Source organism: Vulpes lagopus, chromosome 16, assembly GCF_018345385.1.
Source record: "Vulpes lagopus strain Blue_001 chromosome 16, ASM1834538v1, whole genome shotgun sequence".
NCBI classification, from domain to species: domain Eukaryota; kingdom Metazoa; phylum Chordata; class Mammalia; order Carnivora; family Canidae; genus Vulpes; species Vulpes lagopus.
Genome location: NC_054839.1, coordinates 47,433,714 through 47,505,802, shown reverse-complemented (window position 1 = coordinate 47,505,802; position 72,089 = coordinate 47,433,714).

Here is a 72,089-nt window from a genome sequence, read left to right as displayed (position 1 = left end):
CTTCTAGTCAGAAATAAGTATAATCCACAAATTTGGTTTTCATGTATTTTAATCAAGAGTTTTTCTGTCTTCTCTTTCAGTGTGAATGATAAATCTGACATACCATCACATAGTAACAGAAATATTTGTCCTGTGTGGGGACACATGACAATTTCTGTAGTTTCCTTTTTTTCTAGCTCTCCTCCCCAAACACTTCTGATTTCCAACATTCTTAAGTACCTCACATTAGAACTACCCTCTCTCAAATGTCAGTAATTATTGACCAACTACTTTGTGATTTTTAAGGAAAATTATCTGAATTCTACTAGGTACACAATCAATTCAATAATCCTTACCTGGAATTTCAGGACTCAGGGCATTTAAATTAGTTTTTTCTTCAAGAATGTAAACAGATTGCCCATAAGGAAAAGAAAAGTTTAAATGCACTTTTTACAGGAAGTTTAAATAACTCACCAGCTGTTGATAAAGTTTTGGGGTTAGGAGGAGGAAAATCTTTTTGATAAATTAAGTGTATATAACTCAAACATAGCATCATTTTCTTCTAATTACATTTTGTTACATGAAGTCAAAAATTTTTTGAGCTTTTATTATACCCCGAATGATTGGTGGATTATCTCTGCTAATTATGCAGTTCTATAGTGATTTAAAAAAAGGACCCCTCCTTGCTTTGATATTTTAATTTTTCATCTAAGTATCTATGTTGCTCATTTAGTTGTATTTAGTCTTTGAACTGCATAGTCAAAAATTAAATTATAGTGCCCTTTAATCTTTCCTTTTGGTACATATTTCCCCCCAGTACATCAAAATATTTTGATAATGAAGTTCCCTAACAAACAATTATGAGAAATGCATTCACCAAAAATATAATCATGAGATATACTTATCTAACTAATTGATAATTTGACAGTGATTAACATTCAATTTCAAAGCATATTAACAAGTGATGTCTTTCATTATTTCTACTTATATCTGATATGTTATAATTATGTCATTTTTGCCCTTACTGTTACTTACATCACATTCCCACACTGAGAACCTTTGGTTCATCACATATATCTAATTGTGTTAGTTGCCCAAATTGTAGCTCCTTTCAAAAATCCCCTAGCTAATATCTAGTTCTACTATAGGGGCAACATATATTCCTTGGTAGAGTGCCTTGATTATGTTGAGTGCTCAGTAAGTGCATATTTTTGAAAGATACTAATACAATCTCATATAGGATAGTCCAATGATAAAAATCTGTGAATGCTCTCAAGATGATGTAGTAAAAATGATCCTTGTAATAAATGAATAAATAGGGATCAAACATAAATATTATATTTATGAAGAATTTATAAATTTATAAAGAATAAATAGATGGAGACTGCATTTTTTTTTTAAATTGCAAATGAAGGTTTTCAAAAAAAACATTCAGGTTTTTTTTTTTTTTTTAACATTCAGGTTTGATTAGGTTGCTTCAAGCAAGTATGCTGTGGATTATTATTTATATATCTTGATTATTTGCCAGTGAAAGAAAGGAAAGAAAAGAAAGCTAACTTACTTACCTTGAAGAATATTTTATAAGCCACCAACAATCTTGGAGGCAACCTTTTTGATTGTATCAATTATTTGAACTGCTTTTAAATGATTGTTAACAGAAAATTTGCATAATTTTTCACTCAAATTTGCATACAACATAAATTTCTAACCATAAAAAACTTTGTTATCTTACATTAGGGATAACTACAAGATAGATATACAGCATGATATATTTTTCAAAAATGATCAATTTGATTTTATCAAAATTAAAACCTCTGCCACGCAAAAGACACAGTTGAAAGAATGAAAGACAAGCCAGAAACTTGAGAAAATATCTCCATTATTATTTATCTGACCAAGAACTTGAACCTAGAAGACATAAATAGCTTTTAAAATTCAGTAATAATAAAACAAACAAACCAATTTAAAAAGTGAGCAAAGATTTAAACAGACACATCACCAAAGAGGACATATGAGAGATATCTGGATAGTTAGTGGGTACATGAGATGACACCTTCAGTCATTAAGAAAAGTGCAAATTAGAATTATGATGAGATGTCACTCCATACCAATGGAGTAACTAAAAAAAAAAAAAAAAAAAAAAAGATTGATTATATCAAGTTCTTTCAAAAAAAAAAAAAACTGTAGCTCTCATCCCCATTGCTAGCAAGAATGCAATATAGTAAAGTCATTTTGGAAAATATTTTGGCATTTGCTTATCAATTTAAACATATGCTTACCAAATGAGCTAGCAATCCCAACCCAAGAGCAACAACAACAAAAAAATGTGTTTATGCAAAAACTGTTCACAAATGTTGATGGTACCTTTATTCATGATCTTCCCAAACTGAGGATAATCTAAATGTTCTTCAGTGATGAAGAGATGAACAAACTTTGTCCCGTACAATGAAATACTACTCATCACTAAAGATAAATAAAGTGGTGATACACCTAACAATCAGGAAGCATTATGGTAAGTAACAGAAGCCAGCCTGGGAAGGAAGAATCACAGGCTGTATGATTCCACTTGTATAACATTCTGAGCAAGATAAAATTATAGGGACAAAAAACAAATTAATGGTTGCCAGCATATTAGAATGGATTACAAAATGTCAAAATGGATTTTTTTGTGTGTTGATAGAACTCTCTTAACATCATGATCGTGGTGGTAGCAACAAAATTGTCCATGTCAAACTTTTAGAACACAACATGGAAGTGGATGAGAGTTACTGTATGTAAAGAAAGAAAAGGGGGGATCCCTGGATGCTCAGAGGTTTAGCACCGCCTTCAGTCCAAGGCATGATCCCGGAGACCCGGGATCGAGTCCCACATCGGGCTCCCTACATGGAGCAACCTTCTCCCTCTGCCTGTGCCTGTCTCTCTCTCTCTCTCTCTCTCTCTCTCTCTCTCTCTCTCTCTCTCTGTCCCTCATGTATAAATAAATAAAATCTTAAAAAAATGAAAGAAAAGAAAAAGAATAATCATACTATGTAGGTTGGCAGTGACTACATTTAGGCATAAGGCCTGCAGTCAGCGAAGGTGGGCTCCAATTTGTGAAAACATTGGAAACTAAAGAGTAGGTTTTTGTTTCTAAATTAAAACACATTATCAAATTGAAATAATGTTAGGATTGTAATTAGTTTCACTGTTTGGCTCACTATGTGTATGAATTTTAGTGACCTTAGTCTTCAATCTATATATAATATCTAACCATCATTCTTTCTATGGAGAAATGCATGCTAAAATTTATCTTGGGATTCTTGAACTAATCATTGACTGTTAATAGCAGCTCCCTACTGTGTGAAAGGGTCATAGACTCAGTTAGAAAAATAATTACAAACGTCAAAAGTGCATTAACATTATTCATCTGTATCTACATAAGAAAAGTTAATTTTCTGAGTCAGTCAAATTTCAAATATTCACAATCATGGAACAAAAGGGACTAAAGCAGGTGAGGGTAACTGATGAAGCCAGGACATAGAGGTAAAAGAGGGGGAAGGTAAATATGGTGGAATCTTGAAATTGAGACTCCCAAGAAGAGTCCATACGTGTAACATACATGTGTGTGGATGTGTGTGTGTGTGTGTGTGTGTGTGTGTGTGAGAGAGAGAGAGAGAGAAAGAGAGAGAGCCAGACACAGAAAATTGAATGCAACCATGCAAAGTTTCCTGAAAAGCACCAGTGAGCAAAATCCCCACGCAGCTGGTGACCAATTTAATAGAAGTTTTAACAAGAAAAGGGAGCCTTTTAGGTGTAGTCTGTACTCATGAGGAAATACTATTTCATAGTATATTTTTCTGGAAACTACAAGAGAGATCATAAAATTTAGGAATTTTTGCAAAGAGTGGAAACAAATATTTTTCTTTAGTTTGGAAACAGATTTTCTGATCTTCCCTCGTGAAATTAAAATAGGAAAAGTGAGCCTCAAGGAGAAATAACGTCTGTGATGTCTGCCAGGTAATACGGCACCTGGTTTCCAATTCCATAGATTTACCAAGCTATATTTCTTCACAGGGAAACTTTCTCAGATGGCTGGGAGTTTGCTGCATAGGAAGCTGGGCTTATTTCCTTACCTGGAAACACTACTGCTTGAGGACAAAATGTGTGTGCATAAGAAAAATGTGGCATCAAATATCAAATCAGTTAAACCAAAGATATTGTTTAGCCCTCTGTGAGATTATAGATGTCTAGATGTGATTCAGAAGTGGGAGCACTACCTCACTGATTTGAGCAGTGCTGTGTTCTGTGACTGGAATATGGGTGACCTGAACACACTCATATGGTTCAAGTCCTATAAAATATATACTGACACATTCTTTTTACTTAGGGTTGAGGGATATGACACATTGTATGCTATCTTGAGGACAATAATTCCAACGTGAAGTCAATTTATTTTGATATTTTATTTTCTTCCTTTTTGGTTTTCCTACCTATCATAATTATTCAAATTAGATATAACTTAGGAAACTGGAAACCTAGCTCTTTTTATAGACTTAGCTTAATTTATTTGACCTATTTTACTGCCTGCTTTCAGGTTTAGTTTCCTAGGTAGACATGTGAAAGACAGTGAGGATTGTTCAAACTTAAATTTACCGCCTGATTTTCTGAAATAATCGCAGCTACTGTTTTAGTGTCATGGTGAAAATGGGGCAGGGTTTCCCATTTCTAGACAGTTATTTACAGAATTATGGAATAGTAAAAGCCTTCAGAGGTCATCTGCTTTCCTAGTTTGCTAGAAAGTTTTTCCTTCCTCAAACATTTTGGTACAAAAGAGCAATGAAAGCAAGCCTTGCATCAATTCTGGATTCATAAAAGTCAATTGTCCTTCCTTCATCATGATGCATGGGGAGTATAGTACAACATCGAGGTGCTTAAAAAAGTATTAATATACCTAGCCAAAAAAAAAAAAAAAAACTCTATGAGAATTTAATGGTTTCGCATCTACAAGTAATATCATGTGAAAAATAATTGGGCAGTCAGTTAATTGAATAAATTTTCAGGAAAAGTGATATTGCTAGGTCAAGAAAGTTGAGTTAAAATAAATAAGAATAAGACTTACATTATTTCCCTAATATTTAACAAATATATAGTCTAGAACTTACTTTCTTTTAGCCTCTTTTTTCTTTTATTAAATAGCCCTTGAGACTAAGTCATGATGAGGAATAGAAATTAAATAGAAATCTAGAGCTGAAAGGGATATTGGAAGAGGCTTTTCATTTCTCTTTGACTAACAGAGAGAGAGACTCAGAACTGAAATTGTTAGACACTTCAACCAAATTCTCTCAGATAACTAATGGGCCATACCATGACTCAGACATCACAAAGTAGCATGATATGGTTCAAAAAATGAACTGAAGTCAAAGCAAGTAAGTAAGACGGTTCAGAGTTTATGGCAAATACACTCCTAAACTTGTTAACAAATAAAATAGTAAAAGGAAAAATTCATAAATAAATATTGCTTGCTATTGACCATGTTTGGTCAATAAGATTAATTTCTGACTGATTCACACTCTTTATGGTTGGTCAGAAAACATGTGGCTGCTTATCAACTCAGCATGTCACAGAGAGATGAAAAGTGAAGATGGTCAGGTGAGTATCTGGACTAGTTTCAGTTGGGATCCATGAGTATATCTTCATGGATTTGAATGCAGAATAGCCAAATGCTGACACAAAAAAAATTGCACTCATTTACTAGATGCCAAGAAATGTGTTCATTATTAGTTGTTTTTTGTCATAATTTTTTAAAATATTTATTTATTTGTTTTTTCATGAGAAACACAGAGAGGAGAGAGAAGCAGAGACAGAGGCAGAGGGAGAAGCAGGCTCCATGCAGGGAGCTTGACATGGGACTCAATCCCAGGTCTCCAGGATCAGGCCCTGGGCTGAAGGCAGCGCCAAACCGCTGAGCCACTCGGTCTGCTCTGTTTGTCATAATTTAATAGATGTATTATCAACATATTTCTTGTCATGTTTATATGGATATCTTAGATTCTGATTAGATTATCTACTCTTTAGAGATCAGACTTAGAGACCTTCTTCCCATTCCTTTTGCATATGGCGTATTCATTCAAGGATTCAGAAATTTTAGAGTCAAAAGAGTTTAGATGTACTTTCTGTATGTACTTTATCTTAAAATATTGAGTTTAGCATTAAGGATGATAGAAACAATTTTTTTGGCCAGTTTAGTATTTCACAGATATTTAACTTGTCTTTCATAAATTAACTGGCTATCTAAATCACATGAAAAAAGAACTAAGATAGGAGAAAATGCCTTATATACTCTATCTCTTACTTTATTTTAATTCATCCATTGTTTCAGTTGTTTTCCTCTTTGTCATCTATTCAGAAGAATTGATAAGACCTAAAAACATTGCTTCTCTGAAAAGTTTTTTTTTTTTTTTCTCCTTGTAGAAATGGCCATGGCTCATAGGATGCAATAAATCACAGTCAAGCTATATTGAAAACATTTTGGAGCTGGTAGAAACTTATGGATAATCTAAGATATGAATATAGAATATGAATAATAATACATAGTCGTGTTTCAGCTATCACTTTAGTTGGAAAGAAAAACTAGAAAAGTCACCAGCTCCTCACAGACTTGGAAAAACAAATCTATCAAGATAAGGAAATAGAAAATGATTAATGTTTCATAAGTAGCTCATTCAAGTGAACCTTCTTAGATTCACAAACATCAAAGTTTTAAAGAACAAAATGGAATATTTAATAAATATTTGTTGAGAACTTACAATGCATGAGCTACTTTGCTATATGCTGTAAAACACGGAGAACAAAATAAGACAAAATCCCATTTTAAATGTCATATTATAATCTAGGAGGCAGTGGAAGACCCATATAAATAAATAATTGTTTCTGGAAAGGCAATATATGATAAGTACCAGATGAAAGATTGAGTAAAGCACTATAGAGTTCAGACTCTGCATTTTGTTTAACTCTTTGGAGAAGCATTTAATAAAATTAAAATATTTGTTCTTGCTGTGTGGTACCCATTGCTGTATGAGAACCTATTGTCTAGTGTGGAGAGTGTAGCAGGATGAGGTCAGATGAAAGATTGAGTAAAGCACTATAGAGTTCAGACTCTGCATTTTGTTTAACTCTTTGGAGAAGCATTTAATAAAATTAAAATATTTGTTCTTGCTGTGTGGTACCCATTGCTGTATGAGAACCTATTGTCTAGTGTGGAGAGTGTAGCAGGATGAGGTCAGGCATCAGAGAGGTGGTAGCCAAAAGTATAAGGAAGAAAGTAAGGCAGTTGAGAGAGCTGAATATTAGGAAAATATAAGGGTAGTGATGAATGTAGTCAGAAAAAGAAAAATAGGGGCCTGAAGAACCCAAGAAATGAGGAAGTATTGAGCTAGTAGCAAGGAGAAGGTGAGAGGTACATGTAGCATGGTCACAAAAGTTGATTAAAGGCAGCTAGTTGAACAATCTCAAACAAGTCACTCTTTAAACTTTTGATCTCAACAAGGACAAAAGCCAAATTCAGAAAACCATTTTGAACTTCTACTAGGTACCAGACCTTCACAGAGCCCCGAAGATCAAAACCTAATAATGCATAGTGTCTATCTTTAAGGAGGCCAAAATGACATAATATTAAGATGAAATTTGCTGTTCTAAAACTCAAACTACAAAATGAATAACTTTATTTAATAAAAGGATAGAAATTAGTTGAATTTCTACTGTATATAAGCTTTATGTATTGAGAAGTCATAAAGCGCAAGCTTTCAGGTCAAGATAGGCCTCAATTCAAACTCTAGCTCACTCATTAATTCCCAGGTGGATGTCTAATCTCTGTTGGTTTGTAATTTCTTCCTCTGGAGAGTATGAATAATAATGGTTCCCATATAATAAATGAACTCTGTGAGTTATTTATTCTTTCTTCTTTGGTTGTTTATTCATCATTATCTTAGTGTCCAAGACAGTACATATCCAGTGGGCATTCAATGAAAATTTGTTGAGTAGAGTTTTGGGAAAGATTAAATGATTATGATGTATATAAAGTGTTTAGGCAGAGGAAACAGTACATAGAAATGCTAATGAATGTTAACTATTATTTTAAAAATAAAAACACAGCTTACAAGTGATGAAATATTGCTGGCTTTCAGCTGCAATATCTGTGGTTTGTGAAGAGAGAAGTGTTTTAAGGAAATACAGAATTGGACACTCTTCAATGAGAAAAAAATTAAAATCATTTTATTTTTAAACATTGAATTGCTAATAGGAAAAATCAATAACTTTCCCCTTGATTGGGAGTGATTCTTCTTAGCAACTTAGCAAAGCTAGTAATATATAAGTTCTCTGGGAATAAAATTAATTTTAAAAGAACATTTAGTGAACTCTTAATAAAGAAAACACCTGCCTTTTCCATTATGCCTTTCCTCTGAGAATTAATATACATGGAGTCACATTTACTATTCTATGGGACAATACATATTTGGATACTGGAAATTTATTTATCAGTATCCTTTCATTTCCATGGAAATTGTATAAAGAATTCAAAGATTGGGGGTGCCTGGGTGGCTCAGTTGGTTAAATATCTGCCTTTGACTCAGGTCATGATCCTAGTGTGGCGGAGTCAAGCCCTGCATCAGGCTTCTCATGCAGTGGGGCTCTACTTCTCCTTCTGTCCTTCCCCCTGCTCGTGATCACTTTCTCTCTCTCTCTCTCTCTCTCTCAAATAACTAAAATCTTTAAAAAAAAAAAAAGAATTCAAGGATTGGAGAACTCATATTGAAGCTCATAAACTTTACACATTGCCCTGCCAAGTTGAAAGGTAAAACACTAAACATGAAAGAGTAATTATTCACAAGGGCAGAGTAAGTCTTTTACCGAAAGAGCAACAGTAAGTGCACTTCTCATATAGCAGAGGGACAAGGATGAGTTAAAAATAATATCAGACATTAGCAATGGATTTACTATTTTTAAATACTATGTATTGAAAGTGTTTATTATATTTTATAAGTGAATAGATTGAGATGGAGAGATTTTAAATGACTGGACAAACAGTTTATGGAGGGTAGTAGTCATATTAAAACAAGTCTTCACAATTGTACTGCTTTGAGCCCTTTAAGGTAATCATTGCAGGGCACCTGGGTGGCTCATTGGTTGAGTGTCTGCCTTTGATTCAGGTTGTGATGCCGGGGTACTGGGATCGAGTCCCGCATCAGGCTCCCTTCAGGAAGTCTGTAATGTAATCAATGTAATCACTGCAATGAATGTAATGTAATGTAATCAATGCATTTACCATAGAGTAGACAATGTTGCTTCCATCCTGAAAGCTTTCCCCTATGTCGAGCCAACTCACCAAAACAAGATATTCTTATTTATTCTGAGACACCAAATTGTTTTCAAAGATAATAATTTATATCAAAAATACATTTGTTGAGAGAAAGCATTTCTTCTTTGTTCATTCTATGGAAAAAAAATAGAGAGCATATTATTATCTTTTCTCATATAATTAATTATTAATGCCTATTCTCGGTTTATCACCATCATTCCAATTACTAGTTATTGATATAAATACCTGAGGCTTATCAAATGCTATTCTTTAATAACTAGCTACAAAAAGAAAACAAATAGAATGAGAAAAAAAAATTTTTCTCAAGCTGTTTTGTTGGTACCTGGTTCATTTATTTTGACAAGTGCAGTTTAATTTTAACAACTGGCTTAATCAGACTTAATGCTGACTCACTCCAGGGAACACTGAAGGGAATGCACCAGCTTGAGGGCAGAAAAGGTCTTTGCTACTTGTGATAGAAGACAGAATGTTTATTGCCTCTGTGTCTTTGCTCATAGACTCCTTGAGACGAACAGTCAAAACATTTACTGAGCACCTTCTATGTCTGTAGAGCTATGAGAATTGACACTAGAAATATTTTTGTGATATTCCTTTTCCATGACCCAAACAAAATGTTAGATAATGAAAATTTATTTTTTCCCCTTTCTTTCCAAATTCGAACAATTCCCTGGTCCATTTCTGAAATTTACCTTACTATTCCGAGTTTGACAAAGGCTCCGAGTCCTTACTGATTTGAAGATATTTACTCACTGTCTTCCATGGATGACAAACTAGAGTGTAATGCAATACTAAGGGGACCACCACTCAAGATACAGAAAAACAAGATGGCCTGCATTCTTTCAAACTACAGACTGTCAACTAATATTGAAAATGAAATTTATAGGAAACACTATTATAAAATGACTCTAAATGTCAAAAACTTTATTCCTGAATGTTAACTTATGTTCCTGGAAATAAATGGACAGAGAAGCAGGGTAAGGCTAATGTATAAACAAATAATAAATAATGAATGAAGTTTAAAAGGAATTTTGTTTTTCTTCTCAAGTTGACGATAGAACATGCCCAGAAAATTTACTGATATGCCATGAAATACCACAAAGCCATAGAACAATTCTTAAACTTAAGGGAAAGAGTAAACTCTCACTAAGGCCCCGGGGGAGGTGAGAGCATAGATCTAGCAATGTAGTCACACGATCACACGTTTATGGGACATCTGTGCTTTAATCAATGAAGTCTTGTTCTACTTCAACCTCACTCCCTCATACTCTCACCTCTATTAGTACCCTTGGGAGTGGCCATGGACATTATGAAGCCTGTATAGGGGGAAGTTAAGTTGGAAATATACCTAGTTTAGCTTTAAGAAGCTATTTGTGTGGTTCACAGCTGTTTTCTTATACCTAAGTTACTGCAGCTACCCCAACGTATGACAGTTTTCCAGGAAAACTTCTACTTCCCGCTGTATCAATTTATGTGACATGCCTATCAACTCAGGACTACTGTTACAAGCCAGAAATCATAGAATCAAGTAGGCATATTTCATGTCCCCAGTATCACATATAGAGCTATGTGGGAGTGAAGTAAAAAACAAGGTTTGACATGTATGGTACAAGAAACTAGTCTGTGGAAAATTCTTCCAATAATCAGACCAACAAAATTAGACAGTTTTAATACCTAGTGAAAACAGAAATTCTCTCTTGTCATAAATATGCTCAATAATGTGGCATATACCATTATAAATGTATCACACAATAAAATTACTTTAATTTTTTTCTATATGAAATTATGCTGTAGGAATTATTCTGACACCAAGAAACAAACTGTAACAGAAAGTTTCAAAGCATAACAAGATCATTAATTCAAATATTTTGAAATAGAAATAATGACTAAGCTCTTGAATTATTTGAAAATAAGTTAATAGGGGCACCTGGGTGGCTCAGTTGGTTAAATGGCTGCCTTCGGATCAGGTCATGATCCCAGGGTTCTGGGATCAAGCCCCACATTGGGTTCCCTGCTCAATGGGCAGCCTGCTTCTCTCTCTTCACCATTTGTGCTCTCTTTCTCTCAAACAAATAAATACAATCTTTTTAATAAAAGCAAAAAAGAAAATAAAATAAGTTAATAAAGATTGTAGCACATAAAGCATATATTCATATATTCTTTTTTTTAAGATTTTATTTATTTATTAATGAGAGACACACACAGAGAGAGGGGCAGAGATATAGGCAGAGGGAGAAGCAGGCTCCATGCAGGAAACCCGATGAGGGACTCGATCCCGTGACTCAGGATCATGCCCCAGGCCAAAGGCAGATGCTCAACCACTGAGCCACCCAGGCGTCTCTATATTCATATATTCAATGAATATATCATAAAACTCATAATATGCCACTGACTACAATTAACAACAGAAAATTAGAGTTGTATCAATTAAAAATCTATTTATTGTTTATCATTGTATAAGACAATGTTAAAAGTCTTGAAATAGTATGCAGAAACTGATATGTTTCTATCAGATATTGATACATACTATTAAATATCATTGGCCCTGAAGATAACAATAATTAAAAAAAATAGAGATTTAGGGAAAATAAAGTTGGCCTCTAGCTCTTATGTTTAGGATTAAAATTTGAGCTAGGCTTTCATGAATGAGTAGAATTTGTGTATGTAAGAAAATAAAGTAAAATAAAATGTAACCAAGAAGTTAAATAAGTCAGATTCAGAAAGACAAATACCATATGGTTTCATTTGTATGTGGAATCTAAAAACCAAAACAAATAGATAAACAAAAAGCAAAATCAGAACTATGAATACAGAGAAAAAACTCGTTGCTGTCGTAGGAAGATGGCCAAATAGGTGAAGGGGAGTGGGAGGTACAGGCTTTCAATTATGGAATGAATAAATCCTGGGAATAAGAGACACAGCATAGGGAACATAATCAACAATAATGTGATAGCATTGTATGGTGACAGATGGTACCCACACTTGTGGTGAGCACAGCTTAATGTACTGAGATGTTGAATAACTATATTGTACACCTGAAACTAATGTAACATGGTGTGTTTACTTAAATAAAAAAAAATAAGTGCTGGCAAAGAAAATGTGGGCAAAGATAAAATGTTAATACAGGTCAAAGTTGATTCTGAAGAGGAAGCAATTTGGCTAGAGGAGATGATTTGTTGAAAAGTATATTATATTAAGTAGTTAGATCTTAAGTAGTTTATATCATATTCTTTAGATGGTGTGGAGCCATTGAATATCATTGACCAAAATAATCACATAACTGCTGTTAATTTTATGTTATTCTTATACTAATGACAGTACATATGACTGAATGACAATCTGGGATGAAATGAAAGAAAAGATTAATGTATCGGATGATGGAATACAAAGGATTAATTTCAAGGTCACTTTCCTCCTTTATATTCTATGATTGAAATTTATGTATGTGAATAATATGAAACTGTATAAGATATTTTAGTTTTTATTATTATCATTATTTAAAGGCAAACTATTGCTTCAACAATTTATTTATAAAAACTGTAATTTCTCTTTTGTAATTTAAACATCATACACCCTAAAAATATCATTAGAAATGTGTTAAGAATTAAACTCATTTTTTCAATATATATATAGGCAGTAAAACAGCAAAACCATCATTTGTATGTTCACTGATAAATTTTTAGATTTGAAAAAGAAACTCTGAACTATGTTTCTTATAATTATAAATTATTGAATAAATCAGCATTGGAACGTATCAGGTGTGTTCCAGTCATTATTGATTCTTCATGATGCTCCCTCTTCAAGGAATAGTAAAAGGAAGGAAAAATAGGAGTTTTAGAAACATGATACTACACTGATCCATTTAAAGATGCAATTTCCAATTAATTGTTAAAATAAAACTTGAGCAAAAATGAACCAATAATTGAGTAATTGAATTTCTATCCCTATCATGGTTCATGTGTCCGAACCATGATAACAGAGCACCATTTTATGGACTGTATTTATTCTTACCCCTTATTAATTTTGAACAATTTCCATCAGTATTCCTCTTTCTAATTTCTATAACTTTTGTTGCTAAAACTATTTATTAATTCTTATTAAAATTAAATACTAAATATCATTTTGCTTTCTTAGTATGTACTTAAGATTGTATGACTAATGTATATTCAAAATATTCATTTATAGATATCTACTAGGTCTGATGAAGCAGATTGGTTTTCTCATAGCCTCCCATTATGCATAGCTCTATGTGAATTTTATTTATTTATTATTTATTTCATTTTATTTATGTTACTTCCTTTCATATTTGCTGAAAGCCAGGGATCACCATCTCTACCTACACAAAGCCAAAACATTTTATCTACCTCTTATTTTTTGTCAAAGCTACTTTTATTCTCTCATGTTATATGATACAGGATTAATACTGTACTCTCCTAATAAGTACCATTATCCTACAGTTATTTATATATAACATTAACTTAGCAAGTATGTTTAAAAGTTAGAATAAGTTTTGTTAAGGTCACCATTTTTTACCCTTTCTATCGTTTTATTACAATAGTATCTGAGTGACAAAACTCAAACAAAATGTCAAAATCACACACAATGCATGTGTGTTTATTTAGACTATATGTGAGAAAGAAAAAGTGACAGCCACAAATAAATTCAACAAAAAACTACCTACTCAGTAAAAATAAAAGGCTTGTTTACTCCTAGTGACCATGTAATTTTAGACAACACACTAAAGAGAAGTGACCATCATATAAATGTAATTCTAAAGAACTCCTCAAATATTCAATTGAGTTCATCTGTACAACTTAATTGATGACAGTAAACACACAATGGAATTTCATTTGTTTATTTAGTTAGTTAAGATTTTATTTATTTATGTGATAGAGAGAGGGGAGGGGAGGATCTGAGAGACAAGCCGACTCCACTCTGAGTGCAAAGTCTGATGTGGAGCTTGATCTCACAACCTTGAGATCATGACCTGAGCTGAAATCAAGAGACAGATGTTTAACTGATTGAGCCATCCACGCCCTGTTCACACAATGGAATTTCTATAATTTGTCTCATTTCTAAGTAGTAAAATATTTTTGTTTTATTGATCAATATGTTGAGGCAATTTGTACCAAATTATTCCCTATTTTCTCTTTCTTCTTAGGAAATATTAATAAATACAATATTTGATGTGTTTTAAATTTCTGGCTCTCCTACATGTAAAGTTTAATATCGATTAGTATTTCTAATTCATACACAATAAATAGTATTGATTTCCGTGCTGTCACTCTCACACCAAGAAGTCTTTCATCTCTGTTAAAGCTTCTGCATTCCTCTAACCTCCAATCATAAGAACTCAAGAAGTCAAGTAAAAAACAATGCAATGACATGAGAATTATTTCTGTGACACATCTTTACAAATTTTGTCCGCTGTGTCCTCATCCAGATTTTATTACTAAGGGAAATGCATGTCATTAAATGAAATTCCTGACTTCAAGGAACATGCAATATTGACATGAAGACAGGAGAGCTATTGCTTCTGAAGGCCATAGTGCGAATGTCTAGACAAGAACACATTAAACCTGGTTGAGTAGGATTTCTAATCTACTTTGGACACATTTCAAGTGTTAGTGTTCATATATTTAACATAAAACTCACAAGGATCATCAATAAACTTTTGTTTCCTATGACAGAACTTGCATGTTGATTTCCCTAAAAGGAAGACAGAAGCATTCAGATAATGCAAAATATTGAAAGTGAGACATATTAAATTCATGCCAAAATTCTATTCGAGTAAATTGTTATACCTGATTCAATATATTGGGATTGTTTGAAGTAAAATCATAGTAAGTTAAATAATTCAGAAAAAAATCCAATAAATTAGGTCATACATAGGGAAAATATGATCTTACAAACAGTTCATATTTACAGCACTGTGCATTGTCTGATTGCCAATCTGCTGGTGAGATTTATGTACCCTCTTTGCACTTATCTGTTGTTTCTGAATGTATAGATTTTAAAAGTAAACTTTCTTCCTTCTTTTTATCAAATAAAGAGAGCCCTGAGGGTTCAGTTCACATCAATAAATATCACTTTTCTAATGGTGAATCAAGAATCTTAGTTCTGAGTCTATGAAATAGATGAAAAGTAAAAAATACACTTTATAATCCATTTCATAATTGGTTCCATTGTGCTCTTTTTAAAGTTTTTAATACTGAGCTAACTTAATATTTTAACTAGAATAAATATATATATATATATAGTCCTGTGACTAATTTATTTAAAAATTTGTGGTTATATTGATTATTTTATTGCAAAATGTGCTTCTTTAGATCTAAATCAAATGGCAAATTGCTATAATTCTCTATCCATGTTGTGTAAGTAAGAACACTGTTGCCCCATCCTGTTATAAGGAGTTTGGCCTTGCCGAAAGAGAGAACTGGCCTTTGTGCCTGGCTAATCTAAGAATCCTTGATATTTCCCAAGAGATGGGAATGTCTTTTTTATTCCTGGTGGGCATCTGGAACTATACTGGATGTTTTATGCTAACAAGGTGATTCATGATCAGCCCCTGAAGCCACAAGTTATCAGTTAGATGTCTGGAAGGGGTAAGAGGGCACTGAAGAGAGTTCGACCAAGGGTGCAATCACTTAATCAATCATGTCTGTGTAATAAAGCCTCAATAAAACTTTGGTCACCGGAGCTCAAGTGAGCTTGTCTGGCTGGCAATACCCTGTGTGTATAGTTACACAATGCAGATGGGATAAAGGAACATAGTCCGTGACTACACAGGGAGAAAGTGACCAGAAACTTCATGTTTGGTCTTTTCCCAGACTCTGTCTTTTCCTTTGATTGCTTCTAATTTGTGTCCTTATCTTTTTTTTTTTTTTTTTTGTGTCCTTATCTTTTAATATAATTTATGCCCTTATCTTTTAATAAACATAACTGTGAGTATAATAGGTTTCTATGAGTTCTGTGAGTCTAGTGGATTATCAATCCTGAGAGTGATTGGGGGAAAATTCAAAACTTGCAGTTATTAGATGTCTTGAGCAGACTTAATCTTGTAGTTTAACACTGGCTTTAATCACCAAGCTAAACTGTTGAAAGGAAGTTCTTTTTTCATTTTAAATCTGTTATAATTGAATGAGTATTCAATGTATGAATACAATTCTGTATTTATATTTGTAGAGAACTAACTGGTAGCTCTTGTTATGTAAGAATTCAGTATCTTCAACTGCTTGATTTCTAAAATAATGTACTTGATTTTCTTTTATGAAAATATTTTCACATGTTAAAAATTCTAACCGTTAAATATGTGTTAGGACCTAATTTATAATGTAATTGTTTAGATATAGTGTGTACGTAATAATTTTAATTAAGAAAACATTTTACATTTTTAAATCTTATCTGTGTAGCCAATGCATGTTTGTTTGTTTTATGTTTGGTCCACTAGTTTATTTCTCATGATGATGCACTGGTATTTTTACTAATACTCCCATGAAACTGCCTAACCAATTCTTAGATGTATTCTGATAGTGACTAGGAGCTAATAAATTCTGACAAAAATCAAAGCAATTATATTTACCTCGAACAAATGACATGTTAATAACATTTTAAACAATGAATTTTTAGATGAAGTGTGAGGTATATCATAAGCGATATCTTTAACATTAGTGAAATAGCAGGCCCTGGCCTGAAGACAGTGTTCCTACAAGCTGCTTGGAAGAATAGCACAATAAATTTAGGCTCCATTGGCTATCATTTATCATTTTAAGAAATTTAAGAGCATTAGATTTAGAAGATACTAGAAAGTAAGATTTTTCATTCTTTTTTATTTTATTTTTGAACTCAAAGTTGGTATAGTTTTTCAATAGTCAAAGCAAAATATTTTTATTTTTGAATGATCAAATTGTCCAGCCCCCAGTGTTGTTTTTCAATCCAGATAGTGATCTTCAAATCTTTGTAGTGAGAGAAAGACAAATTGCTTCGATGGGAAGAGTTCCAGAAAATGAGCTACAACACTTGACCCAGTGTCAAGCTGGAGTCTGGCTGCTTTTTTTCCCCCGACTTTAATGACGCTAACCTTCAGTTATGATGGGGAAATATAATACACTCCTTTACAGAGACCTGTTCTTCTGAATCACAAATTCCAAATGTTATGCAAAAGAATTAATGTCTTAGCAGGAAAAAGATTTGAACCCTGCTGGCTTCTAGCCAAAAAGTGATCTATTCTATTAACATCAACAATTTGCAAGTTTTTGATTTCTAAAATGAGAATACAAAAGGCCTGACAGAAATATTTTGAGAACAAACACCTTTTCTAAAGTGACAAGAAATTACTAGAAGGCAAAGTAAGTTGGCTTTTGAATATGTGAAATAAAATGTTTCCTTTTGAAGCTAGATTTTCCAAAATATCAATGGTATGGTGAAGGATCAGTGATTTTCTGTTAGTTAAAATTAGTATTTAAAAACCCTTGCCAAACATGGCAAGAACAAGAGCAGATGGAGATAAGATGATGCAGAAATTTCTGCCTAAGCTCTTGGATGCATTAGCAAATAATCAAACATTTTAGAAAAATTGAAATATGTTCTGGTAAGAGATGTGGAAAAATGCCAATTTCTGGAGAACAACTAGGTTCTTTTCAGAGAAAGAAAACATATGAAAGAATTATTATGGTATTTTCCCTGGCACATTTGGTTTTAAAAATGTACTTCCATTTACTATGATAAAACAGAACATATTAAAATAGAAAAATAGCGGGCTAATAAAAACAGAAAATATAGCATAATACTAGTGGAGACAGGTTTTAAAAATTATCTTTAATTTATACTTCTGCTATTACCAACTCTGCTTTTCTTATTACATATACCAGTTTTCTGCTCACTAATGAAAGCAGCATATTTTTAAGTGATGATTTCTGTGCATATTTTTATTCTGTTTTCTGGTTATTTTTAATTTGGTGTTTTGCTTTGCTGTTAGTTTTTTAAGCTGATGACATGTCATCAATTATTTCTTGTTTTGCTTTCCAGACAAACAATGCAGTTATTTCCCAGTCCACAAAAATTATTCTCATAACACAGAACAAAGTGTCTTTACTCCATAAGTTTTTATGGAAGAATAACATGATAAATGAGTATTCCTGTAAACACTAATAACAGATAAACTTTTCTTACAATGCAATATGTAATATATGAAGAAATTACTGTATTTAACATTGAAGTATTTAAAAGCATGTTGAATTTTTCTATAAGACCAGATTAAAAATGGTATGAATGAGATCCTTTCCTAATTAACACATTAATGTTTCATATTATAAATTGTCTTCAACAACCTAAGAATCTGCTGGCACCATTGGAAAAAAAATAGCAACTTTACTTCATAAACACATCACTTGAAGAACCAAACACCCTTTTGGTTGTTAAAAGATTTGAAAAGCAGCCCTAAGAACAGATTTGAAAACAGGAAGCCAAAGTAGGGGGGACTTGTTTTTTCCAAATTCTCAGAATGTTTGCAAAATGGCACTAACAACTTCCAAATGAAATTTTTGGATCTTATTTTTCATTGGGAAATGGCTTGCAGTTTGGAGAAAACCAGTCATCTCATGAAATCAATAATTTTCATTACTGCTGAATTTGAAAATGTATAATGTTTGGGCTTTGAAACACTTCTAAATCATATTGCATATCATCTATCTGGACATGGGTTGACATACAAAATTTTAATTCTAGAAGACCCACTTTAACCCCTCTGATAGCTTAGGTTCCTGAAACCATTTCCCCCAATACACTGTCACAGATAGTGTTTTACCTAATTGGAAATTTTGACAATACCTACATTTTAGGACAATTTCTATAATAATCAGTATTAGTGTAATGAGAAATAAGAGTTTTTCTCATTATTCATCATCCTATTTATTTAATAAGTAAATCCTGAAAATAACAAGACATTTTTCAATCATTATTGACCAATGTTGTCTCTCACTCCATCTCCATCCAACAGAAAAAAGGAAAAGTGGTCAATATTTACTTTGAGAAATCTGTTTACTTAACTGTCTAAAGACATAGTCAAATTTAAAAAAAAGTACACACCTGAATATATCAATAAGTTAATAATCTTTTCATGAGAAAAAATGAGAGGAAATAGGGCAAATGATTTTGAAACCAATTAGAGAATTAGTTTTCCAGTAAGTAGAATATACGTACTTATATACTCTTCTTTAGAAATTAAAATAAATTTCCAGAGTTTCTTGCAAATTTTCCACACACTGCTTTTAGTTGATAATCAGTAGGCAAGCCATTCATCTTTTAGATGAGAAATCTATTCTTAATAATAAATTACTGTAACTTAGAGGGGGAAGAGCCATACACAAAGAATAAATGAACCTCAAAGTCGTCATTATAGCTACAATCATGACATAGATTTCTCATTAATGACTTTCAAGTTTACAACTTCCCTTAAATAGAAATTTTATTCCTACATGCAAGCTGGAGAAAATAGTGATTCTTGAATGGGGACTTTCATTAGCTTTGGGCTTCCAGGCTGTAACCTTCCTTTCTATTATTATCTGATTATCCTTACAGGGAGTTGCCTTTCTTTTGCTTCCTATAATCTTGATGGAAGGATATTTTCTAGCTCCCTGCTATCACTGCCCACCTTTCACCTTAGAAGGCAGGTGGGCATGTCCTTTTCCCTCTAACCACTTGAGCCCAGGACAGGCATGTGAACACCTGAAAATGAAATTCCTATCGATGAGGACCACTACATCAAAGACAGTAGTGACAATGGCAGGGACTAACCAGTCAAGGTAAGCTGATTAGGCATTCCTCCCAGAGATGGCTGTTTCCCCCATAATCTCTGCTTCTTAGCTGATTCCCAGACCTAATTCTGCTAGCCTCCCAAATATTTTTCCGATTTCTTATCAAACTACCTATTTTGCTTAAATCATCTAGAGTTGATTCCTGTCGCTAGGAAAGCTAATTATCTACACTAAAGTCAATTTATCTTTAGGTATTTCTTATTTTATTAAGACTTTTTTTGAGGGGTACCTGGGTGGCTCAGTTGATTAAACATTTGACTCTTGATTTTGTGATATTGAGTCCTACCAGTGTGGAGCCTGCTCAGGATTCTCTCTCTCTTCTACTCCCTCTGTCCCTCTCCCCTCCTTCTCTCTGTCTCTCAAAAAAAAAAAAAAAAATTTTTTTTTGAAAGTGATCTGTATCAGTTTGTTTTTTGAGACCTGTACTATTTGGCCTGTAATTTTACCTGTTTCTTATACTCAAATTCCTGTTCCAAGATACTAGTGACTAAGCATAATATTAATAAGATTTCATTACATTTGGACACAACTCTTAAATTTTAAATACATTTATACATATCATAAAAAAGGATGAGATCTTGCCATTTGTGACCTAGAGGGTATTATGCTGAGTAAAATAAGATGAACAGAGAAAGACAAATACCATATCATTTCACTTTTATGTGGAATGTAAAAAAAAAAAAAAACAAACAACAACAACAAAACAAATGGATAAGCAAACAAATAGCAGAATCGGACCTATAAATACAGAAAACAAACTGATGGTTGCCAGAGGGAAGGAGGCTGACAGGAATTGGCAAAATGGGTGAAGGAGAGTGGGAAATACAGGCTTATCATTATGGAATGAATAAGTCAGAAGAGTAAAAGAAACAGCACAGGTAATATAGTCAATGGCATTGCAATAGTGTTGTACGGTGACAGATGGTAGCTACACCTGTCCTGAGCATAGCAATTATATAGAGAAGTTGATCACTATGTGGCAGTCCTGAAGCTAATGTAAAATGTTACATAATTTTGTGTCAACTATATGCAACTAAAAATAAGTAAACAAACTTATATACATAAATTGTTTTATCTTATCTGATCATCATAAAAGCCAAGTTTTCAGCAGAACTAGGGTTATACTTCTATCTTATAGATGGACTGTTTATTAAGGATAAGTAGATTTCTAAATCTAAACACTGCTAGAACTTTAAGCCAAGCTTTAAACTCCATATTTGTTATTATTTACCATATAATACACGCCTCCCATTATTGTAGAAGGACTAAGTAAAGAGCAAGAGGGTGGAACATATTACTATGTATTTATGTATTAGTGGTGTGGTCACTAACTCCAATATGTGTGTATGGTGGGGGGGTATCTTTTCACACCATCAAGCATGCTTAGGATACCAGCTGGATGTCCTACAATTCAATTCAGTTCTGACACTATCTACCAGGATATAGCATCAGATTCCACCAATCTCAACTCCAGGTTATTGCCTGTGCTTCGTAAGCAGAAAGTTTGGGGTCCCCAGAAAAATAAAGACATATACAGCTTTCTTGACATAAAAATAGTCTTTTTGGCCCACAGCCATCTTGTGACAGAATGTAGGAAGAGTCACTATCAGGCTAGGAGATAGCTTAATCATAGTCAAAAGTGAAGAATGACCTCACTCACACTCTTGAGTTATCTTTGCAGGATCTAAGCCCCTTTGAACACTTGGATATCAGGCCAGTTAGAGCCAGAGAATTGATGATGCTGACATTTGCAGGTCCTCATGACTTTGACCTGGACTCAGTCTCCTTAAGATGACTTTTGCTCCAGGGCCATGCAGATTCCCCATTGTGCAAGCCCCTTCATGAATATGTATACATACACTTAGCTTAAAACTTCTCCAACTTTGTTGCTGGGGAGACACTACCTAGGGAAATATCCTTGGTTTTCTCCTTTACTTGCCACAAGTAAAAACCTTCCTTTTCCTATTCTTTGGTTTAGTTGTGTCTTTTGGCTCAGCACTCACCAAGAGGTGAACCCAATTTTGGTTACAACTTCCAAACTACTGGCTACAAATTGTAGGATCCAACAACCCTCTCCAACTCAGAATGCCAACCACATGTCCAGGTTGTTACCTGTACTTCTGACCAAGTGGCTATGAATCAAATATTTCCACAAACCCCTCCTTGGCTTCAAATAATTTGCTAGAGGAGCTCATGGAACTCAGAAACCCATTCATTCATTAGATTACTGATTTATTATAGATATTATAGCATATGAATCAATAGCCAGATTAAAAGGACAATGTCTCAAACAAAGGAACTCCTGTCCTTGTGGAGTTTGGGACCTGGCACAGTGACACATGGAAGTGTTCTGGTTCCCCCACCTGGAAGCTCTCAGAACCTTCTCTCTCTCTCTCTCTCTCTCTCTCTCTCTCTCTCTTTTATGGAGGCATCATTACATAAGCATGAGTGATGAAATCATTGGCCATTGGTGACTGATTCTATCTGTAGCCTCTTTCCTGGAAGTCAGGGGGAAACACTGAAGGTTTCACCCTCTTAGTTGGGTTTCCCTGGCAACCAGCACCCATTAGGTGCTTTCTAAAAGTCATGCATTAACTTAAAATCAGTCGTAGAAAGGGGCTTGAATAAAAAATACCCATCTCACTTTTATGGTTCTGAGTGATTTTAGGAACTGAGGACAAGAGACCAGATTTGACAAAAGATACTCCTATTCTTCTTACCAGTCAGGAGATTCCAACAGCTCTGAAAGCTGTGAGCCAGGAATCATATAAAAAACACCTGGAAAAAAGAAAGGAAGAAAGAAAGAAGAAAGAAAGAAAGAAAGAAAGAAAGAAAGAAAGAAAGAAAGAAAGAAAGAAAGAAAGAAAAGAAAGAAGAAAGAAAGAAAGAAGAAAGAAAGAAAGAAAGAAAGAAAGAAGAAAGAAAGAAAGAAAGAAAGAAAGAAAGAAAGAAAGAAAGAAAGAAAGAAAGAAAGAAAGAAAGAAAGAAAAAGAAAAAACATCTGAATGGGGATGCCTGGGTGGCTCAGGGGTTAAGCATCTACCTTTGGCTCAGAGTGGGATTCTGGGATCCTGGGATCCTGGGATCGAGTCCCATGTTGGACTCCCTGGGGGAGAAGGGCTTGCTTCTTCCTCTGCCTATGTCTCTATCTTTCTCTCTATGTCTCTCATGAATAAATAAATAAAATATTTTTTAAAAACTGAATGGCCAAATATTATTTCTAATCCTATTTAATATTATACTATGAAGCAAAGAAATAGGAAAAAATAGGGGGAAGTCCACAGGCACTGTTTTGGGATAACTGGTTTAAGGTTGCGTAGAACAATATCAAGGATTAAGAAAGATTAAGTGTCAAGAAGAAATCTACAATGGTATCTATTTCATATCCTACGAGATCTAACAGAAACCTCAGTGGAGTCTGGGAATCCCCTGCCCCCAATGTCTTTTTCTGGGACACTTCCTCTGGATAAATGTAAGAAGAGTTCTAAGGATGCTGGCCACCGAAGTCTTAAACTTCCTTTCCTTAGTTGACCTCCTGGCTAGACCCTATTCACTGTGTTAAGGGTAGGCTATCTGAGTGGATATTAATGGACAGTGGCTAGCACAAAGAAGTATTTTAACTGAACTTATTGATTTTAATAATTGGTATTTGTAAGCTCTCAAATAATATTCAAATAAAAAATATGTAACCTATGTCCTCAAGGAGGCTCCTTTCTAAACAACTGCCAAAAGACATAAGGAGAAATGAAGGGTGTGACAATGTCTATATGAATCAGAATTATATTTGGATTTATGAGGTCAATTATTCACCTGCTATTTCTATTTGAATGAGCTTACACAGGGAAATGTAGGAATAAGTTGAACTTATGGTGATGAGCAGAGGAGCAGATAGGGTCAGAAGGAGCACAGTGATCCATGTGTGAAGAGCCAACAGGTCCCAAAGGCTAATGGATCTAGCATGCTCCAGGGCCAGCTGATAACATTATGTATCCGGCACCACACTCTGAAGACCTTGCACATTGTGTAAAAGGTGAATGCATTGCTGGACAAAATTCCAAGTGGAACAGTGTACACTGACTCTCCTAAGGGTACATTTGAACTTTTGGTCAAAGGACAGGCCAGTGAATTCTGGAGGAAAAGAGCATAAAACATAAGAATATTTTTGTTCTAAAGAGTATACAGTTGAGTCATGCTGTAGTGCGGCTGGTCATATTGTACTTCTCATAATATTTTTCTAGTATAATTTGCTACTTGAGTGCTGTTTTTCTCTCTGAAATATGGAAAACTTGGATCCTTCTTGACCAAATTACTATAAACAACGACAGACTTATTGGACCTTACATAATGACATTCGCACATAACAAAATTCAGCTCTAAGTGGAAGATGAACACTTACAGGAGACAAAATTTAATTTTTCCTCCTGCATGAATTGTACATGCCCACAACCCTCACACCACTTTTTTTTTTTTCCTCTCCAGAGCTCAACTTAGCCTCTCACTCTATGGTTGCTTACTGCTATCATGATGATCAAACAACAAGCCACTGGAAGGAGGAAAGAAAATGGTCAAAGAGTAACCACATCACATCAACTTATAGTAGTGCCAGAGTAACATAAAACAGTTCCATAGAGTTGTATAATTTTTGACCTGGATTTATTCCTAAATACTACATGATACTGATCTCTTTGCTTTCACCCTATGGTGAACTCTAGTGCCTGGAAAGGACTTTTTTCTCTATTTCCCTTTGGTGTTATGTTCTGTTTATCTAAATAGCACAAGCACAAAACTAAAAGGATTATATTAGTAGAGATGAGGTTTTAAGCATTTGCTATTCATGCTTTCAGAGCCAGCTCTACAGGGAATTAAGGAACAATACATTTTAAGTGGTTAGTGTTGTTTATTTTTGTAAGATCCAGCTTATAGGCCCAATCTTGATTAATAATTAGAATAGTAGAATATTATTTGTCACAAGAAAACTTTCTACTAAGAATAGTTATGCTAGGTTAGGACGCTCTTGCGTCTCATTCATGGGCCTCCTCTATTTTACTTCAATCCAAGAATCCAAATGTCAGATTTCACCATTGCAGTATGGATGTATTGTGTTCTTTTGGTTTGTGACATAATTAGATGGTGGGCCAGGATATGATTGAATAATTCTTTGGTCCAGCCACTCCTTGACATATTGAAATTATAAAGGAAACATGTACTCAATGGACCACAGCTCAAAAAGAAAAATGTAAATCCCACTTGATTAGAAGCTTTGATTGGGTTCCAAATCCTCACAGCGTGATCTCTATTCATAAGTAGTATGTGTCCTAACCCCAAGATTCTGAATGACTGACTTTTTCTCTACCTTGAACTCAAACAAAATATTAAGATCTTGGCACCTTGCAACCAGCTCTAGGATAAAGGAGGCCATAGTGCTGAGAAAACAAGTTGAGATGAGATATGATGAAAAATTCAGTGAAATTATGTTTATTTGAGTATTATTTTATAATTATTACATTTGAAGAGTATACCATAAGTAACTTATGGAACTTTATGTGTAAATGTGAAAGAGTGAGGAAGATGAAGGTCAGAGGAGAAATGCTTTAAGAATACAATGACCAGGATGCCCAGGTGGCTCAGTGGTTGAATGTCTGCCTTTTTGGCTCTGGTCGTGGTCCCCTGGTCCTGAGATCGAGTTCCACATCAGGCTCCCTGCAGGGGGCCTGCTTCTCCCTCTGCCTATGTCTCTGACTCTCTCTGTGTGTCTCTCATGAATAAATAAATTAAAAAAAAGAAGAATACAATGACCATCCCCACAAAAGCATAGTCAGATCAAGGTCAAAGAATGAGATCAATATTATTAGTGATTTCTCCTTCTCCAAGGACTTAATCAATTAAGCAGATACTGCACTCGAGTTGTATTTATTGAGCTAGCATTGATTTTTAAGTCTAATAACTCTAGCCCTAAATTCTTTTCATGTTAGATTTTTAAGGTATTTTTTTGGCAACAATAATGAATAAAAGTGTAAACTTGTAACTGTATCATCTAGTAACTTTTTTTTTTTTTACAAAATTACTACATTCAAAAAAACAAAACAAACCCAAAATTACTACATTCATATTAACCATCACCAAGATTAAGAAAATAGGAAAGTACATGGACTCAGAAATCCTTCCTTGTGCCTCTGTACTGTCAAAAACCTGTCCTAAGTTACCACTATTCTGCTCTCTAATGTAATAAATTAAGTTGATCTAACATTGATCTTTATAAATTGAATTGCATATATACTGTCTTTTGCCTTTCACTAAGCATGTATGTGATATTCTTGCAATATATTTGTTATTGTTGTTGTTGCAAAACAATATTTCAGCCATTTTCATTGCCATATAGTATTCCATTTTCTAAACATACCACAGATGCTTTGTTTCTTTTCATAGGTGATAGACATGGGTAGAGTGTTAGAGCCATTACAAATACTGCTGCTAGGATATTTGTACATGTCTTTGGAAGTTCAGATGTATTTATTTCTATTATGTGAATATAGAGAAGTGGAATTCATAGGTCAAATATTACATGCTTAGCTGTGATATTTGTAACCATGGATGCATGTGTGGCTCATTTGTTTAACTGTCGGACTCTTGATTTTGGCTCAGGTCATGATCTCAGGGTTCTGGGATGAGGCCAGTATAGGATTAGGTATTTTGTTTGCTGTTGACATGTAGAAATAAAATTGGTATTTATAGGTTGGTCTTATAGTCAATAAAATTCTGAAGTTCAGCTCTTTTTTCTATAGTTTACAGATTATTTTGAATTTTCTTCTTAATCATATAGTATCCAAATAATAATTTAAAAAAATTCTTCCTATCCAATCATTATGCTGTTTATTTTATGCTTCCTTAATGCATTAGTAAGGTCCCACTGGTACAGTGATGAATAAAACTGCTAATAATGGTCATCCTGTTTCATTTCTAAGGGTACAGAGGGGGAATATGTCATCACTTCACTACTAAAGTATGCATTCCATGTTTTTCTTATAGATGACCTTTATTAAATTAAGGAAATTATCTTAGCTTTTCCGCAATGTTGATTAGTTTTTATATAGCAAGCAAAAATTTTTAAAAATATTTTATTTATTTATTCATGAGACACAGAGAGAGAGGTAGAGACACAGGCAGAGAGAGAAGTAGGCTCCTCTCAGGGAGCCCAATGTGGGACTTGCTCCCAGGGCCCCGGGATCATGCCCTGAGCCAAAGGCAGATGCTCAACTGCTGAGCCACCCTGGCACCCCAGAGCAAGCAAACTTATTCCACATGTTAATATATTGTAATATTTTATCTTCTTAACATATTTCTATATTTTATTTGCTAAATTTTGCTTAGATGTTTTACATATTTGCTTATGTTTTTTGCATCTTTGTGTCATCTTTATATTATTTTTGTTAAAGCCTGAATTTTAACTTTATTATAATGTCCTTATCAGGTTTGGAATGGAGATTTTGTCTACTTTATCATTCAGTTTATGGATCAATCCCTTTTTTATATTATAAAGATATATATATGATTGATATATATAAAGAAGATATATATATGATTGATAGTATTCCTTCCTAATACTATCCTAATACTATTACAAGAGTCTTCTGGTGAAACTATTAAGGTTTCTTTTTCCCCCTATGGCACTTTTAAGTTATTGATTATATCTCTTTAAGAGACAGAGGACTATTCAAATTTTATATTTCTTCCTGAATCAGTTTTAGGGAGTAATATTTAATAGGGAATTTATTTCCTTTAACTTTTCAGTTTTGCTAGGCAAAGAAGTGGTAATCATATCCTGATATGAGCTCAATATAGTTTTCATAGCAGTGTTCCTTTCTTTCCCATTACTGATATTGCATTATTTTCTTTTTTCTCTTTTAACATTTCCTAAGGGTTATTCAACCAACTTTCGTCTCTGTGATTTAATAACATATTTGTTTTCTATTTTGTTAACTTTTGTTCCTAATTTTAATAATCCTATTCGGTGAGGCCAAGTGTAAGCCATCAATGTTGAATAAACCCCAAACAATATCATAGTCTGTAATGTATAGTGCAGATAAATGCCATCACTAAAAATTTATGTAGAAATAATGGACTCATGATGCCTTAGTTTACTTCACCTCCTGACCCTTATAGAACCAGATGGATATTGGAGACTAGCCATAGACTGTCTCAAACTCATCTAGTAGGGCCCTAATCATAATCACTGTGACAGATGTGATATGTTTTGTAGAGCAGTTTTAGTAAGGTCTCAGATAGTGATATGAAACCACTGATTTGATGAATGTTCTTTGCCATCCTAATCTGAAGTGTGTTGGTAGTTTTCATTAACCAAAAAAGGACAACAGTATACACTTATATTTTTGCTTCAAGATTATGTACATCCTCCCAACATCTTTCACTCTTTCACACTACAGTCTAAAAAAAAATCTAGACTATCTTGACAGTCTCAGAATATCACATTGATTCATTATATCAATTAAGTTGATATAATTATATCAGTTAAGTTGAATGAAAAAGAGGTGATGAGTAGCTCAGAGAACTTGGTAAGACACATGCATTCTTAAGGGCAAGAAATAAAAATGGTGAAGATTCAGGAGACTGTCACATCCACAAAAATTTAAGTATCTGGTGATCTTGAGATTGGCAAGACGCATGCTTCAAAGTAAAATGTAAATTACTAAATCTTGCAATTCCTAAACCAAAGAACAAAACACAACACCAGGTGCGCTTCATTAGTCTTTTGGAACCAATATGTTCTATATATAGGGAAACTTATCTGCCCAATATTATGGATGACACAAAAATTATCTGGGGAAGGAGGGAGTGTTGCAGGAGGTCTTAAAGTATCATCCAAGCCACTTTGCAACTTCAGCCAACTAATTCTGCAGACCCTAAGATTTTTGAAGTATTAACTGTGAGAAAAGATGCTGTGTAGAGTTTGTACCAAGCTTTAGTCAGAGAATGCAAGGCTTTTGTGGAAGACTATGCCATCTGCAGTGGAAAGTTATATAACTTGTGAAAAACAATACCTTTGTGCTACCAAGCACTAAAAGAGAAAAAGTCTTTAATTATGGGATTCCAGGTAACCTTGCAGCAAGAATTGTCTATCATAAGTGAGGTTCCATCAGACTAGCAGAGACATAGCTTGAGCAGGTCCACATACAATCCATTGTATGAAAAAAGTGGTGCATCTAAAATCAAGCTGTAGCTGGATCAGGGGTCATAAGCAAGCTGTGTAAGCAGCAAGATTAGACCAGTGCTACATAAGCATCCTTCCATTTATTCAGGCCTATGACCAGATTAAAAAGATCTATGACCAAATAATAGAGGACAAAAATGCCCAATTTTGGTTAACATATCTGTCAACTCAATATACAGGTTTAGATCAGTAATCTATGCTCATTTCACTAAAAAGTATCATTTTACATAATTATGAGGGGAAAATCCTCTGAATAATTAGAGCTTCCGGTAGTACAATAGCATTTATTGATTTATTGATTGATTGATTGATTGAAATTAGAGGTCTAAAATTAAAATATATAGATAACCCCGAGTAGTGGTAAAATGGATTGGCTGGCTGATCAGAGACCCAAAAGATTGGAAAGTAAGTACGAGGAGATCTAAAGTAGTGACTTATGGGTATATCCATGAAATAAACAAGAAATGTAAAGATATTTGCCCACGTCTAGAGAGCATCCACCAAAGGAGAGGTACTAAACACCAGCGTACAGCCAATGACCCAACCAATTGTTGTCAGCCAGTTTTTATCTTTGTCTACCATTGGGACATGATGGGCACATAAATGATGTGGTCATGGGGTCAGAAATGGAGGCTAAACACAGAATTAAACAGATCTAGCTGTTGTCATCACAGAATTTCAAATTTGCCAGCAATCAAGAATTTTGTTGGGCTCTCAATAATAAACTCTCCCTTTAGAGGACCACATAGCCATGTATCAGGAAGTTGGCTACTTTGGGCTTCTTGTATCATGGAAGGAGCAGAGGTTCCTTTTCACAGGAATAGATACATTTTTCCATACATAGATTTGTTTTTCCTGATTTCAGGGCCTCAAACAGCACCACTATCTAATGTTTTATTTAGGATTTGACCTATCAGCTTGAGATTCCACATAATGTCACAATAGACTAGGTAATCTACTTCTAGATGAAAGGAGATGCAAACATAGGCCCATGACCTTACGATCACACCACAAAAAAAAAAAAATAGTGGCTTAAAAAAAATTGGTGGCTTGATAAAATGTTGGAATTGTTTGTTAAAGGCACAACTGGAGTGCCAACTTGGAGGTGATGCGGTACCACCCTATAGGATATAGGACACATAATGAATCAAAGGTCTGCATATGGCTCTGTGTCTCTAATAAGAAGACAACGGTCTGGGAACAGACAGTGTAAGGAGGAATTGTCACACTTTTTAGTTGACCCATTTTGAGCTCCACAATGTGGGAGGTCTTATTCTTGGAGATACAATAAGAATATCATTGAATCATAAAGTGAATCTGTCACCTAGGTATTTTGAGCTCCTTGCTGCTCATGGACCAATAGTCAATAAAGGGAGTCATTTTCTTGGGCAGTGGTATTAACCCTGATCATAAATGGATGGGTACAGCCACCCCATCCTGAGAAGGACATTGTGATCAGGCGGTCAGACCTCTCCAAGATGCCTGGCTGGGTCACACTACCAGTTAAGCTACTACAAAGAAACCTAGAATAGATAATGGAGTAGGAATACAATGAGTTTCAATTGAAGATTCCAGACTGAGGTGGTAGGAACTTTGGTTCTTCTGACTAAAAGCCCATTTCTAAATCTCCCCTGAAGAATACAGACCTATAGGAGGACTACTTGCTCTGTGCTTATGAAGAAGTAGCTCTAAACTGCATGTAAGTTGAACTATCTGGGTGGCTGAGCGGTTTCAACCTAGGGTGTGCTCCTGGAGACCCAGGATCGAGTCCCACATCGGGCTCCCTGCCTGCTTCTCCCTCTGCCTATGTCTCTGCCTCTATGTGTGTGTGTGTGTGTGTGTGTGTGTGTGTGTGTGTGTGTGTGTCTCATGAATAAATAAATAAAATCTTAAAGAAAAAATAAGTTGAACTACACAAGAAAAGGAGACGCACTTCCCAGACCCTCCTCAATGAAGGACTTGTTCACTAACCATGGGAATACTGTCAGTGGATATCTCCTACTTGTCTCCTACTCATTCATTGACAAGTGGCTACACTTACCTTGGCTGCCTTGCCTTCAGAGAATCAGCAGACCTAAGGTAATGCCCTTCCCAGAGCAGCCCGTGTCCAGTGATTAACAAACACAGTGGTAGAGATCCAATCATTTTGGCTTCAGACAGAACACTAACAATCCTTTCTTATCCCAGAACTTCCTACTGGTTTAGCTAATGCTTTGTCCAGACAGCTTTGCATTTTGACTATTTCATCTGACATGCCCTGCTTCTACCACTTTCTTTTCATAGGTGTCATCCTTGCAAATATCTTGTATCTCAAACTCCATCTCAGTGTCTGGCTCTAAAGGACCCATGATACAATGTTCTGAACCCAGGAGATTACTAGCATCTCTAAACCTCTTTTCTAAAAATTCTCAAAATCTCTGCCTCTTCTTGAGTTTTCTCTTTGCCTTTTTTTTTCCTTCTCTTTCTATTTTTTTCTTTTCTTTTTTTCTCTTCCTTTTTTTTTTCTTTTCTCTTTGCCTTATACAGAATAGTAAATACTTTGAAGGGAAATAAGGCATAAAATGTCAGCCTCATCATAAAACCTACTTCTCCCTTGGACCTTGCTCTCTCAAATTCTGATCACCCTGACTGCTTCCCCAGGCCTTCAGATACTAACTTTTGTATTTTATCTAGATTTTTTAGTTGTTCTCAGTGGGAAGGTCAATGAAATACAAGCTACCACATTCTAACTTTTGTATTTTATCTAGATTTTTTATTTGTTCTCAGTGGGAAGGTCAATGAAATACAAACTACCACATTCTCTAAGTCAGCTTAGGATACCAGAAAACAATCCCATGGACTGAGTGGCTTAAACAATGTAAGTTTATTTTCTCACTGTCCTGGAGGCTGAAAGTTCTGGTGAGAATACTTTTCTTGACCTAGGGACAGAAAAGTTTTCCCTTTTCTTCTCTTTTAGGTTTTTTGGTTAGTCTAATAATGAAATCAACACAGCACAGATTAATAGGCGAAAAACAAATTTTGTGCATATTGAGGACCTATCAAAATGTGAATCTTCCTGACAGCCAGTTAATTGAGGGTTATATGCTATTCTGAGCTAGGGAGAAGGGGATAAGGATCTTGGGCTTCAAAGGGGAGGAAGCCAATTTTACAGAAACATGAGAAGAGCAGATGTTCGGTAAACAAATGACTGCCATGCCAGGCAGATAAATCTTTCTGACATACAAAGGTCATCTCTGGTAATAGCTCTTTCTTTGGGATAAGCTGCTCCCTCTCTAAATTATTTTAGGAAGTTAAGGGGGAAGTAAAAAGCTCTTCCCGAGTCTTCTTGGCCCAGATTATCTTTAGCTCCAAATAATCCATGTGCCAAAGTGGCACATTCTGGGGTGGCATATTCTGTTCCCTGTCATTGGTTTGCAGGAATTGCCTTACTTCTGTGTCACATGGCAGAGAGAGTAAGAAAGCTCTGTGGCATCTCTTCTTATAGGGGCACTAATCTCATCATGAGAGTCCTACTTTTCTGAACTTGTCTAAACCTAATTTCCTCCCAAAGGACCTGCTTCCAAATACCATCACACTGGGGGTTAGGACTTCAATATATGAATTTGGTGGGAGTGAGAGGATATAGTTTAGTTCATAGCATGTGTCATAAACATAAGTAAATTATGGCTATTTCCTGTTCTTAACAAATATATGCAAATATATTTTTTAAAGGAAATAGTTGTTTAAAAGTTCCCCAACTCTCCCACTCCCACTCCAACTCATTTCTAAGAGGAAAGTAGTATTTTAATTGTTTCACGTGTTATTTATTTCTATACTTATATATTAAATACCAAGCCATTATAACTTGTTAGGAGCTCTTATATTTAATTTTATCAATTTTAACATTGCCTATTGACTCTCTGATGGTGAATAAGAATACAAGTTTACTTATATGTAGAATCTTTCATCCTGCCAATGTAATTATCTTTCAAATTGTATTAAATTTGTATTTAATATTTTAACTACTATGTATGTAAATATTGTTTATGGTGGAGCCAAGTGCTAAACTATCAGTTTATCATTTCTCATATCACCTTTTTATTTTATTTTATTTATTTTTTTTAATTTTTATTTATTTATGATAGTCACACAGAGAGAGAGAGAGGCAGAGACACAGGCAGAGGGAGAAGCAGGCTCCATGCACCGGAGCCCGACGTGGGACTCGATCCTGGGTCTCCAGGATCGTGCCCTGGGCCAAAGGCAGGCGCCAAACCGCTGAGCCACCCAGGGATCCCCCTCACCTTTTTATTTTAATTTAATGTCATCTTCCTTATGTTTGTTCATTATTATTTCACATCTGAATACTGTTACAACACACTCCAAAAGCTCCAAAAATTCATCTCCATTTTGACGTGTGATGAAGGTAATTTTGATAATTTATCAGTTCTATTTATTTTTTTCCTGGAGACAATACTCCAGGAGCCCTCTGACTGGCTACTCTCTTTTAATCTCTTTGTTCAACAGACCTTTCACACTCACCATCCTGGTCTGGGCTTGCGTCTTACCATCCTGGTGTTGGATCTCTCATTTCATGCCTTCACTTGTATCTTCCCCACTGTTTTTCTAGCTTTTGCTGACTATCCAGTCACAAAGCCAACGCTACGTATTTTAGGTTTTTGTTATGTAATTAACCCCATTTATGGTTACCAATTCTTCTATCAGTTAGCTTTTATATAAAAAATTGCCACAAAACTCAGTGGCCTACCTCCTGTTTATGTAGAATTTTAAGAGTAGGGAGGTTCTGGTCTGGGCCAGCTCCACAGTATCTACTTGGCTGTCACATATATTTTGGTTAGCTAGTTCACTAGCTAGTGGCTGGTGTTCTCAGATAGCTTTCATCACTTGTCTGTTGGGTCGCAAGTTGTCAACCAGGTAGCTTTGGTTCTACTCTGTGTAGCTAGCTCAGATTTGTTCACCTGGAAGTTACAGAGTTATAAGTGCAGCAGCACAAGAGCAAGTGCCAGTGAACATAAACTTCTGAGACCTCTGCTTGTCTCATATTTGTCAGAATTAAACTGGTCAGAATATATTTTATGTACATCTCAGAATCAAGGGGTCATGGGAAAGGAAGAATTTGGAGTCCTATTTGCAATCTATCACTCTCTCTTCCATAACAACACAGTTTCATACCTAATCAAAATTCCAGCCTCAAACCTTATAAATCATCTGATACTATCCACCTACCTATCTACTTATTTATTATTTGTTTATGTGTTTATATGTAAGTTAAATAGCTTATAATTGGTCAGGCACTATATATATAATTATTTACCCTCTAATTGTCACATATCTACCAAGTATCTGAAGGTAGGCTTCTGGGTCTCAAGTCCATGTTGTTCATTGTGGCCTCAGAGTGTACGCTTTGGGCCACCCCACCGTGCTGCCTGCCAAAATTACATTTAATCTCTTGCTGATTTTTTATTTGAGAATTTTTTATCTTTGAAATGTATTTATCACTCCTTTCTTTTCTGTACCATTTCTCTATTTTTCCTATAAAAAATGAAAAAAAAAACCACTTATGAACTTATGATGAGCTACAATAACTATCGTCTAATACTCTAGTACTTTCCATTCCTCCAAAACTATATGACTTTTCTCAGTTTCTTCATATTGGGAGCTTAGTCATAAAATTAGCCTTTTCCCTGGGTTAACAGGGACTTAACAACTGAAATACAAGGACATGGTATTCCTTACCCCTCTATAAATCTTTTCCATATTTCAAGCTTCAAAAGCTTTTCTTTTTCAATTTTTTTTATTTTTTTATTTATTCATGATAGTCACAGAGAGAGAGAGAGAGAGAGAGGCAGAGACATAGGCAGAGGGAGAAGCAGGCTCCATGCACCGGGAGCCCGACATGGGATTCGATCCTGGGTCTCCAGGATCGCGCCCTGGGCCAAAGGCAGGCGCCAAACCGCTGCGCCACCCAGGGATCCCAAGCTTTTCTTTTTCAAATGGTCACCTCAGATATTTTGTCTTTGTATATCTCCATCTCTCTTGAAGCAAGCTGAATTTATATTAATCAATACTACTCTTGAAAAATAATTTATAGTCCTGAAAATTACTTTCTTACTTTAAGGATATATATATTTCAAAATAAAATTTAACTTAATATCATCATCAAAATTATTTCTTTGTTAGTTGAGTATTTTTTCTTTGCTGAATATTACAAAAGAGAAATTATACTGTGAGTACCAGGGTAAGCTAAAAGCAAAAAACTTATGAAAAAATTTACCCCTAGTACATGACATGGAAAAAGTTGATTTTCAAGTCTTGGTCTTGTTGAGAGTTACTAAAAGTAACTCCAGGAAGTCGTTAAGATTTCTAATATAACTGAAGATGAAGAAAAATGTGTGATTTATTTAAAGGAATAATATCATTCTAGGAGTAGGGAAACAGTAAGAAAAGTTTCACAGCTGTGGCTAGGCATATTTTAACCAGTGTGGTGAACAGAGAAATAGATAGTAAGAGGATAAGAAGAGGTTATATAAAGGCATTTATAAAGAGTAGCCCAGATCTAAAGACAGTTCAAATGAAAGACTGTAGTTACCACTGTTTGTTAATCTTTAGTTATTTCTTACTTCCCAGCTGAATCCTTACTGTTACAAGTAGGAGAGACAGAGGCAGAGCTAATACATTTAATTTTAAAAGACTCCAAAAACTGATCTGATAAAACAACTTCTTTTAAACTTCATAAAAAAAAATGTGTTGCCCTAATTTTCAAATTTGTTTCTATGAGAAATAAATAAACGCTCTATCCATTCAAGAAACTCCCCTTTTACTCTGAATCTTAGAAAATTCTCTTTGACCTCTAATTTGCCAGTGTTATAACCCCATAGCTTTCTCTCTCAGCATAGGATTTCTAGCTCAATCATCACAAGATGTACCGCAGTAGCAGTAGAATCAACCAGCCCCAATTATACAGGACTCACCAAGCAGACAACATGACTGAATGGGATCCGATGTTATAACATAGGCTTCTTAATTAAGAGATCCAGAAATCCTACAGATGTATCATAGCAGGCTTAGGCCATACTGGACTTCATAATAAGGTAGAACAAATATTGGGAAGGTAGTTCTAGCTATAGCCTTGGAATATCCTAATTTATATTCTATTCTTCCTTTTACTTGGTTATGAAAGCTCAAATAAAGTAAGCTTTATTTCTCTAGTCCTAAATGTTCTTCTGTGAACAATTTGGAGGTGATGATATGGACATAGAGGGATACTGCAATTGCTAAGAGCTATAAAATATGAAAATAGCTAATGAATAAGGCATAGAGGTCACTGTGTTATGTGCCCAAATTATCCCTCAGGAATTAAAGATCTATGCCCCCAGCTACAGTCCTCAAATATTATCTTTCCCCAGGAATTTCCCTAAGCTAAGGAGAGCCATCTCAGCCTTGTCTAAGATCTTAACCTTTCCCAGGGCAGCTGGCATCGAATGACTGCCAAATATGGAGTATAAGCTCCAGAACAATTGGCAATTGTGAAGTAGTGGCAAAATATTTGGTTAACATGTCTCTCAGAGTATGTGGGGAAATAGATGATTTAACACATAAATCTGAATCTCTAGAGGAAGAGGTATAAAATAGAATGCCAGTAACATCCACTGATTGTCATTGGCAAGATATTACAGAAAGCTTTATCACTGGGGTCCTGTGGATACAGATCTTGTCCAAGTCTACTTCTGCCGTAGTTCCCTCCATTCTTTCTAGGCCAACATGAGAGATTTCAGGTCCATTTAGCTTCAGATGTTTGATTCCCTCCACCTAATCCATCACCATATTCTGCTTCTCATCTTTCGAAATGTCTTAGCTTTTCCTTTTTGGCTGAGAAACCAGTCATCCATTGAGAAAGCAGCAGAGTATAATGGTAAGAGCATAGATTTGAAGTCACAGAAAAGAGGGTAAAAATCCCAGGTCCACCTTATGTGGCCTTGGGAAAATTCTAAAATGTTTCTAAACCTCAGTTTATTATTTTTAAATGGGAATAATCATCTCTGCCTTTCTGAATTTTAGAAAACATTAAAAAATAATATATTTTGCATGTACATGTGCTCAATCACTGCTTAATACTAAATCAATTAGAGCTATAAATAATGAAACAATGCATTTATTCATTCCTGCTGTCCTGTTCAAACGCTTGTCAGACAGAAGCTCCTACCTGACCATTCTGTCTTCACTTTCTTCCCATCCACTTCATTTTATCATTTTATATCAAATAACACCACTTTATTCAAAATTCATATCTATGTATATAAATACTAGCTGAATTTTGTTTTGTTTTTTAAATTTTTCATATTAAAACAACAAAGATCCGGGATGCCTGGGTGGCTCAGTGGTTGAGTGTCTGCCTTTGGCTCAGGTTGTGATCCCGGGGTCCTGGGATCGAGTCCTGTATCAGGCTCCCCGCAGGCAGCCTGCTTCTCCCTCTACCTATGTCTCTGCTTCTCTCTCTCTCCTCTCTGTGTATTCTCATGAATGAATAAATAAAATCTTAAAAAAAACAATTAAGATCTGTATTTAAAATTAGGGATAAATTGTCTTGTTTAAGACACTGCCAATTTAATTTACTTTGCAAATTATATATTGATAATTATAGTTAATATAGTTATAATTATAAGATTGTAATTTATATTAATAATTATAGATAGCTACATACTTGGGTAAAAGATAATATAATATTTCCTTAAATCTATATGAATTTAAGTTAGTATGGAAGATTTGTGATCAGAGAAATTAATTTTTTTAACTTAAATCTGCATCAACAGTTCTTTTTTTTTTTTTCAACTTTTAAAACTCAACAATTGGGAGGCAAAAGTTTATTTAAATAATTAGGATACAAAGCCACAATGATTTTCTTTCATACAAATTATTATGCCAATTTTCAAATTTATTCACATTCTATGAGGGAAAACATAGAATCTTATACAACTTTGCTTATGGAACTAATTTTGATTTCTGTTAACATGCTTGCTTCCATTGACAGGTCAAATGAAAAATAAGATAGTGAATAAAATGTGTTTTATTTTGTCTTAAGGGAAGCTCTTCCAGATAAGAGAAATATTTGAGATTTCTACTTAACTTCAGTTATATCAAAACGTTCTATTTATTTTTTTTTCCATTCCTTAGCACACAATTTTAACTGAAATGGAACAGTTATAATGATTTCTTACACTGGTAAGTGCTTTGCAATTTACAGTGTGTCTTCATCTTCATTGCGTTTTTCAAATCTTTACAATAATGCTAGGAGAGAAGTCAATAGAAAAAAAAAGTGACCTCAAAGAGGTTAAATTATTATCAGAGATCACACAATTAGGGATGGAACCTCAAAATTAAGGTCAAATAATCTGACTTCATTAGTATTGTATTATATCATAGGCAGGTAATATTCCACTCAACAATGTCTTATATAGAAAATTTACTCTTTTCTCTTTTATATTCCAAAATCACTAACAAGAAATTTGACCAACTGATTCATTTTACCTACAAGTGAATAATAATTGGCCCTTTTCCCTAAGCTCTTTAAAAAAAGTAGATATTGGACATTATACATTTGGATAGGTCCATTTGACAGACATATCATCATTTTAATTTTGATCTTTTAGAACTCTATTATAATAAACAAGTAGATAATTACATATCCAAAAATTTTTTTAAAAATAATTAATGGAAATAATCATGGCAAAATTTCTACTACTCTGAGTTTTTCCTATGGTTCTAAAGTTTTATCCAGTTAATTTAGTTGGACACCCAGGTTAAAAAGAATCTTTGACAGTTCTTCTGCATGCTACTACATACTTATTAACAAGCTATTTGCTTTTTGACCAAAGCCTTGAAAAGAAGTCTTGCCCCATCAGCTGTTTGCTTATTGTTTTTGCTATACTTATGGCTTGTCTTTACCCCCTTCAAGCTGTGAAAAATTAATGGAAGGACATCACTGTTATTATCTCACTATCCATGCAAATTGTTCTTTCTCATGAAAGAAAATCCAGAAAACTATACTTCATAAAGGATACAAAGGATACAAAATTATTTTAGCAATAGTATGAAAGAATAATTTGGGGAGTCAGAGGTTCATAAGTGCAAATTTATTTGGTGATGTACCAAATAGATTCCTTTTCCTTTAAGATTTTATTATTTATTTATTTATTTATTTATTTATTTATTTATTTATTTCAGAGAAAGCCAGAGACAGAGCATGCGCAGAGAGGGAGGGACAAAGGGACAGGGAGATGCAGATCCCTTGCTGAGCAGGAAGCCCGATGTGGGGCTGGATATCAGGACCCCAGGATCATGACCTGAGCCAAAGGCAGACACTTAACCGACTGAGCCACCCAAGTGCCCCACCAAATCAATTATTTTTTCTTATTTAATAGTGAATACTTCCTTCTGTGTGCTGTCCTTATTGGTCCTCTTGTAACTACAGCATGAGAATTTACTACGTCTTAAATATAAAAAAATAATAATTGGTCAAAAAGAGAAATTGGGACAAAATTCTATTATGCGATACCTTTGGATGAGCATGTTTGGTTTATACATACTACTTCCTGGCACAGAGCAAGTAAATATACAATACGTATGACTCCCATTTTGGACCAGGGACAGATATGACCAATCAATCATGCCCTTTTCCTCGCTGAAGTCAAAAGTGATTCCTTAACCCTATGCAATAAAGACTTGTTGGCAGAAAGACCACTAGTTTGGTGCTTGCATGTAGTTTGAAAACTGCTTATCTGAGATGCCTGGGTGGCTCAGTGGTTGAGCGTCCACCATTGGCTCAGGTTGTAATCTTGGGGTCCAGGGGTAAAGTCCTACATCAGGCTCCCCGCAGGGAGCCTACCTCTGCCTATGTCTCTGCCTCTCTCTCTGTGTCTCTCATGAATGACTAAATAAAATCGAAAAAAAAAAAAAAAACAAGAAAACTACTTCATTTTATGTATCTAGGGTTTTATTTTTTCAGTGAGTTTATATTATATGACCTGACCAGATTGGGTATATTCAGTTAGGGAACATTTCATAATAGATATATTTGCTGAATAAAATATATGTAACTTCTAAAAAAAGACCAAAAAGAGAGAAAATTTGAAGTTGTTCTCTCTGCCTTCTTTATAAGGTCCTTTAGATCACCATATAGACCCAATTTGCTTATAATAATAGGTATTATTGAGTGAAGAAAAATTAAGTTCCTTACTTTTATACTTTATGGTTATTTTCAAATCTATATATTCTGTATTCACATCATCACCTTATCTAGTTTGTTGATAATTTTTTGCCATTTTAAATGTTTTTGCATGAGCTGAGTCTCAGATTCACATATCAATATATTATCTGAAGGTAGTAGAGGTTTTTACAAAATTCTGAAGGAGGAGAGAATGATCTTCAGATTATATATTGTCTAGATGCTGTTATGGATAGAAGCAATGACAGATATTCTCAATGATAAAATTAAGCAACAAAAAATTGAGCTCTTTTTTGGAAATAATCATTTATACAGCCAACTAATGTACAAATTATTTTGAAATAACAGAATCTGTAGTAGAATTATGGTGAGCAATATACATTTTTCCATTCACCCCCTATCTATCCATCCATCCATCCTTCCATTCATAGAAGAGCAATCAACAGTCATAGAAACAAAGGCAATCATGGGTACTAGAGATTTTCACAGAAGATAAAAAGTTGAGTGGAGGGAAACTAAAAATATATGTATTTTGTCCATTTCATATGCTTCTTGTTATTGAATAAAAAAGTCTAATACAGAAGACATAATTTGGAAATCATAGTGACTGAAGAAACTTTTTTTCTTTGATTTATAGAGACTCTTAGGAATTAATGTACCTAATTGTGATGAAATGTTTATATTTAATTATTTTAAAAATATTTTTATTTATTTATTCATGAGAGACACACAAAGAGAGGCAGAGACATAGGAAGAGGGAGAAGCAGGCTCCATGCAGGGTGCCTAATACAGGACTCAAATCCCAGGACCCCAGGATCATGACCTGAGCCAGAGGCAAACACTCAACCACTGAGCCACCCAGGCATCCCGAAAATGGCTATATTTTTAACAATTCATTCAATTTCCATTCAGTGTCACAGTATTTATTTGTTTACATCCAAGAAAAATTAAATTTGGCAACTTTCACTAAATGAAAATAAAAATATAACCTTAAAAGTATATTTTGTATCCATTTTTCTCCCTCCTTTTTCTTTTTTTACACTTTTCTATTTAAAAACCTCATCTGAAAAAAAAAATAAAAAAAAAATAAAAACCTCATCTGTATGTCCACATAAGCTAATGATCTTTATATGCTAATAAAGGACATTTATTAATGTGAGGTTTTGGTGTTATATGAAAAATAGATTTTTCTTGGTTTTTAATGTAATTTATTTTAATAAGCATATAGTCTATACTGATGCAATTAAATATGCTAAATTACTATTTGGAATTATTTGGAGAAACAATTATAAGTTGAAATAAAGCTGGCAGGAGAAAGGTGTACTTGAAGGCTATAGTGTAAGAAGGTATTATGGCTTATTTGGACTTCCTGTTTTCATCTTGTAGGTTGGATTAAATTTTCCCATATAGATGATTTGGGGGGGCATTCTTTTTTTTTAGGATTTTATTTATTTATTCATGAGAGACACAGAGAGAGAGGGAGAGAGAGAGAGAGAGAGAGGCAGAGACATAGGCAGAGGGAGAAGCAGGCTCCATGCAGGGAGCCCAACGTGAGACACGATGCCGGGTCTCCAGGATCACATTCTGGGCTGAAGTCCGCGCTAAACCACTGAGCCACCTGGGCTGCCCCCACCCCCAGGGGGGCATTCTTATAAAGAGAAATAAAATGATAACGAAAATTACTTCAAGAAAAACGATGGGTGATGTGAATTCAGTGAATAGACTAGTTTAGGTACAGAGTAAGTTGTGAAATAGCAAGACAAATGGTCAGGAGGTCATTCTACTTATTATTCATCCATTCATCCATTCTTCCTTGTGACAGGTATATATTTATACTCTATTGTGATCCAGGCATTATTGTCATATCTTGGTATTAGTAAACAAATGGGTAAAAACTCTTGCTACCTTAGCTCTCGCATTTGGGGATGCTGGAGACTATAACTGTTGGGTATGAGATGCTTAGTAGGTCTTGACCATGGTAGTGATGTTAGCAGTGAAGAAAAATAAAATATAAGAAAGTCTAATCAGACACATAAGCAGCATTGCATATCAACTAATGAGATATTTAGGAAAATTGTTATTCCTAGTATGAGTGTCTGGTAGGCTCATTCTATCATTTATATATGAATTACCATGGCTTCCATCTAAATGTAATAAAGCCACATTCCTGATCTTGTCTTTACTTATTTACCACAGAGTTCAAAAAGGATTTAAAGCACCTGCCAGAAATATATATATAGTAAAATGGGATAAATCTCTGTACTCTTTGTTTCCAAATTCTGTGGAGATTGAGTTTTTCTAACAAAAATAATCCCCTTATCAAGATCACATAACTATTCATAAAACAGAGGGGGCCTCTGGAAAATTGTCTTTCTTGGATCACTAAATAATTATTTTGAGGATTACGCGCTTCTATGATGCTTACTTCATTGGAATTTAGGATTGATGAGCTCAGAATCTGCTAAGGATTTAAGAGCTTCTCAAGGAAATGATCTATATCAATACAGGGTTTTACATGACAATATTCTCCTTTTTCACTGCCGTGTCCAGGTGGGGCTCACTCAGCGAGCAGCTTATGTGGCATTTACTCCATAAGCTGCCGATTATGTTCTTTAGTGTCTGTGAGCCACGGCTTCTCACAGATGGTACCTGCTATACTCACAACTTCTTAGCATGGCGTGTCAGTCATCACGGACTCTCTACATGGCCATAATTCTTTTCAGATTCTTGGGTGACATTTGAAGTACATCATCTTTGACAGCTGTTACACTTACTTGATAAACAGTGTTGATGACAAAGTTTTTGTAATTTTTGTTTCACTGACTCCATTTACAACTTAAAGTAGAGTTAATTTGTGTTTACTCAAGAAAAATGAATTTGCAAATGAATTGGCAAATTACAATAATTTTCTAATTAAGTAAAAGAAAATTCAAAACAAAAATTACCCTCAATTACCAGCAAATTTCAGGGGGGAAAAAACCCCTGCAAATTCCTTAATTTACTTGATTATGATTATTTTCCCACTTTTTTTTTCCATATGGCTTTGAGTAGCCTATTTTTATTTTATTTTTATTTGTTTTTGTGTTTTTTTCTATATTTTAAAAAATGATAAACTATTATTCATATATTTTTATTTTCTCCCTATAATGCTGTGGTCCAAAGTTGCTTGGAGTTCTCACCAATGTCCTTTAGTGGTTATAGAGAACATTACTGGGGTGCCTGGGTGGCATAGTCAGTTAAGCATCTGACTCTTGTTTTCAGCCCAAGCCCTTATCTCAGGGTTGTGAGATGGAGCCCCGTGTTTCCGTGCCCCTCCCCCAAATAAACAAGTAAATATATATATATATATATATACACATGTATATATATATATATATATATATATGAACATTACTAGGAAACTACAACATTGGTACTAATATATGTTTTCAATATTTAGTGTATGTATTATGCTTTTGCTATATGTATACTCTGACATCTAGAGTGCACACTCCTAAGCAGAGTCTATAGTGAAGAGTCTAATGAAAAAATGGGTATGCAGAAATTGTGTGTGTGTGTGTGTGTGTGTGTGTGTGTCTGTGGCGGGGGGTAGGGTAGGGGGGAGGTAGGGATGAGAAATCAAACCAGTAAAAAAAATAAAAGGGACACCTGGGTGGCTCAGCAGTTGAGCACCTGCCTTCAGCTCAGGGCATTATCTGGAGTCCCTGGATCAAGTCCCGCATCGGGCTCCCTGCATGGATCCTGCTTCTCCCTTTGCCTGTGTCTCTGCCTCTCTCTGTGTGTCTCTCATGAATAAATAAATAAAATTAAAAAAATAAAAATATATTAAAACTTCGTTTTGTGTGGGAGATTTGCAGTTTGTCCTCCGATACACAATTTATTTTAGCCTTTTCAGAGTACTACCTATGCTAGGGCTAGAACTATTACCTCTGCCAAGGCTCCTTTCAATAGATACTGGAAATCCTTTATAATTTTGGTGTAGACTCTCAGCCAAGTGTACTTAATGGGATTGTTATCTTATGAACACACCAGTGACCAAGAAGGCCTTAACTTGCCCTTTCTTGACTAAACTTTAGATAGGTTTCTTTTCGACTGTCTGCTCCAGACAATTCCTTTTGTTAGAGCACTTACTTTACAACACTTTTAATTGTAAATTCGCAGCTCCTTTGAGATGTAAATCTTTTCCTAGCTTCTTGCTAGCTTTAACCCTCAGGAATGTCTTTCTCAAGGATCTGGGAGCCATCCCTTTGAAATGCATTCATCAGGAGAGATGGGGTATCTATCTCCCAGTCTCTTAGGGGAGGGTAGGAGCCTAACTTTAATAAGCTCCAATTAGCAAACACAAGTGGCCTCAAAACACTGGCCAAAGTCTCGGCCTAACATCTTTCAATACTTTCCTAACACACCCCAGCCCTTAAAATCTCTTTTGCCATTCTTTTTCCTGAGAACTTATATTCAAGATCTCTTCCCTATTGCAATAATCTGATTTTTATTGCAATCGTTTTGAAAAAAAGTTCTCCTTGTCAGTGAATTTTCTCTTTATTACCGATTTTGAGAGACATGATGCGACTCCTACTGTATTTGAATCTCCAAAATTATGAGCTATATTTGAATTGAGACTGACCATGTAGACAGTTACTAATGTGATGAATTGTCTTTAAAAGTGTAATAATAATGATGATGTTAAGAAATGATGAAGAAGGCTCACCTCTGAATCACACATTTTCTTTACTTTAATAAGCTCCAATTAGCAAATTGGTGGCCTCAAAACACTGGCCAAAGTCTCCGCCTAACATCTTTCAATACTTTTCTAACACACCCCAGCCCTTAAAATCTCTTTTGCCATTTTTTTTTCTGAGAACTTATATTCAAGATCTCTTCCCTGTTGCAATAATCTGATTTTTATTGCAATAGTTTTGAAAAAAAAGTTTTCCATGTCAGTGAATTTTCTCTTTACTACCAATTTTGAGAGACATGATGCGACTCCTACTGTATTTGAATCTCCAAAATTATGAGCTATATTTGAATTGAGACTGACCATGTAGACAGTTACTAATGTGATGAATTGTCTTTAAAAGTGTAATAATAATGATGATATTAAGAAATTATGAAGAAGGCTCACCTCTGAATCACACATTTTCTTTCTTAAAGACATTTCTTCATTTGAGAGAAGAAGATCATGCAAATGGGGGGAGGGCTAGAGGCAGAAGGAGAGAGAAGGAGAGAAGCAGATGCCCTACTGAGCCTGCCATAGGGCTGGATCCCAGGATCCAGATCATGACCCGAGCCAAAATCAAGAGTCAGATGCCCAACCAACTGAGAAACTCAATTCTCCTTGTTTCCGGGAGCAGAAAAAGGTTGTTAAGTTTACAGAGGGTTGTCCCATGATTTTATAGAGAATGGTAGAAGTTCCCCATATTTTTGTTGTAGGTGGCTTTTGTGTTCAGTCATAGTATTTTGGCATAGGCCTGGCTAGAAAGATCTTTAGGAAGGAAGGTACAGCAAAGGGGGCAGGAACATTGAATAAGGGTGATCATTGTGGTGCCATCTTCAGAGGTCACCTCTTGTATTATTTTGGAAATTCAATCCTGCTCTAATGATCTCATTCCAATAGCACATGATAGTCCTCACCCCAGAAAAGTGTTGTGTTAGATATTTTCTTTCTTTTGGCTATTATCTATTCTTCTTTATTTTTTTCTCAAAACTTGAGAAAAAATAAAATTATTTTTGAGAAAAAAAATTGTTATTTTCTTACAAATTTAAATGGAGAAAATTCATTCTACATATTTTCCCACATTAGTTCAAGTGAAATGGAGTATTCCAAAAAATTGTCAAATCATGTTTATATTTCCTTTAAAACTTAGATTTTGTATATATGTGTTTCTGTATGTACATATATTCCTTAATGTTTGCATAAATATTTTGTAAAAATAATATTTAACGTTAATATTTGTCTGCAGCACTAACATTAATGATGCTGTATTTAGAGCTAGATTCAATGCTATGTGATATATTTGTAATTTGACCTCTGAAAGGCGAGCTCTTTTTTAGTAAATAGGATAGAGTGAAGAGACTACAGATTATGACTTTTTATATATTATATACATTTATTTGTGTGTATATATACACATACATACACCTATATGCATATATTTTTGAATGCATTATATATAAATATATATGTATGGTAGCCAAAGTTTGCCAAAAGAATGCATTTTGTGCATACTGACTTGAAAAAATACTTGAATGCATGTTGAAATACATTTATTAGATATTTATACATATATTTAAATTCCCTTAACTATAAGACACAGTTTTTCAAAAATGTGTTTTTCTTTTAATTGCATTTTGATCCACTCCTCCGATAGGATCAAAACATCCTACTGAGGACTCTGATGGTCTTTAAGCTTTCAACCCCCTTCTAGAATCAATGGGAGCACTATAAAGATTTCCTTTATTTGACTCTCAGTTTGTCATTGATTTTTCAGGATGTCTGTGTGAGTGTAATCTGAAGAAAGATTGTAGAACTGCTTAATCAATATGCCATTACCCTTCATGAATTTGGTTGATTATCCACTTACTTTATTGGGTATTGGGTAATAGTTCAACAGTGTAGTTCTTGACTGGTAACATTTTGTTAAAGTCAAAAATCTGGCTAATCTTGAGTCTGAGCAAACATTAAATTTACTAGTGACCTTCTTCTATATGACTCCTGTTCTCTTAGAGTTTCTAATGTTGCAGCTTAAGCTCAATTAATATGAAAATACTTGGCCTTGGAGAAACAGCCTTCTTCCTTGAGTAAATATGATTCAAAGAAACATCAAGTGAAGTGGCAACTGGACTTAATGAGGATTAAATTTTCTCTGACAATGTCATGAAAGGTGACTAACGTAACATTGTATTACGACAGAAATATTTAGTTTTAAGTAGATTAAGAGTACGGTAATTTGAGGGTCAATGCCTCAAGTAATAAAGGGCAGCTCAATACAAGAATAGTTTTTGGAATTATCTTGTAGAAAAAGATAGTATTAGCTTGGTTTTCCATGCATGGGTACAGGAATTTGTGGCAATTGATGGCTTCCACCCAGGTAAAATACCTCACCTTAATTTCACCTGATAGACTTCTATTAACTGAAAACATTTATAAAATTACAAAAGCAAATAGTTGCAAATATCTGAACTCACCCATGGAATGAATTATAAATATACATTAATATACAACTGGTTTACAATGTTAAAAATAAGACAACAGACCCAAAATAGAATCACTTATGCTAAGCACTCACATCACCAAACAGACTTAATTACATTTTCATCCTCTCCCAGAAATTGAATCTTAAACCAGTCAGTCAGGAATTACCTGGTCATCACCAGTGAGGTTATCTACTGACTTTCCCCTCCCCTCCCCTAAATGAAAGTTACCTGGCCACAACCAATTGAGTTTTTACTAGTAACTTCTTCATCCTGTTCCCTTCTGCCTACAAAAGTTTTCATTTTGTATAGCTCCTTTCTATCCACTAGATGAGATGCTGATTCGTGAATCATTGACTACAGCCCATAATACCTGTAAAATTTACTCAAGAGAATTTCGTTTTTTAACAACATTAAACAACCAGGATTTGTATTAGTACAATCTGTGTAAGACAAAACAGAGGACTGGAAGGTTGAGATATCTTGACGAAGTTTAAAGAGCAAGTACAGAATTCAAAAGCAGGTAGAGCTGACTTTAATGGGCTATATTTTTTATCACTATCCTATACGCTTAATGTATCTTTAGACAGCAAGTTTTGGAGAATTATTTCAGTATTGATTCTGGTCTAGATCTTCTTTTATGGGGGTTACTTTCTTGTTCCTATGTTAATACCAGGGAGATAAGTCATTTCTTCTCACTACACGTGTTATGTCCCTACAAAGTTCTGGTTCTCATTTATCAGTTATTGTAAATGTATCAATCATTGTGAAACTGCAGTAGAGATCAACGGCCGACTCTCCACTTTGTCCATGCCCAATGATGCCTATTTTTGTGACCTGGCTAACTGGTCCTTGTTCTAATACTCCTTGATTCTCAAACCCTCCACTGACTGTATTTTGGCCTTCAAAACTTGATTCAGGTATTAGGATCACTTTGGCTTGCTGCTTGAAATGACCCTTCAGTTCCTGTTCTCAGATAGTCTTCTAGGATTCACATTTCCTGACCTATAAAACCTCACTAAAAGGAAGAGACCCAACAACCTTTCTTTCCAACACCTTGAAGAAAAAGAAAAAATGACCTCCTTAGTCATCTGCACTCAACAGCTTCTAAGAAACAAATCAAATACTATCTGTATAAATGCACTCAATCCATTTAAGGTCTCTGAGGCAGTCTCCATTAAATGTCATGTCGTTCTTCTTATTTTCTTTACAGATGTGCTGTTTCACACACCTGAAAACGTGTTGGAGTTGAAGCTCTTGTCCAGATTTTACAATATGTCTGTCAGCGTTTCCTGTGGTTGTCCATAAATGTCATCTATAGGTTCAGTGGAATAGGACTTAAAAGCCTCACTGAATTTAGCAAAAGATAACCTATCCCATCTAAATGATTGTCTCCTACCTATAACTTCAAAACCTAGCATACTTTAATTACTTTCTATTTTCAAAACAAGCACCCCTCCTACTCCTTAGTACCTACAGTGTCCCAGCCATTTGAACAAACTGGAATTAGAAATTTATTGTGATTTGAAGCACCTCTTTCAATTCTTTAATTCCTCATTCTATGTAATACACCAAATTGCCTAAGTAAGATAGAATAATAAGAAGAAATATAAATAAAATTGTTTAAATTGATCAATAAAGTTAGAAACTATATCTTTTCAGGTACCCATTGACAGAGAATGCTGAATGTAGAATAATTACTATGTGCTGGGTAGGAGCTATTTAGAGATATTCAGAGACAACAAAGCTAATAAAGTCTAATCTTTTTTTTTTCCTCAAGAAAGTTTAATATAGGGAATAGAATTTAAACAAGTAATGACACTACTAGATAGATGGATGTTATATGGGTGTGTATGAACAATGACGAGCACATCAAAGAACAAATGGCACTTTCTAGGAAAGCTTCACAAAAGAAATCTTTATTTGCTTTAAGATCGAGATATTAAAAAAAAAAAAAAAGATCGAGATATTTTCCATATGGTAAAGAGAGATATTGTGGCAGTTAAAATTATATGTGCGAAAGTTTGAGCCTTGAAAGAATATTGTATCTTTGGAAAAATCCAGTAGTTAAACCACAGGGAGTAGGTAAAGACAGAATTGAGTTTGGAGATGAAGAGATGAGGTTAGTGAAAGAAATATTATCCATGTTAGGCATTTAAAGAGAAAGGATCTGATACAGGAAACTAGGAGTTCATAAATTCATTGAAATGACTGGAGAGGTAAGTGTCATGTTACTGCCCCAGGAGGTGCTAATGTCTAGAGCAAACTATGTCATTGAAGCTGTGCTTCAGAAGTAAAGGAGCTACTGCTCTGGCCATGGCCTTTCAATACCCACAAAGCAGTCACCAGATAAGGGAATGCCGAAGCCAATCACTGATGTTTCCTCTCAACAGAAACCTCCCTGTAACCCATATTGCAATCTGAAAGGTAGCAGGAAGATGGACTTTATCTACCAAAATATCACCAGAATTTACTTACTTTGTGGAATCTGATTTACGGACAATGTCTTTTCAGTATAGGAAGGCACTTCAGAGAAAAAAAACTGGAAAAAAAAAAAAAAGGCAATACTGTCCACAGACCATCTCTTTGAATACTCAATATCCATTCAGACACTTCCATGTATACTTTTACTTCTAAAATATGCCAGTAGTAACAACATATCTGCAGCATTATAAAACCATCTATTTTATAACGAAAGATTTACTCACCTTCCCCACAATAGGAAAGACTCAAAGGTCTACAGTTACCATGTAAACTCTATATGATATTTATTTATCTGCTAGCTCGGTCAAATTCCTATTTGATATCCTATAATATAACAAATTATAAAACCAATATTCAAAGTACATCTTGTATCAACAGGAAATAGTAAATGTAAAATGCCTAAGCTTTGTATATATCTAAAAATAATTAATTATAAATATATACACATATATATTAATTAGCTTTACAAATGCTTATTGTTATTAATGACTGTCTTTTTTTTTTTTTTTTCTAAATAAAAGCTACTTCAAACATCATTGTTCTGTAGCCTAGATGGACTGGCCTTCTCTTGCTTTGGTACCTTATGAGTCACTCAGTGAATGAGTCAGAAGAAAATGTAATGTATTGTCTCCAGTATCCAGAATCTTAGAAATCATTTTATCTTTAAGTGGTAAGACGATCAAGGAACTAAAACTTTTGTTTTTCCTTGGTGGGGTTATTTGAACCTTCACCAGATTACAATATACCTAGAAAATTCATTGAAGTACAAGCTTCCTAAATATCTATTTATACCTTTTACTCTCTAATGTGCTTGTATCTTGTCATGGCATGTAGCACATCCAATTCTTCTTACTCAAAGAATAAATGGGCATGAGATAAACTAGGTGATATAATCCTAAAGTAACACAGTTAAGGTGTACTTCAGTTGCTACTCGGTTGAAACAAAACATTTCTGGTGTCTTCTTGATATAGTGGATTAGTAAGTAACCAATCATTAGGTAGATAAATCATATTGGGTATCACTGCCAATGTCAAATTACTCCAGTTAGCCAAACTGTGGAAGGAGCCTCAGTGTCCATCGAAAGATGAATGGATAAAGAAGATGTGGTTTATGTATACAATGGAATATTCCTCAGCCATTAGAAACGACAAATACCCACCATTTGCTTCAACGTGGATGGAACTGGAGGGTATTATGCTGAGTGAAATAAGTCAATCGGAGAAGGACAAACAGTGTATGTTCTCATTCATTTGGGGAATATAAATAATAGTGAAAGGGAATATAAAGGAGGGGAAAAGAAATGTTGGGAAATATCAGGAAGGGAGACAGAACATAAAGACTCCTAACTCGGGGAAACGAACTAGGGGTGGTGGAAGGGGAGGAGGGCGGGTGTTGGAGGGGAATGGGTGACGGGCACTGAGGTGGACACTTGACGGGATGAGCACTGGGTGTTTTTCTGTATGTTGGTAAATTGAACACCAATAAAAATTAATTAAAAAAATAAATAAAAACCACATTTGGAACATCATCTGTGGTAAGAGTCATCATTTGAATAATTTCAACATATTCCATTGCTATTTCCCAAGTATTATCTCTCTTTAGCACAAATCCAATAAAGGAGTTATTTAGAGATCTACTAGAAATTTCACTCTGAATCTTTCAAATCTTTGGCAGTAGTCTCCGTGATTTTCTATTTTGCACTTGTATTTTAACAGTGAGATATAGTCTAAGAGATTCCTACATTACCCTTTGCATCATAATAGCCTCACTCCATGAGCCCAGAATTAATGTGCAAGTATTCTAATTTTTCACTCAGAGATGGAGACATAACTACTGAATGGACTCTTGTTCTGTAGTAAGACAAAGTTGGAATCAAACCACATGGTGACTTTATTCCCAATGGTATAGATCCCAATGATGATTGGTTCCTCACTGGTTAGAATTTCCTTAGGAAATGCATATAGAAAACTCTCTAAATTTTGTCCTCTGTCTCCAGTATACTTCTATCTTAGTGAATACTTGTACACTATTTTGGAAAAAGCTAACAGATACTCACAGCAGTGTCACAGGGCCCTTCTTCAAAAGAAAAGTCTCATTTTCTCTTCATTAGTGATATATTGATCTATGATCCAGATCTTATCTGGGATTCAGTGTAATTGAGTGTAGGGCCGTAACTCTACATAATGTTAAACTTGGGTCAGCTTATTTATTGCTCACCAGACAGAGATTTTACAGATATATAAATCAAGAAAGGTCAATATTTTTCAGTGCTGGAATATCACGATCAATTAGACATCATCAAAGTTCCACATGGATACAATTTCGGTTTTGGTCTTGCTTTCAGGTAACTCTGCCAATGACTTAGGGATTGAGTCTGGTATTAGAGATCTACTATCTTCAAAGTCCTTCATCAGCTTTAACTTAGGGAACTCATTTTAATGCCAGCACCTCTCACTTTCATCACTCATCTTTAAGAAGAACCAGTACGATTCTTTACAAAGATATTTATCCTCATTTTATCTATGTATTTATTCCTCTGTGCTTTTCTTTCTTTCTTTCTTTCTTTCTTTCTTTCTTTCTTTCTTTCTTTCTTTCTTTCTTTCTTTCTTTCTTTCTTTCTTTCTTTCTTCTTTCTTATTGGAGTTCATCTGTGCTTTTCTTGAGAAACTGTCCTCTTAGCCTTTTTGGAAAATGTGGTAGTAGGAGAGTAACAGATTCAACGTGAAAAGTATGCACAAACATTATCTCCCTAAGATTTAAGATTCCTTTCTCTACGTTATGTTACTTACTTGTGACATTTTAGCTTCATTCAGTCTCGGCCAAAGTTTAATCTCATTTTAGTCAACCAATTGAACTAAAGCATAAGGTCTCCTTCATTTACTTATGGTCAGATGTTTTTAAGTCCTTAGCTTGAGATCAGTATTTTATATAAATTTGGAGTTATGTTTTGTCCTTCCTCTTCCATCCTTAGAGTTCATTACCAGTTTATGTCAATACAAATGAATAAAATCTTGGAACTTTCTTGATTAATTGATTGATTTAAAGTCCCAGTATAGTCAACATACAGTGTTACATTAGTTTCAGATGTACAATTTAATGATTTGACAACTCTATACATTATACTATGCTCACTACAAGTATACCTACCATCTGTCAGCATACAATACTATTACAATACCACTTACTATATTCCCCATGCTGTGTCTTGCATATTTGTGACTTATTATTCCATATGTGGAAGCCTGTAACTTTACTCCGCACTCTATCAGACATTGTACTTGTCTCCCTGGGTAATGATTTTGCTTTTAACTCTATGTTTGGATACATGAATGGGAGTTGGGGTGCAATGTGAGAAGAATTTGTAGTCTTTTTAAGGAAAGCTACTTTAAAGTAGTTCAGGATTTCTAAGTAAGACATATCTGGTCACATAAGAAAGAAGTATAGGGACTGTCTTTTCTGGCAAAGAATGCTCAGTGGTGCTAGGGGTGTAGGGCCCTCACATCAAACAAAATTCTTAAAGATTACCTTTTCAAGCCATAACTAAATTTTACAAAAAAAAACAAAAAAAAAGGAGAGGAAAGAAAGAAGAAAGAAAGAAAGAAAGAAAGAAAGAAAGAAAGAAAGAAAGAAAGAAAGAAAGAAAGAAAGAAAGAAAGAAAGAAAAAACGCTGTAAGATTTCCACGAACATGGGAATTCAGCAATTTGTAAACTCAAGACTTCACACCTGATTTTAGACCTATAAGACTGGTGAAGTGAGAAGTTATTCTGGGGCAGTCACAGAAGCTACTTTGATCTCATCTTGAGTCAAAATTATAAAACCCTGAGCTTGCCATTTTTTCTTGAAACTCTCCTATGCAGTCAGAATACAGAAGTATTTGTGCCCCTTATTTCTCCTAATGATCTGTTGAAGCAGTTACTAGGTATGCCAAAATTTTGTCTTTAAAGGCATTTTATTCCAGGTGGCCAGTTGATTAATTTCATAAAGTTTTGCCACTGTGTGCCATAGACTACCAGTAGCTCATTTTCCAGTAGTACCAGGATTGTTCTTCACTGTCCACACATTCAATCAGGAAAGATAATCAGTGTCTGCCCCTACTTCTGATATAAAACAGCTGCAGTAAATAAAGGTTTGCTGAGGCATATAATTCTAATTTATCATACAAAATTAGGTGTACACAAAATGGAGAGATGAAGAAAGTGAATTGAGTCTACTTTTAATGGGCTTGAGTGTAAAAACAACTGTTGTATTTTAGCTACAATGCAGAGATCAAGAAACTGTCATTGTCCTCTGTTGCACAAGCACATATTATCACCCAAACAGTGCTTAATAGTCCACATGAAAATGATTTCTGGCTGAAACAATTAATACAGCTGCCCTAGTCATAAAGCTGGTGGCTAGATGCTGCAAGGTTGTTGAGTCCAGGCATTCTCACAACTGCCTCTTGATCATCACTCCTCCAAGACTTGTAATGCCGGCATAAACAGCAGCAAGGGAATGGCATCCACTTCATTTCTAATCTTCCAAGTATCAAATGGATGTATATACATGGACAATTTTAACTATAACCTACAATTCAGATTCTCAGGAATTTTTTAACAGTCCAGACTTTTCAATAAATATAATTATTCTAGAAGTATGGAATGCATGTGAAATGTGACAATCCACAATATCCTCTTCCAGAGAGAATTACAGTTTTTGGAGGTTTCATATTTAATACTAGAAGGTTCAAGTTCAGACTTTAAGCAATCTGGGTGGAGGAGGGCAGTTTTTAGGTGGAAGGATTATACCAGGTTTGCTTTAAGCAAGGTATTTTATTGGAAAGTTGGAGTTTGGTTTGGTAATATTTGAGATTTGCTTGGTTAGAATATGATAGAAGGAAAAAAGATACCAGTTAAGAAAAGCATAGTATTAGAATGGCTAAGAGACTCTAGTGAGATTAAGGAGGTTGATCATAGGACTTGCTATAAAAGTGTAGGAAGTTCTTCCTACAGATATGTTTATCTGTGTAAGATTAAAGCTCAGAGGGGAAAAAAAAAGATGGTACAATTTTAGAGATTTCTCCATTAACTATGATATAAATGAATATATGACACCAAAAGCAAAAAAACTTTAAAAATAAATGAGTCAGTTGGGCTTCATCAAAACTCAGAGCTATTATTCTTTAAAAGATCTCATCTAAAGAATTAAAGGATAAGCTACAGACTCAGAGAAATGGTCTGTACATCACATCCTTGATAAAGGCCTTTACCCAAAATAAAGAAATCCCAAAACTCAACAATAATAAGAGAAAAACCTAATTTGAAAAGAGCAAAGATTTGAACAGTCATCTCACCAAAAAAATATACTGATGGCAAATAAGCACATGAAAACAGGAGAGAAGGGCACCCTCCCCACCTCATGCTATTAGTCATTACGAAAGTATAAGGTAAATCAGATCTGATACTATTATATCTCCATTAGAATGCTTACAACTAATAAGATTGATCATACTAAATGTTTGTGAAGATGTGGAGTGACTGGAACTCTCATACTTTGGGAATGAAAGATGATAAACCACTTGGAAATCACTGACCAAGTCAAAATTGCTTAAAAATTATTTAAATCTTGGAAGTTACTTAAAAAATCAAACATACTTCTAGGGTATGATGCAGTAATTTATCTCCTAGTATCTGCCCAAGATAAAGAAATGTATATATACAAACAAAACTTACATGGATGTTGATAGCAGTTTGTCAGTTATAGGAACAAAGGAACTAAAACACAACAATATGAATGAACCTCCTAATAATTATGTGGAATGGAAGAAGTCAGACCAAACCCAGACAAACAATAAAGGGAGCATATACTGTATTAATCTATTCATATGAAATTCTGGACAATGCAAACAGGTCTATAGTGACAGAAAGAGGATCAATGGTTTCCTATAGATGTAGGGGATTGAGAGCAAGATGGGGCACAAAACATGCTAGGAGTGATAGGTATGCTCATTATTTTGATTGTGGTAAAGGTTTCACAGATATATACATATGTCAAAGCTTATAATTATATCTGTTAATTGCGTACAGTTTATTATGTATCAATTATCCCTCAATAAAGCTGTTTTTTTAGATTATCAGCTATTGACTTTATTAATTTTCTCCATTGTTTTTCTGCCTCAATTCATTGAGTTCTGCTCTTACCTTCATTATTTCCTTTCTTCCACTTGCTTTGGGCATACTTTGCTGTTCTTCTCCTTGCCTTCTAAGGGTAGAAAATTAGGTCATTGATTAAGACCTCTAACTTTGCTCTGAGTGTTGCTTTCGCTGTATCCCACAAATTTTGATATGTTGCATTTAATTTTATTTCAAATCAAAAATATTTTCCCATTTACTGTGTGACTTTCTTTGGCCTTTGATTTTTATGACTATGTTGTTTAATTTCCAAATATTTGGAGATGTTCCAGATATCTCTTACTGTTCTACAGTAGGATTTCTGTGGCTGTCGTGCTTACCCATACATTAGCCATTAATTTAAATTATTTTTTGGTTATTTTTATATTTCCCAGAGTCTCTTCCTCTTATGCTCTGCCACTGGTAAGCCAGTGTTCATATCATATCTCTATTTGGAGATATCTATCTCTCCTTATATTTCAGACTATTTAGATGTCCTACAAATTCAGTTCTTTTATAGTTCCAAGAAAAGTTATGGTTTTTGTTCCATCTGGCTTTGTTTGTTTCCAGAGTAGGAGTTATACTCTTTGAAGCTTTCTAAACCTAGGAAAAACCAAATAGATATGAGGTTTTAATGAATGAAAATGTGGGATTAGAAAATTGGACAAAAGGCAATGTAATTCAAAGAATTCTAATTGTCCAATTAAAAAATAATTTTGTCTGTAACAACAAAAGAGTTGTCACTCTCCCTGTCAATATTAGACAATGTGAGAGACAGAAAAGCTAAAATAAATTGACTTAGAGGGGATCCCTGGGTGGCTCAGTGGTTTAGCACCTGTCCATGGCCCAGGGTGTGATCCTGGAGACCCGGGATCAAGTCCCACATCCGGCTCTCTGCTTGGAGCCTGCTTCTCCCTCTGGCTGTGTCTCTGCCTCTCTCTCTCTCTCTGTCTCTCATGAATAAATAAATAAATTCTTAAAAAAATAAATTGACTTAGAAAAAAAGCAATTTATTTCTATTTCTAGATAGGAGTTGGTCCATAGCTGATATGGGGTGCAAGCATCAGGGACCTAGGACATTATCTCTCGCTGAGCCTCTCAGTCAGCATGCAGTCCAGGAGGGATGCTCCTACTCCAGCTCTGCATTCTACACAGTAGGAAAGAGAAAAGGAGGGGGAAACTCCACCATTCTTCTCATTATAAAAACACTTATTTGATGTCTCTTCAACGTACCTGCTCGAATCAAATCCCACAGTTATTTGTCTATACTCAGCTACAAATAAGACCGGGACATATTGTATTGTCTTCATATAAAAGGTTTATGAAAAAAAAATAAACGGTTTATGAGCCCAGCTGAAAAAAAAAGTGGCATTCTATTGTCAAGGAAGAAAGAGATAATGGAAACTTTTGGAGAGATTTGGTTTCTGTCAATCACAATTAGTTCGCCTATGCATTTCAAAAGAGATATTTCGAGAATATATTTAAAGATAATAATCTCTGCAGAGTATGTAGACATTCTAAAACCATAAAATTCCTGACCTTTACTTATCTATGTGAATGCTTTAGTAAATGTATATGTTGTGTGTGTGTGTTTTTAATTTATGTGTGTTAACATATTTTGCCATGGTTATAGCTAGAGTTAGAGTTTGAGGATACTAGCAAATATTATCCTAATTAGGAAATTTAGTCTTCTCACAGAGCTTTATCATACTGAAGCCGTTACTCATATTTTTTATAGCAAACTGTCATTATTTCCTTAATGATACAAATATGAAGTAATCAAAATTTTAAATAATTACAGTAGAAGCTTACATTTTTATCATGGTAGCTGCAAAGATATTTTTGTTGTTGTTAGTGCAGAAATCATACGATTGCATGTATGTATTATTCTGCAGAATTTTGTTTTCAATATACATTTTTTTCACTTTCTACAGTTAGAGGAGAAGAGACAGAAATAAAAGGTAAAAATAGAAGGAGATGTTTAGGAGTTGACCAATGGCACGACAGTGTCTAAGCAAATATAAAATGTAGGACCAGTAAAAGTAAAACCAGATATTATTTTTGGCAACTAAGGTTATTCTTGTTGGCCACCTAAAGGAACCAGAGATCTATCTTGTTTTATTGCTAATTCAGAAAGTGTTATGTTTAGACATTTCATATATTACCAAAAAAGATTTGTAAAACAAAAGTAATTTATTGTAATGTAGGTAGTCCTTTCAGTCTATGCAGTTACTATGAGTTAAAACCTATTTGATTTATAAAACTAGACAACTACAATAATAAACACTTCACAAAATTATATATAGTGAGTTGTTCTTTTATTTAGATGCTGACTGATTTTCAAAAATGCATTTACCTAGAAAATATGCATGTGATCATCAAAGTAAGATTGTGTCCCACAATTGAATCTTGATAGTGTTTGACAAATATGATAGACGGCCTAGAAGTATAAATGACAAGCAAGAATCAAGAATATAAGCATGGATGATCTATTTAAACATGCAAGCACGTTTCAACATAATGAATAAACTTATACATCAAACTAAGCCAGACACTTTTGGATTGCAAACCTATTTAGAAAATGTTTTCACTTTAGTCATCTGTTACTTCCCTTCATTGTTAAGTCAAAAGCACTACAGTTGAATTTTGAAACCAAATGAAATGAATTGAGAAGGACAAAAGAAATTAAATGATCAAAACCAAAAACGATTATACCAATGTTTGCTACACCCTGTCATAATGATAACCTTTGAAAATACATGATATAGAACAAAAAAAACCCCCACTTAAATGGTTTTTTATTAAAGGTAGTATATAGATCTCCAAATTTTTGTGTTACCAATATAATTGAGCTATGATAACTCAGGCTTGTGTTAATCACTGTGCATTATCTCATTTAATTTTCACAAAAATCCATTCTGCTTCATCAATTAATTATTTTTCTCTTCATTTGTTTATTTTAACCACTTTTGATAGAATGGCAGGGTAACTGTTGAGACTTTTTTCTTTGTTAATGGTACATAAAATAGTGATATGTCTTAAACAGTATGACACCTTAGACTCCTCAAAATAGAGCAGGGCCAATTTTCCATATATATAGAAAATGATGATTGGAAAGCTCAAATAAGCCTAATCAAAGTGAAATAACTAACAAGCTTTAGAACTAAGATTCCAACTCAGGATTTTGATATCTGTACGTATACACTTCATAAATGCCCTATAATACTTTCCCCCGTATTATTTGTACATAATATTTCTAACATTAATATAATTTAATGATTACAAGGATTATTTTACCATTGTTTCAGTTGTAGTTAAGTAATTAATTCTAATAATAGTTACTACTGAAATGAAAATAAATTAACATTTTTATTCTTTTGTTATGTATAGATAATATGCATTATGTTACTTCTATTCTTTGAACTTGAAAGAGTATCAGCTATGACCTTTTGCAAAAGATTACAAAATAAAATTATTTTTGCTACTGTAATGTTCATACTGATAGAATTTGGATGCTTGTGTGAAAAGCTTTTTTCATAATATAACAAAAAGTGTTACGTATTGTCAGAATTCACCTGTAAATACGATAAATCTGTTCAGCCATGCCTTAATTCTATGGCAAATTGTCCCGAAACTGTACATGGAGTGAATATACCAATTTATTTTATACAAATATGCTTTACACCTATCTTTTCTCCTCTTTATGGATATTGAGGTAAAAATGAGGTCATTGTAAAAATAATTCACTTACTAACTTAATAAATATTCATTAAATGTACCTATTAAATTCTATACACAGTCTTTAACATAGAGGATATATTATTATTAAAGTAAAATGATCTATATTCAAGAATAATCAAACTAGAAAGGGAATTAATTTTAAATACTTTTACAAATGCACATATTAATACAAATTCTGATATGTGCTCAACAGAGGAGAGGACACGATGGTCTGATAAACAATTATAGCAGTGAAACCTCCTCATAGAAGACGAGAGAAGAGTCATGAAGGCTTCTGTAAAAAAAACCCAACATTTAAGATGAATTCCAAAGCATGAGTAGAGATTGGCAAAGTTGAAGGGATGTGTATTTCACATAAAATGAACAACTATGTAAAATCACCATGACAAGAGTGTCTCTTATGTACCACTTCAACTTCTCTTAGCTTCGTCTGTTTCTTGCTCCACCAGCTCTTGTGTGGATCAGATCTGAGTGGTTTTGACTGACCTCATGCAGGCATTATCTAATTGTGCCTCATCTCAGACACCTGCCATGTGTTTTGCTTCCAATCTGTGGCTTCTCTTTTGCTGCCACTGGACTCTACTTATGGTTCATAAATGTACAACTTGTAAGGGCCGGGAGTTTAACACCTTCTGGGTCAAAGCTTTCACCATTGGAAATATGAAGCTCATGATTAAATTTCTCCCCACTTTTTCCCATGTCATGGATTGTATGAAAACGCTTGTTTAAATTCCTTCTTTTAGGTTGTCCCATGGGATCAAGAAATCAGTCACACTTAATGCAGACTAGCTTAATAACAAAACTTCATAACCTCTCCCTCATCTCCTTTATTTTCTTTGTCCTGCTCCTGAGGCCTGTACTTCCTAATAAAGCAATAACACAAAGTCCTTTGATTTAGTTTCTGGAAAATCCAAGTTAAAAAGGGGATGTTCCCAGAAAGGCTGCTGTGTTAAGTCCTGGTCACATGAAAAAAAAAAATCCATTTTAACTAGTTTCAGCAGAAAAGGAATTGTCTTACATCAGGTCCTCAGAGGGATCACAAGTTTTTACATCAAATGGAGTACTCAAGACTTCTCATGTACAAGCAAGCCCGTCTTAGAGAATCTGACCAGCTTTCCCCAGGACCACACCAGTCGCCCGGTGAATGACAGCAGTCAATATTAAGGCATCCATTCCACACGTGTAACACACTAACATGCCATGGCTCATCACTTGGGAAGCTCTAGCTAACAGATTCATAGGGAGGGCTGAGGAAACAATGCTAAGATGAACCCTCAAGATGACTCCCAGAGTCATATGTGGAATGAACCACCCATGGGAGCTGCTGTTTCTGGAACAATGTCAACATTGGAAGTTAAAGAAACCACTTTGCTCCATCAGGAAATTGCTACTATAGTTACCAGCTACCTATGGCTGGTAACTAGACCATTTGCAGGAGGATAAAAAGTGAGTTTCACCCTGTCTCTTCCCTAAGAGCAAGTTGTAATATATATTTATAATTCTATAACTAAACTGTAATGATAGATAGATGGATAGATGTACACGAACACACACACACACACACACACACACACACACACCTCTCAAATACATATATATGTATACAAGAAGGCTCAAAATATACTGAACAGTTTATAGTATCTAACATAGTCCACCCTCTTGGTTAGTCAAAATTATATAAAAGCCTCTTTCAAAGAAAGTTAAAAGCCAGTTTTTCTAGACACTTACCCCAGTGAATGCCATAGTATTCTTTGGGGAAGGGTAGAAGGTAGAAAGAAGGGCAGCCCCCGTGGCTCAGTGGTTTAGCGCCACCTTCAGCCCAGAGCTGGATCCTGGAGACCCAGGATCGAGTCCCACTTCGGGCTCCCTGCATGGAGCCTGCTTCTCCCTCTGCCTTTGTCTCTGCCTGTCTCTCTGTGTGTCTGTCATGAATAAATAAATAAAATCTTTAAAAAAAGAAACATTTTTTAAAAAAGAAGGTAGAAGGAAGACTGGTTCTTATGATGTCTGCCTCGTCCTTCCTCAAAAGTTTATGTCTCTCTTTTTTTCAAGGGGCTCTGAGTCTGTGAACTGACTCAACCTTGGGATTTGGGGGAAGGTTATAAATTATCATTTGACTTCATTTGCCATAGACTGTTCCCTTCATTCCTTCCTTTTTTACCTATAGATTTGAGAGGACTTTATTATTAAGTTTTCCAATGTCGGTCGGTCTTATATAATCTTATGAGGAATTGGACTATGCAGAGCATCCCTCCTTATTAAAACTTATTAAGCCATATGATAAGCTGTTGTTCATAGAAATGGCCTAACATCTCTTTCATTAGGAAGATAATAGTTCTCACTACAATCGCTCTTTTAAATAACAGCATCTTCCTTGCCTACAAAGACTAGCTACATTTCTGTTCAGAGATAGGGTGCTTTCTCATCAGTATTTTGCAAAGTCTTGGTGGATGCAGTTACTCTAAATCTTGTGACGGACCCAGCTATGGGGCTGAATGAGTAGGTTGTATATGATAAATATATTTTATATTCAAGTAAATGAAATTTTTTTGATTAATTCTTCTGTATTTATAAGAAATGTCTAATGTCTTAAAATCATTTAGCAAGGTAATGTTTTGGTTTTGGCTTCAGTTAGCTAACTTAGCAAACAATTAAATCCATTGAAGACAGACTCTTTGTTAAGTGTTCTGAAACTTGTGGCTCAATCTGTATTATATTTCTCCCTCGGATTAGTAGCCTAACAATCTATTTTAGTGTCTTGAAAATTATTGTTTTCATATATTTTGTATGAGGTTTTTTTAGGGGCAAGAGGGTAAGATTTTTTCAAGCAGAAAACGTAAATCCACCTCTTGCTTCTTAGCCATTTTAGATGGAAGTGGGATAACCTCATGAAGCGATTCTTTTTTTTTATATATATCTAAAGGATCAATCTACATGTATCATAATGGGTGGATTAATGTGCTATAACGAGTAAAAGCAGAAAGATCAGTTTGGAGCCTATTCTGTAAGAAAAGGGAATTGAAAATGCTGGTTAGACTAGAAAGGTGACTGTGTTAATAGAGACAGATATGATGATATTTTAAAGGTAGGTCATCATGATAATCATGAAAAGTAGTTTTCATCTTTTAATTTTTTTCACACTACCAGAAAGTAGTATAAATTGCATATTAAAAAATTACAGGCCAATCTTTGTATGCCATAACTAGTAATGAGAATGTATTAAATACTAATGGGCTAAAAGTTTTTTTTTTCATTAGATAGTAAGATTCAGCATTATCAAACTTGCAAACTTGAGCATTTATTGTAATGAAAGATGGGCCCTATTTTCAAAGACATTAAATGCGAAAGTTAGAAATTAATGGATTCTAAAAAACTCTCTTAGTATCTGTAAACTGATTTACTAAATTTAGAGACATACTTAAATGAGTTAAACTGTACACCATTACTCTCAGATAATAATGTATATATTTATAATTTATTGGCATCTCAGTGTTATAAATTTAATTTTCAGGATTTTTATTCATCATATCATAAAACAGAACTTGGAGTTTGAACTTGGTGATAAGGATAGCAATTTATTTCATTGCATATCCTCCAAGCCACACCATCAAGCAATAGAGGAGATTATCTGAAAAATTTTATAATTCAACACTATATAAATTAATAAAATAATTTACATCAATAAAGGCAAGTTATACATAATGGGGGGAAAATCCTATATTTTGAAGAAACTTAATAGGCAGGTAGATAGATCTATTTGTAGATGTAACAATATATACTTTCTAATAAGTATAATTATGCAGTAGTCTTTTTATATTATTGGTGTACAATTTAAATACTGATTTTTCTTATACCACACTTGAATAGCCTTTATCTCTAGAGCATTCATGACATTTTTTTTTCTTATAACTTCTCTTAGGCTGAGCAGTAACAGTTCTATCATCCTAATTTTTGCTACATGTTGCTTATCAAAAGTTCTTTGTTCTTCTTTAGACCCCTTCTTAAGCAAATGTTGTTTCTGCCTTATAGCTATTTCAGGCCCCATTTGACCTGGCACAAATAAGATATACTCATACTGCTTTAAGTATCCCCTTAAGTTCTTGCTTTATTTTAAAGAAAACTACGTAAAGTAGGTGATTTTTAAATATTTTTTTCCTATAATTATTTATACTCACTAAAATGTTGAAGTACATGTATATATTTTATTTTTTTTATTTATTTTTTTAAAGAATTTTATTTTATTTTATTTATGATAGTCACACAGAGAGAGAGAGGCAGAGACACAGGCAGAGGGAGAAGCAGGCTCCATGCACCGGGAACCCAACGTGGGATTCGATCCCGGGACTCCAGGATCGCGCCCTGGGCCAAAGGCAGGCGCCAAACCGCTGCGCCACCCAGGGATCCCACATGTATATATTTTAAATTGAATTATAAAATAGTATTTTTATCCCTTTCTTTAACCCATTTTTTTCCTTATCTAATTATGAACTGATGGTTCCAGATTTATTTATGGAGTGAGTTTCTATTGATTGAGAAGGAGGTGAGATATAAAATAAAAAATGTAAGACACATATGATCCAGAATATGAATATTAAGCATTATTTCCAATGTGATGCACTCAATTATAAATGGCACACAGAATTTACAGCCTCTTTTCACTTTGACTTCCACTAATGTCTTAAGATATTAAGAAGTCAATTACTTAAATAACCCTTGATTATTCAAAATGATAAATTGAAAGTTTAACATATATTTTAAAATGTGTGTTCTCATTTCTAATGATAGCTTATAATAATTATTTCTGAACATTAAATAAAGATATTAAATTGTCTTTCTTTTAAATTGAATTAATATGAATTGGATTTAGATTCTGCAGGAAAAAAGTGCCCACAAAGAATCAACATACATAAAATTTAAATGTCCTTAACAGCATACAATCTATCAGATCTTTCATTGGATCTCAGCAGTTAACTTGGCTCATCCCAATTTGTTCTGCATGAATATGTACATCTCAATTTACACAATAAGGATAGTAACCAAATGTATTGCAATGTACATGACAGGCCCACTCAACCAAAATTATGTCCTTCATCTTCTACAACTGGTAAATATCCTGTTACGCATTGCTGAGAGTGACAATTTGTGTCTATGATCTGAATGTAGAATCTGACTTCATTTAGTGTGTAAACATCAATAGGTCTGTACATTTTATCACTTGCTGACATTTATCAGACCTAAATACCATATACATTGAGGAAACTGCTTAATTGGAAGCTGGGGCAAAGTCCTTTGCTGAGATATGTTCTAATTATACATTTAACCTGAAATTTGTTCCTGTTGCATCTTCCCTCATTTCATTGTCAACTACATCCAGTGGGGAGAAAATAAAATTGTACCAATATTGTACCATATATGAATGAGATAAAGACACAGAGATTTGATCACATTTTTAGAACGCAGATAACAGATTGCTCTATGTGGATAAAGCAGAATGGTGGAAGGTGCAGGCCTCTGAAGAGATGAAATTAGGCTTCCAACCTGTCACAAATGATGGTGAGAAGACAGGACTGCAACTCTTAGGAGGAATGTTTGAAGATAGTAATATTTGATTAAATAAATGTGTGTATGATAAAAACAAACAAAAAATAAATTCCAGTATGAACAGAATACACGGATAGACAATAAATTATAAAAAATATTTGCAATGCTGCAGATAGAGTTATTATCTCTAATTTATAATAGTACTTGATAAATGAAAAGAAGAGTGTTAAATATTAGAAAATCTACAAAGTATCTGAAGAGGCAATTCATAGAAGAACAAATCCTAATGAAAAGATACTTAAGCTCATTAGTTTTTAGAGTAATGCAAAGTAACAATGAGTTTTTTTTTTTTTTTAACAATGAGCTTTCACATCGGAATCAGACTAGCAAAAATGTAAAACTCTTTTAACATATTTTTGGTGGAAGAGTATGCGTGTACAAAGGTGTTGTCACATATTGCTCATGTAAATGTAAATGTTTACAGCTTTCTAGTAATAGTTTGGGAAATATATATGTAGGAATATTTTGTTTAATACATCAACCTCATTCTTGGTAACCTATCCCACAGGTACAATTGCACCAGTCTGTAAGGACACAGGCGCAATTATATTATGGTGACATTGTAGTTACAGAGAATCCTGGAATGAAGTGGATTTCTATTGATAAGAGAATAATTGTATAATGATAATATTATGGTGTAGTCACATATTAGAATATCATGCATGAATCAGAACAGTGAATTGGAAATATAGCAAATGATTTGAAGTAATAGTATAAGTTATAATTGAATTAAGAAATGAACACACGTGGGATGTCTGAGTGGCTCAGTGGTTGCGTGTCTGCCTTTGGCTCAAGTCATGATCCTAGGGTCCCAGGGTTGAGTTCCGCAACAGGATCCCCACAGGGAGCCTGTTTCTCCCTCTGCCTATGTCAGTGCCTCTCTCTCTCTGTGTCTCTCATGAATAAATAAATAAAACATTTTTTTTTAAAAAAGGAATGAACACATGTGCTGATTATAATCTCATTTAGAATGAGAATAAATCCTTAGTGTAAACATGTTTATAATTATATAATATTATAATATGTATATTAAAGAATGTATAATTACACTAGCACAGAAAATGGTACAGAATATAAAATATCCCTACATTGATTGTGTTTCTGTGTTTGTGTTGAGTGTGGGTGTGAATGACCTGTGAAGAATGTAAGGAAAAGATGAGAAAAAAGGCATGGAAATTGAAAACAGTAAAAAAATCATAAAAAAACCCCACATCATTATGTATGATATTATGCCATGCATAGATTTACACAAATAATTGTGCAAGTAATGCTTTTTAAGAGGATATGGAAGAGAGTGAGCTCTTCAAGCTAAGGAGTTAAAGAAAGTGGACTGAACACAATTACCTTCTGATAATCCATTAAATATTGTCCATAATGTCACAACTACATGAAGAATGGGAAAAAGATGTAACAGACTAGAGATCTGATCACGTCTCTAAAGGTAGATAACTGATTGCTCTTTGTGGATGAAGCAGAGTGGTGGAAGCTGCAGACCTCTGTAGGAATGAATTAGGCTTTCAACCTGTCACAAATGGTGGTGAGAAGACATGGATGTTAACTCTAAGGAGGGATGTTTGAAGGAGCTGAAGCTACTTAGGGAAATAGTTCTTGGGAAACCACAATGAATCTCTCTCTATTTGAACTACCACCTTGTGGACTAATTATTTGACTTCTAACATCCACATACTGATTCAAAAAAATAGTATGTTAATCAAATAAAGCAAGCCTAATAAAAAAATTGTGTGTTAGAGCCAATGGTTCTATAGAAACATAAAGTTAAGTGAGCATTTGTCCTTGGAACTTGGATGCATTTTATTTCCCATCACATTGCCTTCTATATCCTATGATTATTATAACTCCAATCATTTTCTTCACTTAAACTTAGAGATAAAATCAACTGCCTATATATTCTAAATATATTCACATAAGTATTTTATGCTGAATAAAACTTTTTATCGTAAAGATGTCTGAAAAGGAACTATTATATCAACATATTCAAAATTTGTATATACAGAAATTATGCATAACAAATAGTCAGTCTTGTGTAATTGGGGCACCAAAAGTTAATGAAGGGGTTAATAGATGCCACTGCCACCAGGAAGAAAGTGAAAATTAAGATAGTTCTTCCACATATGTCTTAGACTCTTTAGGATCTAATTGGGAACCTTACTATGATTAAAAGGGAGAATTTTTTTTTTTTTCAGTGAGGAGAGGGATGGGGATGAAAAACAGAATAAGAAGTATGAAAATTAACATGCGTGTCTTCATTCTTGTACCTTAACTAATGAATAATGTAATTAATAATGCATACATCATAACACTTAAAATAGGTGAGTTTAAATCACTAAATAGTTGCAAATCCCACTTAAAGTATGTGATTTCATATTCCCAAATATGTCCAGCTACAGGCCAGGTTAATTCAGGAAAGGGTAGTTTTTTTTTTCTGGTATAGTGAAAAAAGATTTTAAAAAGACAAATCAGTCTTTAAAATTTAGATGACCAAGTAAAGTAATTATTGAAAAATGAGGACTTCATGAACAGCGTTTTCTTGGAGTGTACAATGGGTATGAAAATGAACTGGAAAGAGAAGAATTTGGAGTCCTGCTTAGTATATTCAGTTGAGACTATACAAATTTATTTGCTTTTGCTTTTGGATTAACTTTTATCTCCTCTACTAATCTGTGAGCTCCATGAAGATAAAGCCTGTGCATAATCTGCTCAGCAATATATTCCCCCTATACAGCACATTGCCTAACCCTTAGCAGAGACCCAATTCTAAAGTAGTAAAAGCGTTAATAAGAAAACTGTAATATGACTGTTTGCCCAATAGGATGGTGTGAATCATCATTGAAATAAATGACCAGCACTTTGTGACATGTACCATTATTATTAGATGCCTAGTAAGTGGATATTTAAGTGCAGTTATGTGGCTTTGAAATTATTTAAATAGTCACATAAAGAGTAAAAGATCACATATTCAAACTAAATTAAAGCTATTTTTAAATTGAATATAGATGTATACAGCAGGCTAAAAAGAGATATTAGGAAGGAGGGAGTCTCTAAAGCTAATAAGGCTAACTTCTGAAGTTTGCAAAAGTGTGATAATATAATAGCAAGCAGAAAGCTAAGGTGAAAGGGACAAAGTTTGAAAGAGATACCTGGTAATATTTCCAGCCATAATAAAATGATTTGGCTACATGATTATAAGTAGTTTATTAGAATTTAAGCTATGTAAATTCAAGGACATCATCCATCCTGATTTTCATTTCTACAGAAACTGGAAGGAAATCTGGCAGGTATTAAATGCAGAATAAATATTTGTTGAGTCAATTAATTAAATTGCTCTCCCTTGCACATTGCCTTAATTGTATATCTTCAATTTAGAAAAGAAGCTTAACTGTAATATATATGTTTAATAAGTATATATTACATAATTAAGTGTATATAGCTTTATATATAAATATAGAGCTTAAATTATAGCATAATGAGTCATTTTTAATGATAATATTAAACATTAATACACTTAAATTTTACTTCTCTATTTCTTGTTACACTAATTTCATCTTTTTAATGTTGTTGATTTTGTTTATTACTCTATGGATAAATCAACTAATCCCTTTTCCTACATGTATTTTTACTCCCTTGGGCAATGAAATGGGTTAATGATGTGAAGATTTCAAGACACGAATCCCAATATGCATTACACATTAGGAAAACAAATATTAAAATGTGAATATCATGAAACACTAAATTTTATCCTATGAATATTCCCATAAATATGTATTTAAACCAAACTTTTCCAGGTAAGTCAATAACTATAAACTTCTTTACAGACACAGTGTTCCTGTAGTAGACTCACCTCACAATCTGTAGCAATATTCAATCTCTATTCTCCACAGGTGAAGAATTTCATCATCTTAATAAATCCAGAAAGTAAGCAAGGATTATTTAAAATAAAGAATTATTTTTTTAAAAAAGAATATGACTTCCAATATTAAATTTTGATTTTATAAACATTTGAGAAATTAGATAAAATTATCCTTATCTATAAGTTTACATATTCTGAACCAAACTAGATGATGAGACTAAATTTATTCTAAAATTGTGGGTTATTTTCTCTCGTTTTCCTTTTTGTTTGAAATATTTCTGGCTACAGATAATTTTTTTGGAGCAGGACTGAGTGGTGAGATTATATTCTTAGGGGAGTTCAGAGCCCTCAATAGCTGCTGAATGCTCGATAACTTCTGTTTAGATGCCTGCAGTGATGATTCAAGCTGTCAACAGGTGCTGTTAAGCATTAATCCCTAGATCCCTTACACTGAATCCAGGCACCCAAATTCAAATAGTGGATGTTCCTTGCTTGTTTCATTTTGTTTTAGAAACTTCTCCAGCCCGAGGTATTTATATTCATTAAATAAATTTTGCTGACTGTCTGTAGATATAGCAGGTGCTGTGTTCACTGTTAATTCACCAAGATAAACAAAACAGTCTTTAAAGATAAGGAGCTAATAGATTTTTAGGAGGCAAACAGAAAAATAAACATCTATAAAATGATATATAGGTTGGTATAGAGTTAGATACAGGATTTTTAAGGAAGTTAATGGAAAGTGACACATTTCAGGTTGGTAGGTAGTGGGAGAACTGAGGAAGACAAGAATGATTAAGATATTCTAAAGCCTAAACTGAGTCTGAAATTTAAGAAGTGAATAGTAATGAACTTGGATAAGTGGAAGTAGGAAAGATTAATAGAGAGTGCATTGCATGAAAGAAAGAAGAAAAAGAATAAATTTTACTTTTTTGCCATTCTGAGAGAAACATAAGATTTTTCTTTTCAATTAAAGATGAATGTCAAAGGGTTTGGTAGGGTTTATAAATAACCAACTGACTATTTACAAATTCTCACAATGAATGCATTCATCTTACACACATTTATGGTGTTCCCACTCTGTGAATTAGACATTATGCTAGTGGTGTGATTAGAGTCCTAAACAAGACTGACAAGCCCCTGCCATATTGGAGCTTGCATTTGAGAGAGAGTGACAGATAATACAATAAACAAGCAATTCAATCATATTTAATGGGAGTGGAGGGTTCTTTAGATTCACCAAGACATGCTGGACCTTGAGAAACATGCGTAGCTAAGAGTCAGAGGAAGAATATTCCAGTCATGGAAAAAGACAAACAAAACCCCTGTGACATAAATATCATGTTGAATTAGCTGTAATTCTCACATTTTAGCATAAATCAAATCACATGTATTGTATAACTGAAATGTGCTAAGAGAGTAGAATTAAATGCTTTATCACACATATACAAAAACAAATATGTGAGGTGATGAAATGTTCATTAACTCAAAGGGGGGAACCCTTTCACAATGCATATGCATATCAGATCATTATGTTGTACACTTTAACTATTTTGTAACTTTATTTGCCAATTATACCTCAGTAAAGCTGAAGAAAAAAATCATATGGAAGACTTGTGAAAAAACAGTTGTTTAGCCCCTCAGCTAGAGTTTCTGAGACAACAGACTTGGGAGAGACTAGAGAATCTACATTTCTGTAATAGTCCAGGGACTGACTATACTGGGAGAGCCACTGGGTTAGAGACACTGAAAGAGGTCTATGTGGCTATTGTGCACAAAGGATAATTTTATAAGCTGAAAAGGTTGAGCGTAATTCTATAAACTGAAAGTGTCATAGCAGTCAGATCACATAGACTCATACTGACCACAATAATTTGAGTTTATTCTAAGTGCCATGTGAAGACATTGAAGGTTTTTCAGAAGAGTGGTATTATGACCCAATTTACATTTTAAAAATATCACTCTGGTTTCTATTAATAAAATGTGTCATAGTGTTGAAAGAGATAAAATAGAGAGACTTATAGAAAATCACTGTAGTAGTCTAGATGAGAGAGAATAGCTTTTTGTGCAAAGAACGTGTCAACAAAAATGAATTAGCTCAAAGAACAAATGTGGAGATTGACCAAAAGGGAGAATTTAATAATGACTCTTAAGTTTGGGGGTTGAGCATCTAGTGGCTCTATTAATGGGGAGAGAATAAAAATAGCAGAGTTCAATAAACGTTCTCTTCCATTGTTAATGTTGTGAGACCATGACCACACTATAGTAGTGTGTAATGTTGTGAGACCATGACAATATTGATTTAGAAGTTGTGTAAAGAAATATAAAGATGATTGATTACCTGACAAGAGGAGATTTTGTTCAGAAATGTTGATAGAATCCTGGTTATAGTTGTCTAAAGAAAAAATAAGAAAAGTAGGTAACTGAGGAAAATACCTGTTGGTTAAACTTTCAAGATGATTTTTT